Genomic DNA, 72,089 nt, shown 5'->3' on the forward strand with positions numbered 1-72,089 from the left:
CTCTCAAGGCCTGCTCAGATTTCTCAAAGGATGTTTGCTCCTGTGTTTGAACCCTTTCTCCCTGAATTTCAGGTCAGGGCAACTTTTTAACACCTGAATTGTAAAGTCCTGAAAACCATATTTCATAATAGAAACACAATCACTTTAGGGTTTTCTGCTCCGTTACCCTTGGGTAGATTCATCAAAGGCCTTAGGTGGCCACAAAAGTAAGAGATGAGCCGATACGCTGAACCCACTCAGCAGCATTGAAAAATGACCTTGGCCTGGCAAGCAACCCAATCCATCTATTTCTCTGTGTATACATACTAACAACATTATTTATCCTCTCCCTGTATTGCCTCTCAAGAGCTGGACAGGGTGAAGCAAGGGGGGTTTGATTCCTTCCACTCCCCCATCCCCAAAGTCTCTATGACATGATTAAAGAACAAAGCTGACTAAACATGTCTTTTGCTACAGGGTAGGGCACTTTATCAGAAATTGTCTGGACAGGAGACCACCAACAGAACTTTCAGTTTGAAAATGGTTGTATTCCCTGGAGAAGCAGACCTGACATCAGGTACATAGTGACTGTCCTGAGCAAAGTGTTTTGTAGATTTAAAACTGGTGTGCTGTTGGAGGTAGTCCTTATGCTTTAGAAGACACATGAGAAGATACGGGAAATCAGATTTGAGTTTTTTATGTGAATTTTGTATTTCTCCAAGTCTTATTCACAATAAGGTTGTAGACAGAAGTAGAAATGAATTAGAATGAATTAGAAATGATTCTATCTGTTCATTCTGTCTCCTATCTGATCTTGAGAGGTCAAATTATTTGTTTTTAAGATTTAGGGAAGGTTTGTATGAAGAGTATCTGCACTTCAACAAGATTCTAGGGGGGGAAAAGTCCTGGATACAGCTTTTGATTATCCTACTTCTTAATATTAATTTACATTACTTTATTATGTGGTATTTATTAATATTAAAGGCTTGGTGAAAAATCGAGGGCTTCTCTGAGAAATTTATTTCATTTGTATTTTCTTCAGTTACAATGCAGCAATAGGTAATATAACTATATAGAGAGAGTATAGCAAGGGTTTTGAAAGCTGGAAATGAAATTTCTTTAAAAATTCATTCCTTGAACCACCCTGATCTGGTCTGAGCCCCTCTGGCATATGTGGGGATGAGAAGTCTGTTATAGGGGACATAATTTTTCTGACTTGAGTTCTTTAAATGATTGAGGTTTTGAGATAATGTAGCTGAATTTGGACAAGTCCTTTTTCAATGGAATAAACAGTCAAGTGCCCTGTCTGTGCAAACTGGCTGTTGGATCATTTGTGGGTCATAAAAAGCAAGAGGAATGAAATAGTGGCAAACTTCAGGATAAGATGGAAAACTCTGAAACCCAAAGGTAGATATTTTATATGACCTTGAAATTGATGCTTCTCACTGAAATGATTTGAAAATACTACTTTCCCTAGAGTGAAAGCTAAAATGGGACAATGGATAATGCGGTTTTCCTGTGTGTATTTTTAAAGTGCCCATCTGGAGAGATATACACCATTACAAACAAGTTGCTAAAGTGACATGCTGGACAAATAATGGTGTGTTAGCCTGTACATGCCTCAGCTCACAGGTCTTAACTAGCTTGGTTTGGAACTCAGCCCCCATGTTGGTATCATAGTAAGGCTGGATTAAGCATTGTGTGTAACTGCCTAATTTCTCTAAAGATGACTTTTTGTCAAAAGAAAAAAAAAGCTACCTGCTCTGGAATTCTGTTTTACTAGGGTTAAAATCATTTGGAATACTGAATTATGACAGAACACTAGGTTCTCAACATATAATTCATTTTACTTTATTTTGAATCTTCATGTTTCAGTCTCTTGATTGAAGACTGAAGTTTTTGTGCTATCCATGTTCAGAAATTCTTTTGGTTTCTAGAATATTCAGGTTGCTATTATAGAACCCACAAAAATGAGGAAAAAATAACCCATAAAAAGGTTGAGAATGAAGTACTCTAGTTTTAATTAACAAATAGATTTAAGTTGTTATTGTTGATGTGTCATTTTTCAGTGATATCTGATTCTTCATGACCCAGATTGGTGTTTTCTTGGCAAGTGTACAGTGATTTGCCATTTCCTTTTCCAGATCATTTTACAATTGTGGAAACTGAGGAAAATAGGGCTAGGTGATTTACTCAGGGTTATATAGCTAGTAATATAGCTAAGGCCATATTTGAACTCAGGAAGAAGAGTGTTCCTGTCTCTAGGCCCAACACTCTATATACTGAGCCACCTTTCTATGCCCAAATAGGTTTAAGTATAATGCTAAATTGGGAATTGGGGAAATAAGGAAGAAAAAGGAGAAGAGAAGGAAGTAGAGGAGAAAAGAAGGAGGAGAGGAGGGAGGGAGAAAGAGAAGAAGTAAAGAGAAAAGCAGCTTGAATAATTGATGGAAATTTGTAATGAGTAATTAGGCCCATAGAATGTTAGAAACTTAGACCTAAAAGTGATTTGATTCAACCCCCTCATTTTCCAATGAATGAAATAAGGCACAGAGATGTGTTTAGTGACTTGTTCAAGGTCTCAGGCCCAGTCCTATGTATAGTCTCTGCACATGTATTTTTATTCATTTCTAGTCTTTAATCACCTTTTTTAGATCCTTAGAAAGGCAGCTGAGTCTGAATACCAAATTCTTTATGACATCAAAACCACTTTGGATAACACTTTATTGTGTTCCCAACACTTTACTCTGGTGGCATCAGTATTTTACTGCATTGTTAAAGTCTGACTTCTGAGTGTCTCACTAGAATTTTTTAAAGCCTATTTCACATATTACGTAATGTAGCAAGCTAAAAAGTGAAACACTGGGTTACGCATCTTCAGCACAGACATGTTTCATTTTCTTGTTACTAACTAGGCAGCCAGATGTTTGGAGGAATCCTGTGTCGCCATTCCATGCCACAGTGTTCTTTGTACTTTTAACATTGTCTCCAACTACAAGTAGTTCAGGGCTTAAGTTGTTATTTCTACTTCTCCCTTTCCAACTCTTCAGCAGCTTGAAACTGCCACTTATTTTCCAACTGATAAAAATTCAATGGCTCCTTTTGCTCAAATTTCTTATTCTTCATAGTCTTTTTCCACTCTTTCTAATGTTTGTCTGAAGGAAAACCATAGAAGGCCCTTTGACGCTTGTTGCTATTATACAATTTCTGTGTTCTTCCCTAGTTTCTAGGCAACTCAGGCAGAGGCTTATTATCCACTGGAGGGGCATTCAGATGACATACAGAGACTTGGGTCTGGAAGGACAGTTAGAGGTCAGTCAAACTTATCAACCATCTTCATTTTAAGGATGAGGAAACAGAGACCTAGAGAGATTGTATCCTGCTCATGATCACTCACGGAGGGAGTGGCTTACCTGGGAATTAAATCCAAGTCTTCTGACTCTAACCCCAGTACTCTTGGCCACTATAACACAGAAACTGTCATAAAGATAGAGCAGGGGGGCGGCTAGGTGGTGCAGTGGATAGGGCACCGGCCCTGGAGTCAGGAGTACCTGAGTTCAAATCCGGCCTCAGACACTTAACACTTACTAGTTGTGTGACCCTGAGCAAGTCACCTAACCCCAATTGCCTCACTAAAAAAATAAAAAAAAATTAAATAAAAAAAAGATAGAGCAGGGACCAGAATCATAAGGTCACATGTTATTTGGGTGATACTAGGGAGTGAATTACTAGGTACAAATAAATATTTGAAATGTTATTGTTATGTGACAGTAGTAATGAGCACTTGTATGGACAATAGGTCGAATCACGACATCTCTCCCTGATCCAGTGAAACTTGATTGATTTGGTTGCCCCATCTTTAATTTGTGACTTTTAAGAATGGCTATTATACTGAGAAAACATGAAAAAAAAATCTATAGCTCTGAAGAAGAAACTTCATTAATTGTTAGAGGCATTGCACCAGCTGTTGGTGTGGAAAAGTCAAACTTTTGAGGATAATTCATGCCCACAATGAACCAAGATCAGTTTGAATGAAGTATAAAGAAAAGTGTGTCCAAAAATGAAAAACAATAATACGAACCTACAAATTACTGTTGCAAAGCAGCCTAATTAATCCAAGTGAAGGCTTTAGAGAGATGGGGTGTCTGGAGGCACTGTTACTGACGTCTTTGAAGTGGAGTGTAGGCTTCCTAAAATTACAGATACAGAAAGAGGATTTTTTGTTTTAAATTGCTAACTTTGACTATGATGACAAAAATTACACTTTAAGGTGATACAAAGCTGGGAACACAGGTTTAGAAAAAAATGTAATGTTTAACTAACTAAACTCATTTTTTTCATTAAAGATAAAGATATACAGCTGAGTTTGTAAATTTTAGGTATCTTTATCAAGTCAGGTCAATAAGCATTCTCCCTCCTCCTCCTCATCATCATCATTAAAGGCAAGGGCTATAAAGAAAGGCAAAAAAGTGCCTTATTTTAAGGAATTAACTTTTTTGTTTGTTTTGTGGGGCAATTGAGGGTTAAGTGACTTGGCCAAGGTCACACAGCTAAGTGTCAAGTGTTTGAGGTTGGGTTTAAATTCAGGTCCTGAATCCAGGATTAGTGCTTTATTCACTGGACCACTTGGTAGCCCCCTTGGGAATTCACTTTTTAATGGGAAAGACAATGTGCAAACAATTATATTCAAAGAAGATATGTATTAAGAATGCGGAATGATCAACAGGGGAGGGAAGATCAGTATAAGGCTTCTTGTAGAAGGTTAGACTTTAGCTGAGACTCGAAGGGAAATAGGAGAGAGACAAAGAGACAGGTAGAGAGACAGAAACAGATGGAGAAAACCAGAGAGACACAAAGAGAGACAGAGAGGCAAACACACACAGGAGAGAGAGACAGAGACAGAGACAGAGAGAGATAGAGAGAGACAGAGAGACAGAGACAGACAGAGACAGAGAGAGACAGAGGGTTAATTTCAGGCATGTTTGACAGCCAGTGAAAATAGGTGGCAGTATCATAGGGGTGTATACAAGGGATGTCCCTAATGTAGAAACAACAGGACTTGGCAATTGTTTGGATGAAGAGAGAGAAATAACTGTGAGAGACTTAAGGATGACACCCAAGTTTCAAGCATGGGTGACTGGGATAATGGTGATACCCTCAACAGTTATAGGGAAGTTAGGAAGAGGGGAAACTTTGGAAGGAAAGATAATTAGTTCAGTTTTAGACATAATGGGTTTAAGATTTCTATGAAACATTAAATTTGTCTTTTCCAATAACAAGAATGAAGGAGGAGAGAGCTTAGGGCTGGACAAATAGATCTCAGAACCATCATCATAAACGTGATATTTGAATCCACAAGAGCATATGAGATTCCCAAATGAAATAGAATAAAGGGAGAAGAGAAGAGGTTCCAGATCAGAACTTTAAGGGACACTTGGCAGTTGCATCTTGGATGAAATCTTCAGCAAAGGAGATTCTCGGATTGTAAAACAACCACAAAATTTTCAGTAGGCCTGGAAATCATACCCAATTAATTAATATTGAATAAAGAATATTTGTATATTTAGAAGCAGAATTGTTCTAGAATTACAGAAATTCGCAACTGAAGCTAGAATATTGCTAGACCATTTTGTATCATACCACCCATAAAAAAAGAAAAAATAGTTTAGAAGTTTATCCAAAAAAGGAAGACAAATATGCTTCCATGGATTGGGAACTTGCCTGATTTAAACTCATCCTTGAAAAAATGGATCGGTCATTCAAGTATAGTTAATATCCAGTGTAATACAACTGTAGTTACATGATGAAAAATGAAAGGATTAAAATAATCTTGTTAATTCTATGCCAAATCATGTAAAATTAGTCATTTTCAAAAGGAAGCCATTGCACAATATATGCTTTTTTAAGGATAAAAAATTGTAATGTTTATTGTGTAAATAAATTGTAATTTAATTTTGTTGGAATTAATATGCACCTCACTCTAGAAGAAAACTTAGAGATTGTACAAACTCATAACGTCCAGGAAGTCACTTCATCTCTCTAGGTCTCAGTTTCCTCATCTGTAAGGTAAAAATAATGATACTTGTTGTTGGTTTTTTTGTTTGTTTGTTTTTTGTGGGTGTTTTTTGGCAGGGCAATGAGGGTTATGTGACTTGCCCAGGGTCACACAGCTAGTAAGTGTCAAGTGTCTGAGCCCAGATTTAAACTCAGGTCCTCCTGAATCCAGGGCTGGTGCTTTATCCACTGCCTCACCTAGCTGCCTCCAACAATGATACTTTTAATAATTACCTCAGAGGGTCCTGTTAAGAAATATGTTTTGTAGAGGCAGCTAGGTGGCACAGTGGATAAAACACCAGCCCTAGATTCAGGAGAACCTGAGTTCAAATTTGGGCTCAGACATTTGACACTTACTAGCCGTGTGACCCTGGGCAAGTCACTTAACACTCATTGCCCTGCCAAGAAAAAAAAAGAAAAGAAAAGAAACGTGTTTTGTAAATGAAATAGCACTATGTGAATGTGAGTGAATATAATTATTATACATGATCAATTTCATCTTGTTCACAAGTTTAGATTTCTCGTAAAAGCATTTGACATTTATGTACTAGGTTAAGTTCACTACCTTATTTGAAACTCAGTGATCAACTTATGACGTTGGTATCATGGATTTAATTACACACACTCATTTGCATGGAATTGAGAATATAGGAAATCCAGAAAACCAGAGTCCTTAGCACTTTGCTAGAAGACTAACCCCTATGGGCATAAAGAAGTTATGTTGTTGTTCGATCATTTCAGTCATGTCTTACTTGCGATTCCATTTTGGGATTTTCTTGGTATTGTAGATATTGTAGTGGTTTGTAATTTCCTTCTCCAACTCATTTTATAGATGAGGAAACTGAGGCACACTGGCTTAAATGGCTTTCCCAGAATTACACTGCTAGTAATTGTCTGAAGCTACATTTGAACTCATAAGGAGGAATCTCCTAGATTCCAAGCTCAGTGTTTTATCCACTATGCCACCTAACTGCCTTATGATGAACTCTAACCACTGAGATTTAAACGAGATACTGCATAGTTTCTGGTACCAAGCTAGAAAGAGGTGTGGTGGAGACTCAAGTGCCCATGACCAGGAAACAGGGTTAAAAAATAGAATTATGTGTGAGAATACTTGGTAATCGGCAGTGGCCCTGATTTTTGTTCATAGGAGCAGAGATTTCGGCCTGAAATACACTTTGAGGAAATCTAGTCTTAACCCCTCACTTTACAGATGAGGCCCAGGGAAATGACTGGCCAAAATTCACACAAGTACTAAGTATCAGAGATGGGATATGAACTCAAGTCTATTGATTATTGAATCAGAACTCTTTCAACTAAAAGAGCTAGCTCCCTCAGAGAATTTCGCATATGGGACAATGCTTTCCTCACCAGCTATCGCTCTTCTCACATTATCTTAACAAGGCCATGGCCCACTTTCACACTCTCCCACTTAGAGATAATTTCAGAGGGAAGGCATTAAGAGTAAGGAGGACTAGGAAAGACTCCTTTTAGAAGGTGAGACTTAAGCAGAAATTTGAAAGAAAGCAGGAGAGCTAGGAGGAGGCTAAGATGATGATGAGATGAGCCTTTATATTTGGGAATTTCAATTTGCATGTTATTGTCTTCTCAATGACATGAGATTAATTAACTTCTTTAATTATCAATCTCTGGACCTTTATTTTTCAATTACCTAGGGGAATAATGATAGCCTTAAATTCCTTGCTCTCACAAGAGTTCCGTTGCCACATACCCACAATTCTGAATTTTCTCAATAGGAACATAGTTTACTTCTTTCCATATCTTTCATCATAGTTCAGTCCATGCTTGGGATTTATTTTTTCAACTTGCACTCAGACCAGCAGGGCAGAACTTGCTTCCTTATTATATCTTCCTCCTAGCTTTCCTGGTTTCCATCAAGTCTCAGATAAAGCATCAATTCCCATAAGAATCCTTTCCTAATTTTCCTCTGAGATTATTGCCAATTTTTGTTGTTCAGTCACGTGCTACTCTTTGTGACCCCCATCAACTGTATTCCTTATGGGGTATTCATGGCAAAGACAATGGGATGGTTTGCAATTTACCTTTCCAGTGGATTACAGCAAATAGAGGTTAATTGACTTGCCCAGGGTTACACAGCAAGCTAAGTATCTGAGGCTGGATTTGAACCCAGTTATTTCTGACTCCAGGGCCAGCACTCTATCCCTTGAGCCACCTATGTACCCTATTTAGTATGTATATATCCTGTTTATGCGTGGGTGTTTTCCTCACTAGAGTGAACTCTTTGAGAGTAGGGATGATTTTTTTTAACCTTTCTTTGTATCCCCATCACTTAGCACACTGCTTGGCACATAGTAGTGCTTAATAAATGTTTGTTGACTGAAAACCAAGGGCTAGTCTTAACTATTCTATAGTCTGTGACATTGCTGACCATTCTCTCCTTCTGTATAGTTTCTCCTCCATAAATTTTTCATGACATTTTTCACTTCTAGGATTCTTTCCACTTTATAAACTAATTGTTCTCTGTCTCTTTTACTGAATTTTCATTTGTGTCGTAACCCCAAGTCTCTGTGCTAGTCCCTGTTCTCTTCTTTCGCTATGCTTGCTTGGTGATCCCCTCAAATACTATATATTCAACTTTTCATTCTATGCAGATGACTACCCAAATTTTCATATTCTTCATGAACTCCATACCAACTGAAATGGCTGACTTGCTATCATTCCCTGCATGTTATTGTCACCTCCTATCTCTCTGCCATGATTGTCCGCCATTCCCTAAATGCTCTCCCTCCTACTAAGCTGTTTGTAACCCCTTGAGCCCCTAAAAGTTTACTTCAAGTACCACCTCCTAAAAGCAGTCTTTTCTGATTATCAGATATGAGAGTGTCCATACCCACAGTTACTTTGTGTGTCTATGTATTGTATGTACTTGTTTGTATACATTATCCCCTTTGGTCCCCCAATAGAAGGGAAGGTTTGTGAGGACACAAGAACTGTTTCATTGTTATCTTTTTATCTCCATCACCAAGTATGGTGCCTGGGATATAGAAGGGACATAATAAATAAACAAACAAATAAATATATAAATAAATAAATGGATAAATAGATTAAAAGATAAATAGCTAAATAAATGTATGAATGAATAGATAGATAGCTAAATAAATAAATAAGTGGATGAATGAATAAATCAATCAATCAATAGATAAATGAATTAATATATATATACATATATATATATATATATATATATATATATATTTAATGTTGAAATAGGAAACTCTCAGGAACAAAATATTGAAGATACAAAGAGAAACAATTGTCCTGAGGAGGAAAAATGGAAGCTTTCTGAAAAGACTGATAAAAGATTATATCAAGAACTCACCAGCAGCTAGGTGATACAGTGGATAGGGTGCTGGACCTGGATGCAGGAAGACAGATCTTTTTGAATTCTAATTTGTCCTCAGACACATTTACTAGCTATGTGACCATGGGCAAGTCATTTAACCCTGTTTGCCCTGGTTCCTCTTCTGTAAAATGAGCTGGAAAAAAAAATATCAAACTAACCCAGTATCTTTGCCAAGAAAACAAACCAAAAACCCAAAAGGGGTCACAAAATACAGGTGAAGTAGAAACAAACAGTATCAATAGTTGTTTTTTTTTTATTTCTTCCAGAAGTATCTAAATAAAAGAGTATGGTGTTATTCCTTTCCTTCTAATTTTGACTCAAAATTAAATGATTTTTGGAGATATGGGGTATTGGGGGAGTCAGTTCATCCAGGCTCCCTTAAAGAAGTTTCATAAATTTTCAATGTGAGTGTGTATACCACTGAAACTGACAAACGCTAAATCAGAGCTTCCTTTATTGTTTTGCTGATTGATTATGTAGACTTAAGAAAGTGATGGAGAAAATGTTAATAATGCAGATTAAACTTTCAAATCTGTCATGCCTTTCTTGGAACTAGTTGTTAAACATTCCCCAGCTTGCTCCTGTTTAGAGGCCTCCAGATGTAGAGATTCAAACTCTCCCTAGAGACTCTTTGAGCTGCTGGTGCCCTAGGCATCAGTGATTCTCATAAACTTCACACTGGTATCTTTCTAATGTTCTGACTTTTCTGAATCTGTTCAATATTCCTGATGAGTTTTGATCACCATCTCAAAAGTGTTTCTGTTCTCTATATAGTATTTAAATCTTTGAATTACAATAGCAGGAATCCAGCTACATACATGTTTATGATTCAATATTTGGGCAAACTTATGGTAAAGGCAGAAAAAAGGCAAGTAATATGCACCTAAATAGTTTTCATTTACAAATAAATGAGGTGCATTTTGTTAGCTCTAACATCATTGTGCCCAATTTGTCAGTTTGCAGCTAGTGTGCAGTATATGTGAAACCTATGGAGTGAACAAAAACTGTCCCATAACCCAAGGATCTCCAATAGTTGGAATTTTTGCAGAGTTAGGGCCATCCATGTAACTTCAGTCCAGTTTTAATACTCAATCCTTAATACAAAGGTGTACTCTGAAATTCTTGCATTGTTTGGCATTTGGTGATTAAAAATGACATTTGCTGAGCCAGGTTGGAGTTTGAGAATTGATAGACCTCAACTAATCCCAGGAATAAAATGGCCACAAATGAATGCCATGACAGATTTTGAAACAAGAAAAATCATCACTGAACTCACTAGGAAAGATTAAGAGACTGTCAAGTTAAAAAAAAATATGTATATATATATATATACATATTGGCTCCATTTACACTTGCTTGGGGTGGCGTAGTCTGTTTTCTCCATTAGTATTTGCTCAAGTTGTCTCCTTCATGCCTTTTGGTATAATAATTTCCAAAGTCATAAACAAAGAGAATAAGACACCATCTCAGATAAAATGGCCCAGAATTTTTTGGGGGTGTTTAAGAAAACGAGAAAAGAAAGCATTCACAGACAGAGAACATGGCCCTGGAGAACAAAGAGGTTTAAAAATCAGTCTACTTTACAGCATTAGAATGCTTTGCGTTAAGTAAAGATTTTTCTCCTGATTATATTGTTACACATTCCACCGTTCCCATGCCATCAGCCTTGAGGACTTTATTACTTATGTAATTCCAAGATCTGACATAGAGCAAAATGCATCTGATCTCAATGAATGGCAGAGGATGAAAAAAAAATTATCAGTGTATTTCTGGGGGAGAGAAAAAGACCATTTTAATTCTCTTGCAAAGTTATTGATTAGTAACAGATGTTACTGTTCTGATTTAATTATACTTGATTCATTTTTCACTTGAAAATATAGATCTGTCAAAGTATTTTAAATCATCTAGAGATAAAGGTCATTTAAACAAAATTCTTTTATTTCTCTTTCCAGGTAGATCTTCCATGGTGGATAGCTCCAGGTTCCATGGGGGCATAATTTAAAGTGCCATATGCTTGAATTTAAAATGATTGCAGTTTTATTCAGAGGCTTAAATAGACCTCCCTGGCTAAAGAGGAAGCTGACTGGGCAACCCCTGAAGCAGAGACCTGCTAAGGAAACTGATCTTCAGAATCTGAAATGGGAAGAGAAGTTGTGTAACAAAGTCCAGGCCAGGCTAGAAATACAGCAGCTCAAGGCCACCCATTCCTTCACCTGAAATTTCCGGGACAGAACCAAAAGCCTCACTAGTTTGAGAAAGCCTTTAACCCAGTATATGTGCAAATCTCCTTGAGAAAAGGTCCTTAATAAGAGTCGTCAATTCATTCTTATGCTGTAGGAGCTCTATTTGTAATGGCAAGCTGAACCAAGAAGAGCAAAACACCATTGAATAATGAAAATAAAAGCTATATAGCACTTACTTTGTGACAGGCATTATGCTTTACACATATTATCTTATTTGACCTTCACAACAACCCTGAGATTTAGGTGCTATTATTACCCCCATTTTACAGATTAAGAAACTGAGGCAAGCAGAAGGTAAGTGTTTTTTCCCTGAGTCACACAGGTAGTAAGTATCTGAGGCTAGATCTGAACTCACATCTTCTTGATTCCAGGTTCAGTGCTCTCTCTACTGCATTGCATAGTTGTCCTAGATTTCCAACCTATATTAATGCTACTGAGATTCTTGCTTTCCCAAGTGGATTTACACCTAGCTACATTCTCTTGATTCTTGACTTTGAGATTTCAAAAGATCTGATTTCATTGCTAGGGACATTCACATTCAAGCTGGGGACAAGTTCCTCCATACCTTAGTAAATAGTAGATTAGTGGCTTTTACCAAAAGTATTATTTATCTGGAGGTCAACTTTCTGTTTTTGTTTTGTGGAGCAGTGGGGGTTAAGTGACTGGCTCAGGGTCACCCAGCTAGTAAGTGTCAAGTGTCTAAGGCCGGATTTGAACTCAGGTTCTCCTGAATCCAGGGTTGGTGCTTTATCCACTGAACCACCTAGCTGCCCCCTGGAGGTCAACTTTCTGATGAACTTCCCACCACTTAGTTATTTTGGTAATTGGATTATAAATTTAGGGTCCATCACAGTTCCATTCTCCAAGTATTTCCAGCTTAGTAGTCCCTGATATTACTCACAGCCTGATGGCATTGACACCTCTCATAGCCCATGGTTTTTACTTTACCAACTTGAGGCTTCAGAGCAATACTTTCACAGAGGTCTCTCCCCTGCAAAAAAAGTTAAAAATAAGAATATAGGATCCTCATTACACTTTCTTTGAATAGTATATAGTCTACAGTATTATGAACAGGAAACAAGATTGGTACAAGGGAAATCCAAGAATAGTTGTACAGAAGGAATCCAGGCAAAGGCTTTTTGTTTTACCTGTTGTCATTGTTCATCCTTTGTTTTCAAGGAAAACCAAGAACATGATGAATAAGTGATGTCTTGACTTGTGTAGGAAGTAGATTTAAGTGAGGCAGAGATGTTCAAATTGTCAGCCTTACTCTTTCTTAGAGACATTGAAGTCTAGTGCCAAGACAAAGTAAGGATGACTGGTGATGGCTTGGGATAAGGTGAAGGACTTTGTTTTCTTTGATGCCTGGCCAAGTTTTCAGTGGTCCACAGCACCTGCTTCAGTGACCTTCATGCCCTTGAAACAAAATTGTTCTCTTCTGACCATTCAGCCTAGAGGTCTTCACATGAGTGGAGCAGGCATCCCTCTAAATCACCAACAGGTTTAAAAGTTTTTGGTTATCTTCAACCTGCTTTCACCTATCTGCTGAGACAGTTTCCCATGGTTTGGCTGCCTTGTATGCTACAGGTTCTTGGATCTACAACTGAGAGTTGGGTGAATCAAGTGGTCCCTAAAGGTAGGTAAGCAGTCCTGAAAAGGTCTAAACAAGCTCTCTCACCAGAGGTACTTGTCCTCCCTACACACCCCATACACCACTGTGTTTTGCATAGGAAACCAGGAAAATGAGAAAAAAATAAAGGAGGAATAGGTTCTGTCCATGGTGGTCAGAAGTGAGAAGACCATTAGAAGAATGGTCAAACCAATACTTCTGCCTGAAAGTGTCAATCCCTGAACTTAGTATTTGAACTTTTGTTTGAAAACAAATGAACAAACAAAGAAATATACTCTCCTTGTCCCTTTAGTGAATGAAAAGCAAAAGGAAAAATTAATATTGCCAGTTTAATGTTGTGTGCACTGCTGATAAGTATTAATGCAAGGCAAGAATAGAAAAATTGTTGTCTGGGCAGTTAGGGTGATAAAGACATTCTGACTTCATGTCTATATTTTCTACTAATAAGAGAATAAAACACCTCCAAAGATTCAACACTGGAGTAAAACATTTAAATAATCTAAATATAAGTGAGTAAAAACCCAACATCAAAGTTGGGAAAAGGAAGGCAACTGAATCCCATTGCCGAAGTGATGCCCTAAGTCATCCACAACTTGACCCAAACAAAGGTACAGACCTTTGGAGATTGCTAGAATGATCCTTGAAGCCAATTAGTGGCACTATGTGCATGACACAGCAGGTCATTCCCTCCAGGATATGCTGGCCAGCTCTTTTCGCATTTAAAAGCAACAACTCAGTTAAGATGAGATAATGACTCATTGTTTAAAGGCCACATTAGGTGGGGAAACAGAAATAAAATCATTCCACATGTAAAATCTATCAATCTGCCTGAACATTCTAAATTAGTTGGTGACCAAGGAAAGCTAGTGGCAACTTGCAAAATGATTCTTTTGAAAGAAAACCACTGTCACTGGTATAACTTGCATAGCATAGCCCCCTGTACAAGGAAGAAAGAATATCAATATAGACCATAGGCAGGTTATTTTAGCAAAATATGATGCTGATAAGAAATAGCTTCTTATGTTCCCACTCCATGTATCTGATCTCCCACTTCAAAGAGAGAGAGAAAAAAGTTCATCATGTGAAGGAAAGTGTAAGGTAAATTGCCAACTTGGCCAGATTTCTGTTGATCCATGGAGACTTGGCATTTCTTCTCTGCTGACTATAATCAGACTCCTGGTGCATTTCAGGTATTTGTGGTTCTCCCCAGTCATACTGATCCAAGTCTGGCTGAAAATAATTGGACGTAGGTCTTCAATACAGTGTACATAGTGCGAACTGACAGCCTGAAAGTAAGCCTTCTGGCCATCCCTTTGCAGCACATAGTGCTGACGAATGGACCTCCCTTGCCAAACACGTTTATATAACATAGGCTCAGGGTATCTATTTCTTTATTTTGGTTCTTTCCTCAAGCAAGATTATTATTGGTTTGAGTGTCTGAGAGCTTAAGAAATTTAAATTCAACACTGCTATAAGTTGACTAGTAGGGATCCAAGCAGCTGGTCCATGAAACAGAAACCCTGTATAGATTTGAGCTTAAACTAACTCTCAATGGCCTCAAAGCCCAGGGAAAGGAAGAAAATTGTCCTTTAAAAATCATCTCAAGAGCAGTCCTATCTTAGGTGTAGGAAGTAATAGGAATCATCTCTTGGATGAAGGAAAATAGATTGATGAAAAATGAATAAAGTGATCACCAGAAAAGGCAAGAAGGGCAGGAAAAAAAATCCATGAATCCTAGATGGAAAATATAGCCATGCTCTGACTCAAATAAAGAAATCCCCTTGTAGTCAAACTAGAAAGAAACCAAAGTTTTTAAGGCCTTCAGGGGATACCTGAGATATCAGGGAAAATATACCTTTCATTTTTATAAAATGATTCCTTAATAATACTCATCAAGGAGATGTGTCACAGAAAATATGACAGGTTTTCGGGAATCCAGGCATATGATTTATGTAGGAAGAAGTAAATAATATTCAACATTCAAAATAACTAGTCATTCACAAATGTTCTGTGAATGGTATTGCTATTACTATATAAAGTGTTCTCTTGGTTCTCTTTATTTTACTTTTCATTATTTCATGCAATTTTTACCATATTTTTTTTTTCTAAAATAAACTCACTTATCATTTCTTATAGTGCAGTAGTATTCTATCATAATATAAACTACAATTTGTCATGAATATCATTGACTAAAGAAATCTGGACTGAATGCATGTATGAAGACCAATCTAAAGTAAATGAAAACATTCTGGAATAAGAGCTACATGGCGTAGTGAATAGAACACTGGGGTTGGAGACAGTTAAATCTTGAGTTCCAAGCCTGCATGGGCAAGTCATTTAAGCTCTTTTAGACTCAGTTTCTTTATCTGTAAAACTTGGGTGTTTTACTTGGCCTTTAAGATCTTTTCCAGCTCTAAATTTATGATGCAACAACATAGTAAGGAATTTATTGAAAGTTTTCAGCAATCAGCCTAGTATGTACTAAGCAGCTTCTATATACTTAGCTCTATGCAGTCTCTGTAAAATCTATGAGAAAAGTATAGCAGAGTACATAATAATGCTGGACATTTTCTTTGGCTTCCTCCAGTGTTTGGAATGCTCTCTCTCCTCATCTCCTCCTATTCGTTGCCCTGGTTTTCTTCAAGTCCCAACTAAAATCTCATCTTCTACAGGCAACCTTTCTCAACCCATCTTAATTCTAATGCCTTTCCTCTCTTAATTATTTTCTATTTATCTCTTGTTTGTCCATATATATTTGCTTGTTCTTTCCCTATTACATTGTAAGTACCTTGAATTAAGGCACTGTTTTTTTACTTTTTGTTTCCCCAGAATACCCTGGCACATAGTAGATTTTAGTAAATGTTTATTGACTGATTGATTAACAGTACAAAGTCTTGTCCCTTTTCCCAAAAGATATTATTTTCTAGCTAATTAAAAGAAATGAGTAATACATAAGAAACATGCTCTCCAACTAGGTTGATGCCACTGTTATAGGTTCCCCACTTTTCTAAAGCACAACTTTTAGTGCTGTCACTCTCTTCATGAAAAATCATCAAGACCTCTCAACGGGTCACTGAATAATGTTCAGATTATTCAATGTCATTGAAAGCCCTCAACAATAACATGGCTTGCACTTATATTTCTAGATTTACCTCCCATTATTCAACCATTCAGTTCAATTTAATAAGCTTTTGTTAAAAAAAAAATATATTTCTCCTTCTAGTCCCTCAGACTGACAAACTAGGTGTCATCCTTGACTCCTCACTATCTCTCATTCCCCATATTCAATCTGTTGCCAGGTCTTGAAGGTTTCGCCTTTGGAACATCTCTCAAATATACCCCTCTTTTTCCTTTGATACTACTGCCACTTTTCTAAGTCTCATCTCTGTTTCTTGTATTCCATGGGTTCCTTCAAGTCCTGGCTAAAATCTCACCTTCTACAGGAAATCCTTCTCAAACCTGTGGTGAATGAAATTCTGATAGGCAAAGTTCCAAGCAAAATTGATTGATTGATTTGTTAGGCTAACCATAACCAATAAATTGAAGTCATTGGTCTCTCTTGACTATGAAAACCTCAGAGTGAGGGTAACAAGGCCCTTTAACCCAGGTGTATTTTATTTCTCATTGGCCTGACAGGACATCCCCTGGCAAATGTAAGGCAACCCTGATTGGTAGGTAGGTTGGCCTTCAGGTGTGGATGATCATGTCCCTCTATGACACTTTTGTTGTTGTGATTGTTGTGGTTGTTGTAGTTACCCTTCATTCCAGAAGAGGACCATGACATCGTGACTTCCACTGAATTAGATTTAAGTGAGGGAGGGCTATGCAAGGTTACCAACTTCACTCTCTCCCTCCAGAGCCAACAGGATCCAGATCCAGTGGCAAGAAATGTAATATGGAATTCTGTTTTACTAGGGTTAAAATCATTTGGAATACTGAATTATGACAGAACACTAGGTTCTCAACATATAATTCATTTTACTTTATTTTGAATCTTCATGTTTCAGTCTCTTGATTGAAAACTGAAGTTTCTGTGCTATCCATGTTCAGAAATTCTTTTGGTTTCTAGAATATTCAGGTTGCTATTATAGAATCCACAAAAATGAGGAAAAAATAACCCATAAAAAGGTTGAAAATGAAGTACTCTAGTTTTAATTAACAAATAGATTTAAGTTGTTATTGTTGATGTGTCATTTTTCAGTGATGTCTGATTCTTCATGACCCAGATTGGTGTTTTCTTGGCAAGTGTACAGAGTGATATATCAAACCTTCTGGAGATGGCCCAGGGTATTTTCAGGCAATTGGGGTTAAGTCATTTGTCCAGGGTCACAAAACTAGTAAGTATCTGAGGTGACATTTGAACTCAGTTTCTCCTAACTTCAGGGTCAGTGGTCTATCTATTGTGCCACCTACCTGCCTGTTTCTTTAACATTTAAGGAATGCTAAATGCTTCATGAGAATCAGCTGCCCCTAGCAATCCTGCCTAAAAACAAACAAACAAACAAACAAACAAAAAACCAACAAAAAAAACCCCACATCTCAATCAGATTTTCCCAATTTGATTTCCTCATTGAAGACCAAGTCTCCCTTAACCTTGATTAGAAAGCAAGGACTGGAGACTTGTCCCCTGGGGAAAACTATCTCCAGCTGGTTCTCTGTCAAAAGGGTAAATAGAAGCAGGTTCCTCCTTGGAAGTGGCCCAACCCAAGTTGGTTTTGGAGCAGATGCCTTGGGGGTTGGGAGTAATCACATTACTAGAATAAACCCTTCACAAACTTCCTGACCTTCTTCAAAACAAGGAAAAGGTGGAGTCACAATGTAATAGTGGTTATTATGTAATATGACAGAATTGTAATTTTTGTAATTTTCCTACTCTTAATTCTGGTGCTTCCCTTTGCTTGAATATTCACTATTTGTCCTTTATCTTTCTTATTTGTATGTAGTTATTTGAATGTAGCCTTAAAGTATATAGGGAGGAGTTAATTGATCAGATTGATCATTGAGGTATCCCAAAGAATTATAAGACTCAGTGATTCAGTTTGCCAAGTTTTATTGAAAGACTGCTGACCACAGGGAGAGCACCATGGAGATAGGTGTCTCAAATATGGGAAGAAGAATGGTTATATTTATAGTGAGAAAAAGTAGGTTATCTTCTCATTATCTTAATCACCTCCTTGCAGGAGGTTCATGGGAGATCTTATCCTAATTTGGAGATCCTGGGGTCCTAAACCAACTTCCAAGGCTTTCCTTGGAGAGGTGTTTTTGGAGTTTCTACCTCATAAGGTGAAGCTAAGGACACATTTGGCCTTCTCTGCGCATGTTTCTAAAGACATGCTTAAACTTGTCAGACCCAAAGGGTCTCTTTGTTTTTGGTATCTCTTTACTTAAGATCTGGTTTCTAGGTGTCCTGTTATCTAGGAATATTAATGGCCATTAATTGTCCTTAGGTACAGTCTCTGTTGATGATGAAGGTTGATAGGGAAAAAATGATCTTGGTTACTGTAAGAACCCATACCTTAGTTTCTCTGTTAACCCTTTTAGGTACTATTGATAGGTTATCTGTTAACGCTGTTAGCCTCCTCCATCAATCTCATTATATTGTGAGTTCCTTGAGGAGGAGGATTGTCTTTTGCCTTTATATCCCTAATATTGAGCACAGCACCTAGCACTTTAAAAAATGACTACTGTGAACCAAGCACTGTGTTAGGTACTGGAGGTAAACAATGGAAAAAAAATGTTCTCAAGAAGCTTACATCCTATTATTCTATATTCTAACTAAAACTAGACAACTGTATTGTTTCTCAGGCATAGCTGGGTACTTTTTTGCTTCTGTGTCTTGACATTTTCCCTCCTTTCGAAATAACCTTTCTGCCAAATTCACTTGAGAACAATTTACCTATCCCACTAATATAGTCTTCTCTTATCACTTAATCAGAAATAATTTTTTCTTTAAGTGCCCCTGCAAACTTTTTTTTTTGAGAACTATATGCTTACTTCTGTTTCAAACATATATTGGGAGACAGATAGGCAGGCAAAAAACCCACCAAGTGCTTACAATATGTGAGAAACTATAATAAGTTTTTGTGATACACACATAAGCAAAACAATAACTATTTGTCATATGATTTCATTAATTTCTGTATACCATGTGTATTTGACCTTTATCAGAAATATCTGATGTAAATATCCCCCCATAATAGCTTTCCTCTTTATTTTACCTATTGATTTTATTATCATCATAACAATGACTAAAATTTATACCATGCTGATTATGTGCCAGGCAATGGGCTAAGCAGTGTGCAATTATTAAGTCCTTTGATCCTCACAAGAACCCTGGAGGTAGGTGCTATTATTAGTCTCCTTTTATAGATAAATAAAATGAGGCAAATGGAGGTTAAATGACTTTTCCTGACTCATACAGGTAGTAAGTGCCTGAGGCCACATTTGAACTAGAGTTTTTCTGACTCAGGTTTGCCATTCTATCCACTATACTACCTAATTGTCCTATTTCATCTTGTTAAATGAATATATGGATAACCTGGATTTGATGGAGGTACCTTATCATCCAAAAGTATTTTTTATGAAATCCTGGGTTAATAGGAGCAAAATGTTCTTCAGCTGAACTCCAAACCTGAACCCAGATAGCTAGCAGATAAAAGATCCTACCTAGTGACTTCTTTTCCCTCAGGATAGTAGGTAACATCTGAGCTTCCTCATCCTTGCCGAATCCTTTTTTTGAATCCTGTAGTCTTATCATGATGCTTCTGTATTCCCTCCATACTTGTTAGAACTGAAATTGTTAAACTGATTTTTGCTTCTGAGTTGATTTCTGTATCATACAATTGAAACCGACAATGCCCTGTAATCAGTGAACTAAAACCATACATATCCTTAGAAATGGGGAGTCCCCTGAGCTTCTCTCTTACAGGAGGGGGAGTCTCCACATGATCATTTTGTGTTATCTTTCTTCTTGGGACAAAATATTAAATTGATATTATGTTTTTGTTTTCTCTCTGTCTCTGATCAAGAGAAATAATCTTTAATCTCTCCTACAAAATTAATAAACAGATCAGAGAAATTATAATATCTTTTATCTCCTACCAAAAAATAAAAACAGATCAGAGACATGTCTCCTATAAACAAAACTAAATCAGGTAGATATTATGATTTTTTTCTCTCTGTCTCTGATCTAGTTTTGTGCTGTAGGAGACATGTCTCTGATCTGTTTTTATTTATTATTATTATTTTGTCTAAGCACTACATTTATAGATTAATTTAAATATAATTTTATAACATCTGTTTGTCTTCATCATGAAGAACAAAAACATTACCATTTTATGCTGATTGTTCTCGAATCTACCTATCCTACCCCAATCTTTCTCTTGACCTCCAATCTTGCATCTCCAACTGCCTTTCAGACATCTAGAGTAGCCGTCTTAAACTCAGTTTGTCCAAGATGGAACTCTTTATCATCCCTGGTAAATGTTCAGCTACTAAAGTGATTTTCCCAAAATTCAAGTCTTGACACTCCCTTGGTCAATAAACACTAGTGGCTCTCTATTGCCTTCTGGATCAAATGCAAAATGTTCAGTTTGGCATTAAAAACCTTTCATAACCTAACAATCTCCTATATTTTTAGTTTTACACTTTGCTCCCTAAAATACTCTGATTCATTGATACTGGCCTCCTGTCTATTCCATGAACAAGATACTTTACCTATCAGCTCTTTGGGCATCATCTCTGGATGTAGCTCATACCTGGAACTCCTGAGCTTTGACTACTGACCTCCCTAACATCTTTTAAATTCTAACTAAAATCCCACATTCTATATGTAGCCTCCCTCAACCTTATTTATTTCCAGTGCCTTCCCTCTGTGATGTGTAAAATTAAATGTGTGGTCACTTTATTTCTGTCCCATGTTTGGGGAAAATTAACTTCTCTACACATAATATTTCTACTACTCAGGTTTCTAAAAATATAGTTGCACTCCCTTTTGATTTTTACTGCTACAGATAAAGGTGTTCAGTTTGCTCATTTATTGGTCATATTTTATCAGTTACATCTTGAAACTTCAAGGCTAAAGTCACAGAGATAGAGGCAAGGGTACTTAATAAGACACATAAAGAGGCATATGTGAACATCTCAGTAAGAGACTTAACACTGCATACAGCAGCATTCTTAATGCATACAAGAACATAACATTTCTCAGAGAGATATTGAAGTTCAATTTGAAATGAGGTAGTCTTTATCCTAAAAATGTGCTGAAGTTATATTATTTTTTTATTAATGGATTTTTAAAATTTTCCATTTTCATTAGTTCTCTTACTTTTTACATGAATATATGAAAGAAAATAGATAAAACCTCTTAACAAGAATTTCTTCTCTATCTTTGATACCCTTCTTTTAAAAGAAATATCCTTTCATCCTTGCAAATAAAACCCAATTCATTTTTATTCCTTTTGTGTGTATGAGGGGAAGGGGGGCACATTTAGAATATTTACTCATAAACTGAAAAATATCTGTGTTTTAGTTCCAAGAGTAGTGAATTGCAATCATTGAACTTGCTCATTGCTACTTCTGTGACCCTGTACAAACCAATTCCCTTCCCAGTGTACCTCACTTTCCTAAACTCTTAAAAAAAAAAAAAGAAGAAGGCTCTATTCAAGTACAATTTAACTGCTCTGGACATAAAGGGTTTTTTAATTTGCAAATCACTTATATATATACAATATTTCATTTGAGCCTCAAAACTACCTTTCAGGGTATTATGGGCATTTCCTCCCATATATAATATGGGAGGAAACTGAGACTCACAGAGATTAAATTATTTGTCCTTGACCACACAGTAAGTATCAGATGTTAGCTCTAAATCTAGGTTTTCTTCATACCATGTTCAATGCTTTACCTACCATACCATATTCTGTCATTCTTTTAACTCTAAATCCTATGATTAAATGTGGGTAACATTGATATATATGATACCTGTATCATAACAATAAATCATCATAAAACTTTAGATTTTTTGAAAAGGGTAGAGATATTCTATTTATAATAAATCTTAGAAGAAAAATAAAATATCCTACTAAATATTACCAGAACTTGCTAATGAGATACAGTCGCAAATTAAACTGCCTTTCGCCAGAGGCGGACTTGCTCACTAGTGTTGATGACCTCAAAGGGCCATGGATCCTGGTTACAGTCCCATTGAGGAGAAGAGTACTTATAATTGCTTACAGAGAATAGTACAGGTCAGGAGAACAGTGACCATACCTCTCCTTAGATCATACCACTGTGGAAAACTGAAAACTTACAGCCCACCAGAACTAGCTCTGAAAACAGGAGCATGGAAAACATAAAGGTTGCTTTACCTTAGGAACAGGGCTCAATTCCCCCCGGATTACATGTAAAAACATTTTTTGATTTATTTTTAAAGTTTTTAGTACTAAATTCTATCCCTTCATTCCTCTTCTCCCTACTGCCTGAGAGAGTAAGCAATCAAGTATATGTTATGCATCTATAATCATATAAAGCATATTTCAAAAATCAGTCATTTTATGAAAGAAAACTCCAACAACAAAAAAGAAAGAAAGAAAGGAAAAAAGTAGTATGCTTTGGTCTCTATTGATACACCATCAGTTCTTTTTCTGGAGACAGATAGAATTTTTTATAGTGAATCCTTTGAGATTGTCTTGGATTTTATTGTATTGCTCAGAATAGCTAGGTCACTCATAATTATTCATTGTAAATATTGCTATAATGTACAATGTTCTCCTGGTTCTAGTTACTTCACCGTGCATCAGGTTTTTCTGAAATAATCTTTCAGAGACCCAATTTATTATTAAGTTAAAAGTCAAGTGATAGGCTGGAAAAGTGAGCAAACAAGGAAAAAACTGACCTTAGAAAGTTATGATGTTGATAAGGAAAATCAAGACACAATATCAGAAGATAAGAAATTCAAAACAACTAAATGCAAAGCCTCAAAGAATGTTAAGTGGACACAAGCCCCCTCCAAAAAAAAATCCTGGGAGAGCTCAAAATGTAACTTCAAGGGGGCAGCCAGGTGGCACAATGGATAAAGCACTGGAGTGGATTCAGGAAGATCTGAGTTCAAATTCAGCCTCAGACACATGACACTTACTAGCTGTGTGACCCTGGGCAAGTTACTGTACCCTCATTGCCCTGAAAAACAAACAAAGGTCTTCAAAATCAAATAATATAGGTAGAGGACAATGGGGAAAGAAATGTAATGAAGGAAAATCATGAAATAAAGTCAACAGCTTCATAAAATAGGCAAAAAACAGGGAGAAAAATAATATTGTAAATAACAGAATATACTGGTAAAAAAAGAAAAAATGCAAAAATCCACTAAAAGAGGTGGAAAAATTCACTGAAGTAAATAATTCCTTAAAAATTAAATTTGGGGTGGCAGCAGCTAGATGGTGCAGTGGATAGAGCACTGACCCTGGTTTCAGGAGGACCTGAGTTCAAATTCGGCCTCAGACGCTTAACACTTACTAGTTGTGTGACCCTGGGCAAGTCGCTTAACCCTTATTGCCCTGCCAAACAAACTGTTAAGGGCTAAAATTCTAGCTAAACTGTCTAAAATATCTAATGAGTGGTCGCCAATAAATTATAAGCTTTAGCAAGAGTTAGACTTTTAAGCATTTATTAAGGAAAAGAAGAATTTGGTAAAGAGAGAGAGAAAGGCCTAGATTCCTATCTATTAAAGGGAGAGCACATTTCTAGCTCCGCTCTCCACCAGTCCAAAGGCAAGAGCGCGAGACTGAGCGCCAGTCTCTTCCTTCCTCCTCCCACTAGCCCGCATCACTTCCTGACTCCTGGTCTTACCCTCAAAGACCTTCCCTTCATGGGCAGAACTCTTCTACAGTAAGTATCCAGCAGGTGGCATCATTCCAATCGTTACAGTCCCCCCTGTTGTTCCTCAAGAAACAAAATGTTTCCTTGACGGAACAGTAAAAACAATATAATAACTATTGCTAACTAATAATATGTGAACAACAATATAGAAAAGGAAGAGAGGAAAGTTTTGTCCAGAGGGGCGATTTTTTGTCCTCATGAACCGACGCTTTGACATTAGTCTTGCAAAGGGAGGGCCTCTGCAGAGAATACATGTTACAGATGGTGTATATTATAACAGAAAGAGAAAAAAACCCAACAAAAACAAATCAAAACTGTTCATTTAAAGTCTCTGAAAGTCTTTTCTTAGATGTCCTCTAGGTGTAGTCGTGGAATGGAAGTCTTTTCAGGGGTTGATGTGTGGATACTGGTAATCAGCCAGGAAATTTCCTACAAAATTGAGCTTAACACAACTTTAAAATAGCTTTGTCAATAATCAAATCAAACAATGAAAGTTCTCAAAAACATGTCTAAGGGAATTCAGAATCTTAGTTGTTACACATGAAACATATAATAAAACAAAAATTGAAACATTCTTTAAAATTATAATATTACTATAGTCCCCCCCTTATGGAGGGTAATTGAGAAGATAATTGCTGCGATATTAATTATTAAAAATAATTTTTTATCTTTGTTTCATCACTTTTTGCATCATCTGCCTAATTATCCTCATGCCATTATGAGAAATTAGAAAATCTAATAATTGGTAACAGGTGTCAAGGCCAAATTCAACACTGTTATTTATCATGACACCTGAGATAATTATGGGGGTTACCATAAAAGAACAGAGAAATGATGGGATATGAGCATTCCCACACTCGAGCAATATGTACTGCCCATACAGTATGCCAGGCTTAAAATAGGTGGATGGAATATATGTCCATGCCACCGAACATATTGGAAGAAACCGAGTCAGACTTAATCAGATGCATGGGATTGAGATGTCCATGGCATCAGGCATATAGGAGGGAGCATAGAAGCCAGGTGTAGAAGTGAGATGGGTGGGATGAATACTTCCAGCCATCTGTACAATATTGTGGGGAAAAAGAGAATAAAATATTAAACCAAGAGAATCCAACCTCAACATTTGTCAAAAGCCGTTCCCTCGGCCATACCTTGACTTCATGCATGTCTCCCCTCATGTGACAGTTCAGTGTCTGCTCTTGCATGTATTCCTCTTGTGATTGGATGGCATCTTGGCCAACTGGCATCTGATAACTCAGAATAAAGGCAATTAATGTCTTAAATGATAAGTTCCCATAATCCAAGTCTCATATGGATTTAAAATTGAGGATAATAAATGATTGCAAAAAATGTGAATACATCTTGACTCAAAATATAATATATAATTATGCAACAATTTCAAATAATACCCTTTTTTTTACTTAGTATACAATTACTTTTGTGAAAAATCAGAATATACTTAAATACAAGTTAAAGCACAACAGAATCTCAAAGAACTTTTTTTTTTTTGAAAATAGAAAACTTTTACAAATGTTCCCCTCTTTTTTTTTTTTTTTGGGGAATATGCTTATCAAAAATAATACTTCTAGAATCAATTTACACTTGCCATGGCAACCAATTTGCCAGGGAAATGCTTTAAAGAGTTTGATCAAATAATCAGTTGAGAAAAAATAACAAAAACAAACAACTCAGAATATGGGAGCACAATACTCCTAGAATTAACATTGTATAATAAAATCAAAACCATCTTGCAATGTTTCAAAATTAGATAGACAAATGAATAGAAGAAAATACACATGGAACAATAAAAGACAATGAAATTCAAACTAAGGAAGTCTAAATGAATGTGAACTTAATATTAATAAGAGTATTATAAAATATAAACTTGATCACATGACTATAAAAAGCTTTTACAAATATTCTCCTTGTTTTAAAAACTAAATATAAAACACAATCTCAAAAGCATGAAAATCTCTATGAAAATAAACCCATACCATTAATTTCAAAATGTATATGTAATAGCATAGAAATCCTATGTAACCTCTGAACTGATATTAATACTCTGAGTGAATTCAGAACACCTTTGATTCCGATATCTAAAATCCCCAATACTCATATCAATACCTTGCTGCTTACTTCTACATTTCTGTAAAATATATACCCTTCCATGGCAAAAGAGGCAGAGTCTTGAACTATGTTGATTGTCATTCTTATTCAGCTTAAGTTTTTCTTCTTTAACCCCTCTATATTGTCTGTCAGTCTTTCCACCATACAAATGCTTTATAAGATTACTAATTAAAGACAAAAGCAGGTTAGCAAAATTATGAACAAATCGAGCATATCTGGAATTTAAAGGGTTTTCTAAGGTTGTCTCAGAAGCACAGCCAGGCTGGGGAAGGGCTGAGCCTAAAGCTGCAAATGCAGGTAGAAAAAGTTGAGCATGCGCATCAGATCTCTGGACTTCCCAGGCAGGGGAAGCTATGGGCTTGGCCATAGGAGGAGTAGAGGGTGGGGTCTGGAGAGGAGGGGAGGGACCAGCACAATTTGAATCACACTTGATTTTGAACTCAGGCCTGGATTCCTCTTCCCCCACCTTGCCTCCAGGTGCTAGGGGATTAAAAGCTTCTAGAGGGTGGGTCATTGCCTCCAGGCATGCAAAATTAAAGCAACAATTACTGTTAGAACTGGGAAAAGCTGCGGGAATCTCTTCAGGTTTCTCTGAAAAAGCATGGTTGGGAGAGGGAGAGATATTTCCTCCTGTGAGTAAGTTACTGGCTCTTTTAACAAAAATAAAAAGAAAAATAGAAAATCCACAAAAACAAAGCATTAACATGATCTTATCTCCCATTTGTCTGGTTAAACAGACCAAAATCAAAAATAGGATAATTAGGGAGTCTAAAAGGTCCAATCGAAAAAATTCAAAGGAAAACACAGCCAGTACACCAGTACTTAGCAGTTAAAGGGAGAGGGAGGGGAAATTTCTTACCCAACCAGCAGATCAGAAGAAGACTGAGGGTTAGCTTTCCTCTTCGTGGTCAGCCATCTGTTAAGGGCTAAAATTCTAGCTAAACTGTCTAAAATATCTAATGAGTGGTCGCCAATAAATTATAAGCTTTAGCAAGAGTTAGACTTTTAAGCATTTATTAAGGAAAAGAAGAATTTGGTAAAGAGAGAGAGAAAGGCCTAGATTCCTATCTATTAAAGGGAGAGCACATTTCTAGCTCCGCTCTCCACCAGAGTCCAAAGGCAAGAGCGCGAGACTGAGCGCCAGTCTCTTCCTTCCTCCTCCCACTAGCCCGCATCACTTCCTGACTCCTGGTCTTACCCTCAAAGACCTTCCCTTCATGGGCAGAACTCTTCTACAGTAAGTATCCAGCAGGTGGCATCATTCCAATCGTTACAAAACAAACAAACAAACAAAACCCAAAGAAAATTAAATTTGGATGAGTGGAAGCTAATGACTCCATGAGACAACAAGAAACAATAAAACTAAACAAAATAATGAAAAAGCAAAAGAAAACATGAAATATTTCATTGGAAAAAACAACTGACCTAGAAAATAGATTAAAGTGAGATAATTTAAGAATTATTGGAATATCTGAAAACCATGACCACAAAAAGAGCCTAGACATAAAAATTTCAAGAAATTATCAAGGAAGACTTCTCTGATATCCTAGAACAAGAGGGTAAAATAGAAATTGAAAGAATCAACAAATCACTACCAGAAAGAGATGACAAAATGAAAGTCCTAAGAATAGTATAGCCAAATTTCAGGGCAGCCAGGTAAAGGACAAAATATTATGAGCAGTGAGAAACAATTCAAATATTGTGGAACCATAGTTAGTATAACAAGCATTCATGATGCAAAGACAAGAGCTGAATAGAAAATTTAACTCTCAAATACAAGACTGAAGGTAAAAATAAAAATGTAAATAGAAAAGGAAAATAATAAGGGACTTAATAACATTAATCTGTTTACATTCATATATGGGTAGAAGATACTCATAATTACTAAGAACTTTACTATTATTAGGGAAGTTAGAAGGAGTATACATTTACAGAGGGCATGGGTGTAGATGGCTATGATGGGATGACTTAAAAAAATGAAATTAAGGAGTCAGTTAAAGGGGTCCACTTGGAGAGGAGGGAAGGAACAGGTAGAATGAAGAAAATTATCAGATATAAAGGAAGGGTGAAAAGAGTTTTTGTAGTGAAGAGGAAGATGGAGAGTTGTGACATGCAATTCTTGAACCTCACTCTGATCAGAAATGGCTTAAAGAAGGAATAACATAAACACTCATTTGGGTATGTCAGATAACTATATTATCCTCCAGGGAAATAGTAGAAGAAAAGGAAAATAGAATTTTGAGGGTGGAGATCGCACAGAGGGCCAATTAAGGGAAGTAGTAGTGTGAAACAAAATAGCCTTTGAGGAGGGACAGGTTAAAAGGAGAGAGAGAGAAAAGGTTGAACAGAGGGGAAAATAGGATGGAGGTAAATACACAGTTAATAATTATAACTGGGAATAGGATGAACTCACTTGAAAAATGGAAGATAACAGAATGGATTAAAAACCAGAATCTAAGGATAACTTGTTGACAACAAAGTCACTTGCAACAGAGACACAAACAGAATAAAAATAAGGAGTTGGATCAGCTGAGATAAAAACAAAAAAGAAAAAACAATAACAAACAAACAAAAACCCCACAGGAGTAGCAATCATGACTTCAGCTGAAGCAAAAGCAAAAACTAACCTAATTAAACAATTTTTAAAAGGATAAACAGAAAGGCAACCTTTTGTTAAAAGGTACCATAGAAAATTAATTAATATCAGGGACTTCTGGGGTAGAGCCAAGATGGCAGAGGAAAGGCAGTGAGCTCTCGAACTCATGACACAATCGCTCTAAAAAACATCCAAATAATGCCATAGGGCAGTTCCTGGAGCAGCAAAATCCACAGAAGTATGTGCTGAAATCATCTTCCTACAAAGAACAGCTTGGGAGGTCAGAAGGAGGGAGCTGGTGTGCTGAGACAAGAGTGGAGTCCAAACCCAGATCCAGTCCCAGAAAGGCTTTTCAAGAGAAAGAGACCCCCAGAGCCTCTGAATCAGCTGTAACACCAGTGTCATCTGGAACTAAGCTCACAATCTGGTGAGAGGGTTGAGCCTTTGGCAGGGGGGAGATTACAGGGTCCTCTGCTGGTGCTGATGCAGAACTTGGGTTTTTCACTGCTGCTGGGAACCAGGAGGTAGGCTTGAGTAGCAGTGGCCTAGGTAGGGGAGGGGCCCAGGCTCCTCAGAGCTGACAGCCACAACACACAAAGATGGTTGATTAGGAAATTGGTCTGGGGTCCTCTACAGATGAGGGAACAGGTCAGGCAAGTGAAGAACCTGCTCCTCCTTAAATCATACCACCTGGGATATCCTGAAGCTTGGGATAATGCAGCCTGGAAATAGTGCCCCACTTTAAGGAGCTAAAATCAAGTAAAAGAAAGGCAATATGAGCAGACAGATAAAGGTGAGGACCATATAAGGTTTCTTTAGTGACAAGGAAGGTGGAGGTGCACCCTCAGAGGAAGATGTCAATGTCAGGGCCCCTATATATAAATCTTCCAAGAAAAATATGAATTGTTCTCAGACCATATTGGTGCTCAAAAAGGACTTTGAAGATAAAGTTAGAGAGGTAGAGGAAAAAATGCAAGGATAAATGAAGGTTGGGAGCAGCGAAGTGGTATAGTAGATAAAGCACAATTCCTGAATACAGGAGGACCTGGGTTCAAATAAGATCTCAGACACTTGACACTTACTAGCTGTGTGACTTTTGGCAAGTCACTTAACCCTCATTGCCATGCCAAAAAAAGAAAAAAAGAAAAAAAAATAACTGGAGGGCATGGAATATGAAATTCCAGAGAGCAAGGGAATTGGGATTACAACCAAGAATCATGTATCCAGCAAAACTTTGTATAATCTTTCAGAGGAAAAATGGGACTTCAATGAAAAAGAGGACTTTCAGGTATTCATGATGAAAAGAACTGAACTGAATGGCAAATTTGACTTTGAAATACAAGACCCTAGAAAGCATAAAAAAATTTCAGTTGGGAAACATATCTGGGGTCATGCAGTGGGTGACAGTCTTATGTCCAAGGCCGAGTTTTGGCTGTGATCCCCTTGGGTCCAGGGTGGATTCTTTGTCCACTGTGTCATCTAGCTACCCCCATGATATCTTTAGGGTTAAATTGGTGGTGAGGGGAATGCACTGGGGGAGGAGGAAGGGCAGAGGTATCATAGGGTGAAATCCCACAGGAAAGGAAAGGGCTTATGGAGTGGGGGAAGAGATTGGGGAGGAGCAGGGCAGTAAATGAATTTTACACTCATCAGAATAGACTCAAAGACCTTAATCTCATCTTAGTTGGCTTGATGAGGGAACAAAATACATGCTCAATTGGGTGGAGTAATCTATTTAATCTGGGCAGTAAATGAGCCTAAGACTCATCAGAATTGGCTCAAAGATCTCAATCTCATCAGAATTGGCTCAAGGAGGGAATAACATACACACTCAATTGGGTGGAGTAATCTCTCTAACTCTGCAAAAGATATTTATAGTAACTCTTTGTGGTGACTAAGAACTGGGAATCAGGGGCAGCTAGGTGGTGCAGTGGATAAAGCACTGGCCCTGGATTCAGGAGTACCTGAGTTCAAATCTGGCCTCAGACACTTGACACTTACTAGCTGTGTGACCCTGGGCAGATCACTTAACCCCCATTGCCCCATAAAAAATCCCCAAAAAACAAAAAAAAACCTGGGAATCAAAGGAATGTCCATCAATTGAGGAATGACTGAAGAAGCTGTGGTATATGATTGTAGTGGAATGGTGCAATAGAAAATGACAAACAGGATGATACCAGAAAAACCTGGAAAGACTCACATGAATTGATGTATGGTGAGGTGAGCAAAACTGGGAGGACATTGTGCATAGTGATAGCAGTATTGTTCTATGAGCAATTGGGAATGACAACTACTCTCAGCAATTCAATGATCCAAGACAATCCCAAGGGACTGATGATGAAGCATACTATCCAGCCCCATAGGAAGACCTGCTAAAAAGGGCACTTGTGGATTGTACATATATAACCTATATCAGATTGTTGATGTCTTGTAGAGGGGGGAGGAAAGGAAGGGAGGGAGAAAAATTTGTAACTTTAAATCTTATGAAAATGAATGTTGAAAACTACTCTTACATTTAACTTGAAAGAAATAAAATAAATGTTTAATGAAAAAAATTAAGTAATATCAATATTAAATATATATATGCCCCAAGTGGTATAGCATCCAAATTTTTATAGGAAAAATTAAATGAGGTATAAGAGTTAATAGGAGGGGCAGCTAGGTGGCACAGTGAATAGAGCAATGGCCCTGGAGTCAGGAGTACCTGAGTTCAAATCCGGCCTCAGACACTTAACACTTACTAGCTGGGTGACCCTAGGCAAGTACTTAACCCCAATTGCCTCACTAAAAAAAAAGAGAGAGAGAGAGAGTAAATAGGAAACGAAACTATACTAGTGGGACATCTCAACTCCCCTCATACCCACTACCACAGAAGTAGATAAATATAACCAAAATTTTAACTAGAGGGAAACTAATGGTATGAAAAGAATTTTAGATAATATAGATATGACTGACCTTTGGAGAAAACTGAATGGTAACAGTAGTATATCTTTATTTTTCAGCTGTATGTAACCCCTTCATAAAAATTTAATGTATATTAGAGGATAAAAACTGCACAACCAAATGCAGAAAAGCAGAATTATTTAATGCATACTTTTTAGATAATAATACAATAAAACTACAATAAATAAAAAATTATGAATTAGGAAATTAAAAATTAATGGAAACTTAAATAGTTTAACCCTAAGGAATGAGAGGGTCAAAGAAAAAAATTAAAGACAATCAATAATGTCATTAAAGAGAATGACAACAATGAAACAACATACCAAAATTTATAAGATGAAACCCAAGCAGTACACAGGAGAAAATGTAGATCATTAAATGTTTACATCAATAAAATGGAGAAAGAGCAGATCAATGAATTGACCATGAAACTAAAAAGTAAACTAGGGGCAGCCAAGTGGTTCATTGGATAAAGCACAGGCACTGGATTCAGGAGGACCTGAGTACAAATCCAGCCTCAGACACTTGACACTTACTAGCTGTGTGACCTTGGGCAAGTCACTTAACCCCCATTGCCCTGCTCCCCCATAAAAAAAAAAGTAAACTAGAAAAAGAACAAATTAAAAATCCCCAATTAAACACCAAATTGGAATTCCTCAAAATCAAATGAGAGATTAACAACATTGATATTAAGAAAATCATTGAACAAATAAATAATAATAGTAGCTGTTTTATGAAAAAGGAACAAAAAGATAAAACATTGATTAATTTGTTTTAAAAAAAAGAAGAAAACTAGTGCAGCTAGTTGGCACAGTGGATAGAGCACCATCTCTGGAGTCAGGAGGACCTAGTTCAAATCTGGCCTCAGACACTTGACACTTACTAGCTGTGTGACCCTGGGCAAGTCACTTAACCCCCATTGCCTCCAAAATAAAATAAAATTTTAATAAAGAAGAAAACCAAATTGTCACTATCAGAAAGTATATTTTATGATATATAATGAAGATGAAATTAAATCAATTATTAGAAGATAGTTTGCTTAGTTATATGCTAAAAATCTGACAACCTACATGGAATAGATAAATATTCACAAAAATATAAATTGCTTAGATTTAGAGAAAAGTATATAGAACATTCAAATAACCCTACCAGAGAAAAAGTATCGAAGAATCCATAAATGAGATCCCAAAGAAAAAATCCCCAGCACCAGATAGATTCACAAGTGAATTCTATCAAACATTTAAAGAACAATAAATTCAAATACTCTATAAATTACCTGGGAAAATAGGCAAAGAAGGAATTCTACCCAATTTCTGTTATGACTCAAATATCACAAAACCAGGTAGAGCAAAAATAGGAAGGAAAACTATAGACAAATTTCTCTAATGAATATTGATGCAAAAATCGAATTAAACACTAATGAAGGTTTTATAGTATTGTATCACAAAGGGTATACACTATGACTAGGTGGGACCATGAATGAAGGGCTGGTTCAATATTCAGAAAACTGGCAGCAAAATTCACCATGTCAATAACAAAACCCAACAAAAGTAATGATTATCTCAAAGGAAACAGAAAAAAAAAACTTGACAAAATACAACGCTCATTTTTTTATTAAAACACTAGAAATCATAGAAATAAATGTAGCTTTCCCTAAAGCGATGATTAATATCTCTCTAAAACCATCAGCAAGCATGGATATAAACTAGAAAGCTTCCCAGTAAGATCAGGAGTGAAATAAGAATGCCCATTATCACTATTATGATTCAAGATAGTACTAGAAACATTAGCTATAGCAATAAGAGATGAAAACAAAATTGACGGAAGTTAAATAGGCAATGAGGAAACAAAACTATCACTTTTTTGCACTTGTTTTTGTTTAATCATTTCAGTGACATCTTTCTCTTTGTGGGCCCACATAGGATTTCTTGGTAAAGATACTGGACTGGTTTGCCATTTTCTTCTCCAGTTCATTTTACAGATGAAGAACTAAAGAAATCATGGTAAAGTGACTTGCCCACATTCACAGATCTACTAAGTGTCAGAGTTTGAACTCATAAATATGAGGCTCCCTGGCTCTAGACCTGGCATTCTATCCACTGTGCCACTTAGTTACTCTAGCTTCTCCTAGAAAATCAATTAAAAAAATAAACTAGTTGAAGGAATTAACAGTTTCAGCAAAGTTTCAGAATATATAACAAACCCACATTAATCTTCAGCATTTATGTATATTAAAAAGAAAGTCCAGGAGCAGGAAATAGAGAAATTCCATTTTAAATTGTTGTAGACAATATAACATACTTGAGAGTTAATGTGTCAAGACAAACCCAGGAGCTATATGAACTCAATCACAAAACACTTTTCACACCGTCAAATCTAAACATTTGGATAAATATTAATTACTTATGAGTAGGCCAAGCCAATATAATAAAAATTATAATACTACCTAAATTAATGTCCATATTTAGTGCCATTTCAATTAAACTACCAAAACCTATTTAATAAAACTTGAAAAAAAGAAAATAACAAAATTTATCTGGAAAAAAAAAGTTTAAGGATATTAGGGGAATCTGGGGGTGGGGAGGGAATATGAAAAAAGGGGTCTTAGTATCACCCACCTAGCAAAACTCTATATAATCTTTCAGGGGGGAAAATGGAACTTCAATGAAAAAGAGGACTTTCAGGCATTCGTGATGAAAAGATGTGAACTGAATAGTAAATTTGACTTTCAAATACATGATCCTAGAGGAGCATAAAAAGGTAAATAGGAAAAAGAAATTAAGAGGGATGTTAAAAGGTTAAACTGTTTATATTCCTACATTGGAACATGATACATCTCTCATAAGAACTTTCTCAGTATTAGGGCAGATGATAGGAATATATTTAGACAGAGAGCACAGGTGGGAATTGATTATGAAGGGATGATATCTGTAAAGCATCTATTTTTGTTTACTGTATTTTTTTTTGGTGGGGTGGCTAGGGTTGGGTGGCATGCCTGGGTTCATTGAGTTTGTGTCTTGTGTCTGAGGACAAATTTGGGCTTGTGTCCTCCTGGGTCCATAGTGGATGATTTGTCTACTATGACACCTGTCTGCCCCATTATGACATCTTTAGGGTAAAATTGAGGGGGAAGAGGAAATCCCTGGGGAAGGGGAAAGGGGAGAGGAAGAATGGAGTGGAAATATCACATGAAAGAAGAAGGAAAGGGCTTATGGAGTGAGGGGAGAAATGGGGGAGGGGTGGGTCAGTGCATGAGCCTTACACTCCTCAAAATAAGCTCGGAGACCTTACTCTCATCAGAGTTGACTCAAGGAAGGAACAAAATACATGCTCAATTGGGTGGAGTAATCTATCTAACCCTGCAGCAAAGTAGGAGGGGAAGGGGATAAGGAGGGAGGGGTGAAAGAAGGGAGGGGAGATTGGGGGAGAGGGTGGTCAGAAGCAAAATACTTTTGAGGAGGGATAGGTTGAAATAAGATAAAAAATAGAGTAAATATCATGGGGAGAGAATAGGATGAAGGGAAACAGTTAACAATAGTAACTGTGAAAAAAATTTGAAGCAGAGGCAAGAGTAATATAAGATGATGATGGTGGTGGTGGTGAAATGATTGATTGCTGGATCAATGATGATTGGATGAAGATAAGGATTGAATAGGACTGATTGATGATGATGAGAATTAGTTGAGGACTGATGGATGATTGATTAAAGATTATGACAAAAGATATGGTACTTACTTTGCTGGGCTATTGTGAAGAAAATTCTCAGGTATGAGGTACTATATAAATGTTATCTATCACTGTTGTAATAATCAACCTCATGGGTTTATTGTAAGGAAATCTCTCTTTAAAGTACCATATAAATTTAGTTACTATAAAAATGATGAGCAGGACTCTATCAGAAAAACTTGGCAAGACCTACATGAGTTGTTGCAAAGTGAAATGTACTATATACAAAATAAATGCAATATTGTAAGATGATCTGCTGTGAATGACTTGGTTATTTTCAGCATTGCAATGATCCAAGACAACTCTGAAGGTCTTATGAAAAATGCAATCCATCTACAGAGAGAGAACTGATGGTATCTGAATACAGATAGAAGCATTTTTGTTAGTTCCTTTATCTGAAGTTTTGTTTTTGTCTATTTTCTTTCACAGCCTGTCTAATGTGGAAATGTTTTGCATGACTGCTCATGTATAGCTTATATCGAATTGCTTGAGTTCTTGTAGGTGAGGTGGGGAGAGAGGAAGGAAGAGAATTTGGAATGCAAAGTTTTAAAAAATTGATTTCAAAATTTGTATTTTACATGTAATTTGGGAAAATAAAAAAAAAGTGGCTTTGTAGTATCAGATATCAAATTGTATTACAAAGTGGTAATAATTCAAAACAAAATTGTTTTCATTCCTACATGGGAAGATGATACTTCTAACTTGTAAGATCTTTCTCAGTATTAGGGCAACTGAAAGGAATTTACTTAGACAGAGGGCACAGGTATGAATTGAATATGAAGGGATGATATCTGTAAAGCATTTATTTTTTGTTTATCCTTTTTTTGTGGGGCAAGTAGGGTGGGGTGGCTTATGTCTGTGGATGGATTTGGCCTTGGAGCCTCCTGGGTCCAGGGCTGGTGCTTTGTCCACTGTGTCACCTAGTTAACCCATGATGACATCTTTAAAATAAAGTTAAGGCATAAGAAGAATGTACTGGAGAAAAAGGAAAGGGAGAGGTGGACTGGGGAAAAGTAGCTCACTTAAAAGAAACAAGAAAACGTTTATGGAGTAGAGGGGAAGATGAATAAGGAACAGGGGAGTGAACAAACCTTACTCTCAAAGAGGGAATAACATATACACTCAAGTGGGTATAGTAATATATTTTGCCCTGAGGGAAAGTGAGATGGGAAGAGGATGGGGGCAGGGTTAGAAGCAAAGGAAAAGGAGGGCAGATTGGGAGAGAGGGCCCTAAAAAGGAAAACACTTTTGAGGAACAATAGGGTGAAGGAAGACAGAAAATAGAGTAAATATCAAGGGGAAGGAATAGGATGGAGGGTAATACAGTTAGCAATAGTAATTGTGAAAGAAATGATCACCACAATGATGTCAGAAGGACGTATGAAAAAATGCAAACCATCAACAGAGGAAGAACTGATGGTATCTGAATACAGATTGAAGTATATATATATTTTTTGTTAGCTCCTCTTTCTAAAAAGTGATTTTGTCTACTTTCTTTCACAACCTAATGTGAAGATGTTTTGTGTAATTGAACATATATGACTTACAATGAATTGCTTGATTTCATAAGGAGCTTTGAGGAGGGAGGAAGAAAATTTAGAACATGTTTTTAAAAAATCAATGTGAAAAAAATTGGGTTTTTTTACATGTAACTTGGGGAAAATTCTAAATAAAATTTTTAAAAGAGCAAAAAAAGAACGATATAAATATACTATCTCATAGACATACAATTAAACTAAATTGGACTTCAACAGTGGGAAAAATTGCAACAGAAAGTTTTCAAAATAGTGGGGTTTGGCTGATGAAGGCAATAGAAAATTATGTGTAATCTTTCTATTTGCTCTTTTTGGATATATTTCGTCTCACATATATACCTCATGCCAGCTATCTGTCCTCTCATCTGATCTATGTATACATTAGAAAGACACATGTGGTCAACATTCTCTAGTATTTGAGTCAAGACAGACAAGTGTCAAGTCAAAAACCAATCACCTCCTGAAAACAGCAAAGGATACTGAATCTTACTGATTTGTACAAAAATATTTCTAGCAGCTCTTTTTGTAGTGGCTAAGAATTGGAAATCAAAGGAATGCCCATCAATTGGGGTATGTCTAAACAAAGTGTGGTATACGATGGTGATGGAATATTATTGTGTTATATGAAGTGACAAGCAGGATGACTTCAGAAAGGCCTAGAAAGACATGTATGAAATGATGTATAGTGAAGTGAGCAGAACCAAGAGAATATTGTGCACAGAAACAGCAATACTGTTGGATGAAGAACTGTGGATGACTTCACTGTTCTCAACAATACAGTGATCCAAGACAGTCCCAAAGGACTATTGATGAAATATGCTACCCACCTCCAAAGAAAGAACTGATATTGATGGAATAGACTGAAGCATGCTATTCTTCACTTTCTTTCATTTTTTTCTTTTAATCAAATTTTCTTGTACAAAATGACAAATACGGTAGCATTTTACATAATCATACATGTATAACCCATATCTGATTGTTTGTAACCTAAGGAAGGGGTGGAGGGGTGGGAGGGAAAGAGTGACAAAAATTGGAACCCAAAACAATAAATATTAAAATTATCAATAAAAAATAAATTTTGTTTATATGGTTCTTGGTTTTGTTTGAATAGTTATAGTTTCAAGTATTTCATACTGTCTAGAATTATTTTAAATGGAATCTTTTATATAGAGAGCTCTTCTTGGAGGATTTTGCTTGTGATATATAGGAACATTGATGATTTATGTGGATTGCTTTATATCCTGCTACTTTGCTAAAATTATTGTTTCAACTAACTTTTTACTTGAATCTTTGGAATTTTCCAAATACATCATCATATTATCTGCAAAATTTCTTCATTCCTTTTTCAGATTCCTCATATTTATTTTGCTATTTCTATGATTTCCATTACATTAATTCATATTTGTGACATTGTACATCCTTGTTTCACACCTGATTATATTGGGAAGACTTCTAGCTCATTCCCATTACAAATAATGCTTGCTGATTCTTCCAAATAAATATCTCTTATCAATTTCAGGAAAAACCCATTTATTTTAATACTTTCAAGTCATTTAATACAAGAGGATATCTAGGGTTTTATTTGGATTTTTTTTCGGGTAATATGGCATTTATTTATTCCAATGATTCTTATATTATTACTCAATTTGTATTCCAGACCATTTTTTTTTCTATGAAGAATCTTAATTTTGGGGGATTTTTAAGCCTTTTGCTTTTGTTTTGATATTTCTTATTGTTGCATAGCATCATTAGCATCTTTTTGGTCCATTTTCTTTTCTGGGAGTTTGTTCCTTGAATGAAGTTTTGTACTACTTCTATCAATCTACTAATTACTTTTGAAAATTTTTATTCTGTAGCTCATTTCTTTTTCATCTTTCCCTGAAATACAAAAGGCGTGATAGGAAAGGAGTAGATGTATTTATTATAGATGATAATTTTATCAAAAGATTTAACCAGAAAAGGGAGAAGAAAGCTAGGATGTTAGCTAGCAGGAATGGATGGGGGCAAACGTGGGTATATTTCTTGCAATAGAGAAACAACCAGAAGATTCTAAGAGATTGAAAATGTCACAAAGTGGGAATGATAGAATGCAACTATTGTTACCTTCAGAGCTCAATTGTTGAACAGCTGGGGCAGGTATGAAAGGTAAAAGGTGAGAGGTGGCAGATGTTTAGTATACTAAAAAGGAGTAGAGCCTTTGGCGACTGAAGTGACTTCCTATTACCCTATTCCTCCCCAAATATAAATATATAATTACTGCCATTTTCCTTGATGTGCTAGAGCTTAAATGTAAATCTCAAGCTATGGACTACCCCATGTGTTTCAGCTCTATCCAGTCTTGCTCCCTTTCCTTCTGATGTTAAAGGGGATTGTAAATCATGATTTCCTCCACATCATCAATCAGTCCTCATCAATCAATCTTCATCCATCAATCCTCATCTTCCTTCAATCAACATTATTCCATCAATCAATAAATAATAATAATAACCATCATGATGTTACATTGCTTCAAATTTTACTTACTTATTTACTCTGCTTCAAATTTTTTTCTACACTTACTATTGTTAATTGTTTCCCTCCATCCTATTCCCTCCCCATGATATTTATTCTATTTTCTATCTTCTTTTGCTCTATCCCTCCTCAAAAGTGTTTTACTTCTGCCTGCCCCCTCCCCCACTCTGCCTTCCCTTCTGTCACCCCTCCCTCCATATCCCCTTACTCTGCTGGGATATTGTGAAGAAAATTCTTTGTCAGGTATAAGGTACTATATAAATGTTATCTATCACTGTTGTTGCAATAATCAACCTCATGGGTTTCTTGTAAGGTAATCTCTAAAGTATTTTGCTATAAAAAATGATGAGCAGGATGCTATCAGAAAGACCTGGAAGGACCAGCATGAGCTCATGCAAAGTGAAATGTACTCTTTACAAAATAACAGCATTATTGTGAGATGATCTGCTCTGAATGACTTGGTTATTTTCAGCAATGCAATGATCTAAGACAACTCTGAAGGTCTTATGAAAAATGCAGTCCATCAGCAGAGGGAGAACTGATATCTGAATACAGATTGAAGAATATTTTTTTGTTAGTTCCTTTATCTCAAGTTTTGTTTTTGTCTGTTTTCTTTCACAACCTGGCTACTGTGGAAATGTTTTGTACGACTGCTCATGTATAGCCTATATTGAATCCTTGAGTTCTTGGGGCGGGGGGGGAGGAGGAGGAAGAAAATTTGGAAAACAAAGCTTTAAAAAAAGATGTAAAAATTTGTATTTTACATGTAATTTGGGAAAATAAAATTCTAAATATTAAAAAAAGAAAATCATAATTTCCATCTACAACCTCCTTCTGATGATAGGAAAAATAAGACTGCCCATGTAGGTTTGTTTCTTACTTGCCCTAAGTCATGATACAAGCTCAAATAGGGGAACACTAAACTTTCATACTCTATTCATGTATCACATAAAGTGGCATGACCCCTTATTGTTTTACAATATAATCATTAATATATGATAAGTACTTCCTATCAGAAAGTCAAAGACCATCATATAACATTATTGTAACCTCTGTGGATCTAATTGGTTCAAAGACTATGGACTTTCTAGCCACTTCATTTGCATAATTCCAAATTTTCTTCCAAAATAGTTGTATCATTTAACAACTCCACTAATGATGTGTTAGTGTGATTATTTTCCCACTAACCCTTCCAATTAATTTTTGCCATTGTTGTCATTTTAATCAATTTTCATTGTGTGAGGTAAAACCTCAGAGTTGTTCTGAATCACCTTTTCCTATTGTTAGTGATTAAGAACATTTTTTTCATGTGGGTTGGAATACTGTGCAGTTTTGAGAACTGTTTATATCCTTCAGCTATTTATCTATTAGGAAATATCTATTAGTCTTATCTTCATTAATTCTATACATTTATTATGTGATATATATGTATAAAATAGTGTGCATATTTATTAATTGCTTATATATTTTGGATACCAAACCCTTTAAGAAAAAAATTATACAAGAATTTTTTCCCCTCATTTGACCACCTCTTTCCTTATTATAAATGCATTAACATTTTCTGGGCAGAAATTTTTCAGTTTCAAGTAATCAAATTTATCTGTTATTTTTTATAGTTGCCTCTATCACTTGTTTGGTTAAGAGTACATCCCTTATCCATATGTATGAGAGGTATATGATATGTTTCTCTTCCAATTTTTGTATAGTATGATTTTTGAGGTCACAAATTTATTTAATATATATTATAGCCTGTGGTGTAAGGAGTTATTGATCTAAGCCTTATTTCTGACAGACTGCTTTCTAGTTTTCCTAACAGTTTTTTTTTTTTTTAGGTAACTCATGTTTTCCACTTTATCAAACACTGGTTTATTAAGTCCTATTGTTTCTAAATCTCTCTTGTATAGTCTATAACATTGATCTAGCTTATTATTTAACAAGTATCAGATGGTTATAATGATTGCTTCTTTATAATATAGTTTGGGGTATAAAATTGTTATTCCCCTTCAATTCTTACTTTTTTAATAATTTCCCTTGATTTTAAAAATCTTTTGTCTTCCAAATTAATTTGGTTATTATTTTATCAAACTCTATAAAATATCCCCTTGTTAATTTGATTGGTATTATGTTAAAAGTATAAATTAATTTTGATAGTATTGCATTTTTATTGAATTGGCATAGCCTTGTCATGAGCACTAAAATTTCATCCAATTATATAGATCGTTCTTTATTTCTTTAAGAAGCACTTAATAATTGAACATCTTCAAGTCTTTGTATGCTTTGTGAGGTTGACTCCCAGACATTTTATGTGATTTATAGTTATTTGGAATGGGATTTCACTTTCTATTAGTATTTCTTGTGATCTGTTATTATTATATAAAATGCTATTGAATTTTAGGTATTTATTTTGTAGCCTTCAATTTTGCTAAAGCTTTTGTTTATCTAAATGAACATCTTTCCTGATTCCTTGGGGTTTTCTAATTAAACAATCACATCAGCAAACACCAATAATTTTATCACTTGATCTTTATTATTTTGTTTTCTTTTTTCTGCTATTTCTAGCAGTTCTAGAATCGTATCATATAATAGTGGGGAGAGTGAGCATCCTTGCTTCACTGCTCTATTCATTAGAAAGGGTTCTAATGTATACTCATTGCATAGAATGCTTGTTTTGGGTTTTAGGCAGATGCTTATTATGATATTGAAAACTAAACTTCTATGTCTATTCTTTGTAGTGATTTTTAGCATAAGGGGTATTGTAATTTATCAAAGTTTGTTTCTGAGTATATTTAGTTGATCATATGGTTTTGAATGTTTTGGTTTTTTATACAATTATGTTGATCATTTTCCTAATGTTGAAACATCCTTGAAGCCTTGGTATAAATCTCACTTGATCGTAATTGAATGCTTTACTTGTTAAATTGTTATTGTCTCTTTGGTAGGATTTTGTTCATGATTTTTAGTAAATAATCATTAATGATATTAGCCTATAGTTTTCTTTCCATTAATGAAGTATTAGGGATATAGTTGTCCCATAAAATGATAGTGGTAGTGGATTTTTTTTATTTTTAAGAATATCTTGTGAAGTAGAAATATTAACCTTTTAAAGTATGATTGAATTCTCCTGTGAATCCATCAGGTACAGGGATTCCCCTACCCCCCCCCCCCCAAATCCCCACCCCCACCCCTGCCTTGGTATTTGCTTTTGCAAAATCATTTTCAGAAATAGTGTTATTTAAGATATCCATCTGGTTTTCTGGTAGTAAGGTATTTTGAATTTTTAAAGTATTTTTCTTTTTTATATATTTAGTTTTGTTTTCATAAAACTATGTATGATGCATTCTTTTTATTTCTTCTGATTTATCTATGATTTCACTTTGATCACTTGCTATTATATCAATTTGAATTTGTGTTTTTTTTCTTTATGATCAGATTATCTAAATGTTTATCTTTTTTTTTTACTTTTTCCAAAAAACAATTTTTAGTTTTACTTATCATTTCTGCGGGATATTTTTGGTTCCAACCTATTTCCCCTCTAATTTTTAATATCTTTTCTTTTAGGATATTGTTAGGTTTATTTTTTCATCTCTAATTTTTAGAACTGCATAATCAGTTAATTACTTTTTTCTATTTTGTAAATGTATTGTTGTAAGGATATATCCCCCACCCCCAAACTTATGGTGCAGCTTTCACTGCATCCAAAATTTTTTGATATGTAGTTTCATTATATTATCTTTTACATATTCTATGATTTGTTCCTTCGCCCACTCATTATTTAACATTTCATTGTTAAGTCTTAATCTTGTTTTTTGTTTGTATTCCATCAACCAACTTCTATTTTTATTGTATTATGTATTGTATTATGGCCTGTAAAGTATATATCAACTATTTCTGCCTTTTTACATTTGTTTGCAGAATCTCTGTATCTTTAGACATGGTCAATTTTTATAAAAGCTCCATGTGGTGCAGAGAAAATAGATATATACTTTTGCTATTCCATTTAGAATATGCCATGAATCTATTTCTTAGTTCTCTGTACTCCTTTGTGGGTTCAGAATTTTGCAGCCCTGTTGCTTCTGAGTTGCAGTTCCCAGCAGGCTTCTTCTCCTGAAGAGTGGTGGCCAAACTGTCTATCAAGGCCTGGGCAAACTTCTGCAACTTGGAGTCAGAGTCTCTGGAACTGGAAAGGAGAATAGATTAGGTACAGAGATAGGTTTTGGTGTATGTAAGCCTATGCTATTTCCTTAGGTCTGGTAGTGTAGCCCCATTGTTTAGCAAAGGAGGTGGGGTAGTTCTCCACCCTACAAAGAGGGGAATGTGATGAAATAATGGGATTTCGAAGATACTCAATGACCCACCTGGAGATTAATCTAGACTGATTGAATCAAGTGAAAGTGATTGACTGCTGATTAGCCTACATCAAGTTAACTGGATTGTAATCACACCTGGCTAGTCCTTAAGAAGGTATTGTTCTCAGAAACTAGACTGTGAACTCAACTTGAGAACACCTTCAAAACCAATGGGTTTGGATTACGCCAACCAATCAGCTTGAAACAGTGTGTAAGGACCACCTCTTTTCCAGAACTATAAAAAGCTTCCACAATCAGCTTGCTAGAGAGTTCCTTTTGTTCTGATTCTTCTTTTACAACATGACTAATGTGGAAATATGTTTAACATGATTGTAATGTATAACTTAGATTGCTTACTGGCCTCAAGACAAAGGAAGGAAGGGAAGGTAGGAGAAAAAGTTATCTTTACATGTAATTGGAAAATATTTTTACAAATAAATTTTTTAAAAGAGGGAGATTTCTTGCTATCCACAGGGTATTCCCCATCTCTATCAAATAATTGACAGATAAAGAGAACCATGATGAGCACCTGGCCTAGGAAAGTGGAGGTGGGAATGGAAAGAAAAAGCAGATGCCAGATGGATTAGGGAAGAAGGATTGACATTGCTTCATGATAGATTATCATGCACATAACAGCTTGTGTTTCAAAGAACTTAGCCTTGCCACAAAGGACCTGGTTTGTTCCATAAAGCAAATAAATTTACTTAAAGACTTAGTACATCTAAGAGCAAGATCCAACTTAGAAAAAAGACAGTGATATACTTTTTTTCTTTGCCCTTCTCCTTCACTCACTATAGGGAAACAGAACTGAATGTATAATGGAATCTACTAACTTTACTCCTTGCTTGTCTTTAGGATTGACAAATTTTAGCCTTTGTTCTATGTGCATACTTTCTTTTCAAGCCCTTTAAAGGCAATACATATATAGAACACCATCAAAATTGAATGTTTTTTTATTTATTATTTGGATGTAAAGACAAAAAGGTGGTAGATAACCAGTTCTAACATGGGAAGCAATTGGTTACCAGGAATTGAACCTCGGGTTGAAGCTATTAGGGCAAAGTGGATTGGAGACAAAAATACAGAGTAGTAGGCATGCAATTTCAGGCAAGGCAAGCAACTATTCTGGACCTCTGTAAATGAGGGAGTTGAACTAGAAGATCTCTAAGGTCCCCTTCCCCATCTAAATCTAAGCTTCTATGATTATGTCATACCTGGATTTTTATGATAACCTGCTTCTTTCCCTTGTGAAGTCTTCCTGAATTCATCCTTTTATGGCTCCTGTTTGGCTTATATGCTATTTTATTTATTCCAATAATTCAATGATTTATTGTTTCATTACACCTAAATACATATTCTACTATCATTGTAGAGGACAACTACTCTATACCATCTAAATAGGCTTAATGAGGTTAGGAGGACAGAAAAAAAGCCATAGCATGGTGGCTAAGCTTCTGGCATGTATGGCTAGACATACAATAAAAAGGAAATACAGTTAAATATTAGAAAACTGTTCTCAGAGTCAAACAGATTTGATTTCAGTTTTACCTCTGACACATAATGGTTTAGAGATTCTGAGTATATCATTGGATTTCTCTCAGTGTTTTAGAGCTTTTGATGATCACCCTTGGGAAATAAAATTCCATTACCATGAGTTCCCTACAACAATGAAATGACGAGTAGGGATTTATGCATACATGTTTCCATGCATCCATCTATACATTCATCCAGATAGATAGATAGATAGACAGACAGACAGACTGTTTTTGGTTAGTCAGTTTGCATTTATTAAATCCCTACTATGTGTTAGGCACTGTATGAAGCATTGGGGATATAAAGAAAGGCAAAAAACAGCACCTGATTTCCATAAGCTCACAATCTAATGATGGTGATAACATGCAAACCACTAGGATCTCTTGATCCAGCACTGCTAACTATCATCTTATATACCTTCTGCCTCTTGTGGTTAAAATACTTTTAAAAGCCATCTACAATAGTTGCCTCCACATTTGCACATCTCCCTCTCGTCTCAACAACTTACAATCCTGCCTCTAACCAGATCATTCCACCAAAATTGCTCTCTCTGAAGTAACCACTCATCTCTTAGTTGCCAAATCCTATGGCCTTTTTATCAATCATCATTATCTTCTTTGTAGCTGTTGACATTGTTCATCAACCTTTCCTTGATGCTTTCATCTCTCTAGGTTTTTGCCTTCTACAAATCTCTCTCTATTCCAATCCATCCTCCATTCAGCCACCAAAATGATTTTCCTAAAGTGGAGGTACAATCATGTCACCCCCTCTACTCAATAAACTTGAGTGGCTCTCTATAACATCCAGAATAATATAAAAATATGTTGGGCATTCAAAGCCCTTTATAGCCTAGCCCCTTCCTAATTTTCCAGGTCTCTTACACCTTACTGTCTGCTATGTACTTGTTAATCCAATGTCTCCAGCCTCCTTGCTGTTTGTTACACAAGGAAAACATTCTGTCTCTCACCTGTAGACATTTTTCTCATAGTCTCCCTTGCCTAGAATGCTCTACTTCTCCATCTCTGATTACTGTCTTCAATGGCTTCAAATTCCAAGTAAAATCCTATGCAGGAATCCTTCGCAAAACCTCTTAAATTCTAGTGCATTGTCACTGTTGATTATGCCTAATTTATTTTGTATGTTGTGTATTTGAGTGTATTTGTTTACTTGTTGTCTCCCCTATTAAGTTGTGAGTTTCTTGAGAGTTGCCACTTTTTGTATCCCCAGTGCTTAGCATAGTTTCCTGACATTTGGTACACACTTTGATAAATGTGTAATGACTAATTATATAAAAACAAGATATATACATGATAAACTGAGGATTGTCTCTGAGGGAAGACACTAGGTTTTCTTGCATAAAGTGGGACTTTACTGACATTTGAAGGAATCTAGAGAAACTAAGAGGCAGAGAGGAGGAAGGAGACAATTTTAGTAACAGGGCCAGTAAAAATCTCCAGAGTTGGACCATGGAGTGTCTCGTGCATGAAACAACAAGAAAGCTCATGTTACTGGATCTCAAAATTAGGGAGGGGATGGAGTGTGAAGTGACAAAGGTGGAAACCATAAGATTTGACATAGAATACAGAGAGCGAGGATTCATCGATGACATTTAGATCGTTGGCCTGAGTGACTGGGAGGATAGTGTCACCCACACAATAATAGGAATGTTAGGAAGGGGGGAAAAAGATGAGAGGTTTGGGGGCACATTGAGTTTATTTTTTTAATAATAAACATTTTTATTTAAAGGTTTGAGTTCCAAATTCTATCCTTACCTCCCTCCCTTCCCTTTCCCCTCCCTGAGACAGTAAGCAATAAGATATAGGTTATTCATGTACAATTATATTCAACATTAATATATTAGTCATTTTGTATAAGAAAACTTAAATAAAAGAAAAAAATGAAAGTTAAAAATAGCATGATCCAGTTTATGTTCAATCAATATCAGTTCTTTCCCTGGGGATTGTCTTGGATTGTTTTATTGCTGAGAATGGTTAAGTCATTCAGAGTTCTCCTTGCAACAATATTGCTGTAACTGCACACAACACTGTCCTGATTCTACTCACTTCACTATATATCAGTTCATATAAGTCTTTCCAAGACTTTCTGAAATTGTCCTCTTGACACATTGAGTTTAAAAAGACTATGTGACATGCAGTTCCAAATTACTTTTGTTAGAGATGTCTATGGTTGGAGATATCATACTGTAGGTCAGGATAGAGGTTAGGGCTAGATAAGTACATTTGAGAGTCATTTGCAGAGAGGAGAGAATTAAAACCATGAGAACCGATTAGACAAACAATTGAAATAGCATAGAGAGAGAGAAAAGAGAATGGGATACAGAAAGGTACTTTGGAGAATCTTCATGCCAACAGGGTGTGACATAAATTAAAATTCATCAAAGTAGACAGAAAAGGAGAGGTCAGAGAGGTAGGATGACCAGGAGAGAATGGTATCACAAAAGCCTAGAGAAAAGAGAATATCAAGGAGAAGAGTGTGATCTGTGTGTGAGATTTTCCCCATCCCTTAGATTTATAGAATTCTTTAGAAGCTTAAGCAAATGATAGTGAAGTAGGTAAGATAGATATTGGTGGGAGCAAATGTAAGTACTTTATTGTCAACTTTTCTACACCATCCCTCACCTAGAATTCATCTATCTGACTTCCAATTGTGGTTAGGTATAGCTACCAATCAACTTCAAGGTCAGATACTTAAAATAGTAACTTCTGAGCTGAAAGGGATCAATCAGAGCTAGGGAGAAGTTGGAAAGTCATGCTTAAAGCAAGATGATAGAAATCTCTGATAGAAAACAACTCAGAGGACTAGAAATTAGAGAGGCATTGTATGAGATGGCAAAGATGTATTCCAATAGATGGCTTCCTATGTTATAAGCTTATTAATTAGTAACGGGGCTATTTTTAATAGAGTACATATTTTGGCAAGTGATTATGCTGTTATCTGACTGATGGTTTCTTTTTCTCTGTTCCATATGTATTGTATATGGACCACTTGAATTATGTTAATTTGTGGGAGGAGTCATGATACATAAATATACATGGATCCTTAGGCTCAGGGTCTTTGGGTTCTAGATCTGAAACCAGTTTTACTGTGAGACAGCATCCCTCTCTCAAAAAATATTCTCTTTTGGTTTAGAAACTTTAGTTTTTTCTTCATCTAACAATGTGACTTAGAACTTTTTGCAAAAGATCAGCAGTATGAAAAATTTAAGAGTAGGGGGCATAACCAAGATGGTGGAGGAAAGGCAGGAAGCTCTCCCCAATACCCCTTCAAATATCTTTAAATAATGCCACAAGTCAATTCCTGGAGCTGAAGAACCCACAAAAAAACAGGGTGAAATAATTTTCCAACCAAAGACAACTTAGAAGCTTGGCAGTAAAAAGTTGTTTACACCAGGGTGAGTGTATATTACAGGCTGCACCAGTACAGATCCAGGCCCAGTGTAGAATTAGTCAAATGGAAAAGGAGGTACAAAAGCTCTCTGAAGAAAATACCTCCTTAAAAATCAGGAATGAACAAATGGGAGCTAATTACTTTATGAGGAATCAAGAAACAATAAAGCAAAACAAAAAGAATGACAAACAAGAAGGCATTTCATTGGAAAAACAACTAACCTGGCAAATATATCCAGGAGAGATAATTTGAAAATTATTGGACTATATGAAGGCCATGATCAAAAAATATCCTAGATATCATCTTCCAAGAAATTGTAAGAGAAAATTGACCTGATATTCTAGAACTAGAAGCTAAAATAGAAATTGAAAGAATTCACTGATCACCTCTTGAAAGAGATCCTAAGATGAAAATTATCAGGAATATTATGGCCAAATTCCAGAGCTCCCAGGTCAAGGAGCAAATATTGCAAGTAGCCAGAAAGAAATGTCAAGTATTGTGGAGCCACTGTCAGGATAATGCAAGATTTAGCATCTCCTACTTTAAAAGAAAAGAGGGCTTGGAATATGATATTGTGGAGGGCAAAGAAACTGCAATTACAACCAAGAATCACCTACCCTGGGGTCAGCTAGTTGGCACAGTGGATGAAGCACTGGCCCTGGATTCAAGAGCACCTGAGTACAAATCCAGCCTCAGACAGGTAAAGCTTACTAGCTGTGTGACCCTGGACAAGTCACTTAACCTTCATTACCCCACAAAAAACACACAAATAAACAAACAAACAATGAATCACCTGCCCAGGAAAACTGAGCATAACCCTTCAGAGGGGAAAATGGGAATTCAATAAAAGATAGGAATTTCAGGCATTTTTTTTTTTGGTGAGGCAATTAGGGTTAAGTGACTTGCCCAGGGTCACACAGCTAGTAAGTGTTAAGTGTCTGAGTCCGGATTTGAACTCAGGTCCTCCTGAATCCAGGGCTGGTGCTCTATCCACTGTGCCACCTAGCTGCCCCTAATTTCAGGCATTCTTGATGAAAAAACCTGGGCTGAGTAAAAAAATATGACTTTCAAATACAAGACTCTAGAGAATCATAAAAATGTAAACAGGAAAAAGAAATCATAAAGGATATTAAAAGGTTAAACTGTTTACATTCCTCCATGGGAAGATGATACTTGTAACTCATAAGAAAGTTCTTATTATTAGGACAGTTGGATGGAGTATATTTAGACAGATGGCACAGGTGTGAGTTAAATATGAAGGGATGATATTTCAAAGAAAAATTTAAGGGGTGAGAGACAAATGCATTGGGAGAAAGGGAAAGGGAAAGGTGGAATGGGGGCAAAGTATCTTACTTAAAAGAAACAAGAACAAGGTTATACAGTGGAGGGGAAGATAGGGGAGGTGCTGGGGAGTGAGTGAACTTTATTCTCATTAGAATTGGCTTAAAGGGGGAATAACATACACATTCAATTGGGTATAGTAATTTATCTTACACTGAAAGAAAGTAGGAGGGGAATGGGATAAAGGGGATGGTGATAGAAGGAGTCACAGTTTGGGGTAGCGGCAGTCAGAAGCAAAACACTTTTAAGGAGGGACAGAGTGAAAGGAGATAGAGAATAGAATGAACAGCATGGAGAGGAAATAGGAGGATGGAAATACAATTAGCAATAGTAATTCTGAAAAAATTTTGAAGCAAGTTTCTCTGAAAAAGGCCTCATTTCTCAAACGCTTAGAGAACTGACTCAAATTTATTAAAATAAAAGCCATTCCCCAAATGATAATCAAAGTTATGAAGAGTTTTCAGATGAAATAATCAAAGCTATTTATAGCCATATTAAAAAAATGCTCTAACTATTGATTAGAAAGATGGAAGTCAAAACAATTCTTAGGGACTATATCATGCCTATTATATTGGATAATAGCACAGCAGAGGAAAATGACAAATGTTGTTAGGAGATATGGAGAAAATGTAACATTAATGTACTGTTGGTAGAGATGTAAATTGATTCAAACATTCTGTAGAGCAATTTGGAACTATGGGCCAAAGCGGTATAAAACCATGTATATTAATACCACTACTAGGTTGGTATCCAAAAAGAGATTTTTTAAAAAAAGTCAAAGAACCTATATGTACAAAAATATTTATGGCAATCCTTTTATGGTGCAAAGAATTTGAAATTGAGGCGATGACCAACAATTTAGAAATGACTGAATAGATTGTGGGATGTGATTATGATGGCAGCAATAAAATGATCTAAGACACAGTCCATCTCCAGGGAAAAAACTGATGGTATCTGAATTGAGATTGAAGCATAATTTTTTTTGTTTATTTCTTTTTCTTAAATTTTTTTATCTCTTTTCTTTCACAATCTGATGAATATGGAAATGTTTTGCACGACTATACATATATAATTTATACTGAATTGTTTATGTTCCTAAGCAGCAGGGGAGGAGGGGCTGAGGGGGAGGAGGCAGGAAAATAATTTGGAACACAAGGTTTTAAAGATGGATGTTAAAAATTGTTTTTACAATTAATTGGGGGAAAATTAAAAATTATAAATTAAACAAAAAATTTAAGAGAAATCATCAAATATAAGGATTTATTTGTTTTTTTCCCCCCTGGGGGCAATGAGGGTTAAGTGACTTGCCCAAGGTCTAACACCTAGTAAATGTCAAGTGTCTGAGGCTTGATTTGAACTGAGGTACTTTATCTACTTTGCCACCTAGCTGCCTCCATAAAGTATAAGGATTAAGGAAAAGCCATTAAATTTGAAAGTGTGCGCGCGTGCGCGCGCGCACACACACACACACACACACACACACACACACACACATTGTAGTCAACACATTACCCCAAATTTGTCTCCATTTAGTGTATTATTCAATTCATTAAACATTTATTACATGTTTAGGATATATCTGGCCCTGTGGGAGAAACTGGTTACTGTGTGCCCTGAGCATTATGCCTTCTAATTCTCATTGCCATTGTTGAATTCATATGGAAAATTGCAACCCTTTCAGGACCAGCACCACAAATGAGATGGTAAAGTAAAAGGAACTGAAAGGGGACAGAATGATCTGGCCTAAAATATGAGAACTGACTCAAGCCAACACTCTCCCAGGTATCATGAACAATTTGAAATTGACTACTAGCAGGATAACTAGAGTAAATACACATTGTGCCTTACACATAATTATATTTCACTAATTGAATTGATTATGCAATACCTAGTAGCTGTTTAGAATTGTACTTTATTTATAGACAGAAGCTATGTTCATAGTACAGACAAAGTTACAGATAGAGAAGGGCAAAAGTGACTTTCCTAAGGCATCCCATTAGAATGTGACCTTTCTATTTTACTTTCTTTTTTTTCTCTATCACTTAGAACAGGGCCTGAAACATAGTAAGCATTTAATAAATATGAATTGACTTGACTTTCTAAAACCAAAAGTGAACCCAAATTCCTTCTTTAGCACTGTTCAAGATTTTGTCCATCATACATTGTTTTTGCACGTCAATGGGAAATTCTTTTTGTTATCTCAGAAGTTATCACATAGCAGGCACTTAAATGTTTAATTAATCTCACTGAAAAAGAATGAGGTAAATTAATATAAAATTTTCTCTCTTTCCTCAAGGTTCAACTATATTTGATTATCAGTCTTTTCTTCCTATATTTATATTAGATGTGCTTTATATCTCTTCATCTCTACAACAGTTATAATCATCCCAGGAGAAAACAAGTTCCTTTAGGACAGGGACTAGGTCAGTTATTTTTTTCAATCTTTGTATACCCACAGCATGTGTTAGTGCTTACACTTTGTAAGTACTTAATACTTGGTTGGTAAATTCAACCAAAGTGATTTTGAATCAGAGGAAATTTAAATTCACTACTAACATAAATCAATCTAGTGTTGAAGTTATATGCAAAAGTTTCTTTGACTCCTTGTTTTGAGGTTAAATTATTGACTTCCTACTCCTGGTTTATACTAAATTTCAGCTTTAGTCTGTATCACCTGAAGTGCCTACAACTACCCTGATGAGGAATGGACCTAGCTCACTTTAGGCCTCAAATCTTTTGTCCATCCAGCAACGGGCGGTGGCCACAAATGGGAAAAAAAAACCCTATTAAACACAGAAAACATCTGTGCCTTTGGTTCTTCCAGGCTTATTTTTCCAATACTTCACATACCTCAAATACTTAAGCACAGCTCCTACTTTTGAGCAGAAGAGAGGAAAAATAACAACATGTAATATTTCATTAAATAGACTATTTACATTGACATGACAAAGTTGATAAAAAAAATGACTAGTTGGATTTTGGAAGCCACAGTTTCTGGCTCCTTGGACAGACTCCTTCATCTAGTAATATGCTTCTGCTAGGCTGCTTAGCTGGGCTTGGGGCCTCATCTGACTCGGGTTAGCTTAGGGGGACTCCTGTTGTACTATTAAATATCATGGGGCTAAGACTATGGGAGGGAAGACAGTTAAGGGAAGCAAAAATGTTATTGGATTCTTTAAAAGAAATTCTTTTACAGTGGATATAAATCACATGGCTGGCCAGAAGTTCTGGATTTATGACAGGTGTGGGTTTTTTTTCTCTCTTTTTTTTCTTCTTCACCCTTTCCCTCATAAAAATCTCCTTAGTAGGTAAAATTTTCCCAATTTTTCATTTTATTTTCTTTTTTCCCTTTCATTGTTTTGAGTCATTTTTCCTTTGATCTCAGGCATTAAAATTCAACATGAGAAAGTTAGCTGGGAAAGTTAGGCTGAACTTTCTACTCAGTACATTTGTAATTCTTGGGTAGACTGCTTTCCATTGTTGATGCTCGAATCAGAATGGGTTGATCTGAAGGTTATAAGTGACTTTTGCAAATCTTCTGAGTTTATTTATTGAGTTTTTGGGTTGGGACTCTGAAATGTTCATGAAATGCCCTTTTCCTCTCCCCCCTTTCCATTAATTAAAATTATTTTTTCAAAGAAGATTTCATTTGAAAACATGTTGTCCCAGCTAAGTAGGAGTTTGTACTGTGCAAACAATAATGACCTTCCTTCCAAAGTAATCCTTGACCTTCTTCTAGGATTACCCAAAGAATCAAATAAAATAAACATTGCAACAGCCACACAGAACTTGTGTTTATCTGGAAGCAAATAGAACACAGAGACCACAGGTTTCAGGTTTAATTCTATAATTTTAGAAGACCTAGTCTTTGAAATGGTAGTTTATTGTTTCTCTCATCTTCAACTTCCTTTTGTCCATCACACCACACAAATTTTCATGTTAGACGAGGTATCCCTCACATTGAATGTTGAAGAAAAAATGGGTGGGGATATATATATATATATATATATAATATATATATATATATATATAATATATATATGTGTGTGTGTGTGTGTGTGTATGTATGTATGTATGTATGTATATCTTTGGAATTGGATTTCCTCTTCCTTCTTGGAAATGAAATTTCTATCAGTATTGCACTGTCCTTTGCATTCAAAGAGGATACCAGTGCTTGAAAGTATAATCCATTTTGATGACAGGTACTAAAAACCACATGTGGTCATCAGTTATTATATTCACCACTTGAATACTCTCTTTTGCATTGGAGATAAGGCCAATGGCCCCTCATTAGCACTGGTGATATTGTCTCTTTCTCACTGTCAACTTAGTGCAAGATGAACTATTCTATTGCCCAATTCTGAAGGCTAGGTTAAGCTGATATATAGCTTAGAATTATCATCCACTTCTGCATGATTCTAAAATAATAGGTAGGAAGCCACCTTCAATTTGAGGTCCTGATTCTTCCATTTATTAGCTAAATCACCTTGAACCAGCCATTCAACTTCTTTCTGTGTTAGTTTACTTATCTGTAAGGGTCTAGACCTCATTGCTCCCTTCTAGATCTAAGATTATATACCACTCTTGGCTTCTATGGGTTTTAATGCTACTTTAAAAAAATGTTGGCGGGCAGCTAGATGGCACAGTGGATAGAGCACCGGCCCTGGAATCAGGAGTACCTGAGTTCAAATCCGGCCTCAGACACTTAACACTTAACTAGCTGTGTGACCCTGGGCAAGTCACTTAACCCCAATTGCCCCACTAAAAAAAAAAATGTTGCTTTACTCTATTTTTGAACAGTCTGCTCTTTAATTCACTCAACAGTAGTTGTTTTGGCATCATAGTATCTGTTCTGTGTTTATCATGGCATGTGACACTGAGTATTGATTCTAGATGCTAGCTCAGGTGTCATAGTAGCAGAGGACAGACAGTTGTAGTGTATCAGTATGAGGCTGGCTCTCAAGTGTATACTAAAATCCCAAACAACCTCTTAAGCAAGCCTGAACTATGTTACAGGGTTTTTTGTATTTCCCATCACATTAAGCACCTGAATTTGGTCAATGGAATATAAATTTTATGTATTAATATTATTCTGTAAGGACCAGCCTGTTCTAAGACTGAAGAGACTAATCATCTCTTGATAGGAAGAAAAGTGACTAAATTCCAATGGTGAAAACTCTCAAAAAGCAGCTACTACAATAAAGGATTGCAATCTATGTTGTGACTCACAATGCTGTAGATCCTTAAAGTATTGGAGCTCAAGTTTTCACACTATGAGAGGTAGTTTTTTGACAATGTAAAGAACACTGGATTTGGAGTTAGAAGACCTGGGTTTGAGTTTTGATGCTATAATTTACTTCCTGTTTAACCTTAGGCAAAGAACTTCCTCTCAGTTTCTCTGCTTCAGTTTCACTTAGTGTAAAAAAAGGGTCTGAACAAGATAATCATCAAAGTCTTTAAGTCTATGATACTTAATTATATCTACAAAAATGAGGTGGGGATGTTTGTTGTTTTTTTTTAAATGATAGAAAAACTGTCCATTTGTCCCCCCAGAAATTAATGGCTTGTGGCTACAGAAAACCCAAATTTCCTTGTTTCTTGCTCTCTTTTTCCAGGATTGCTCTCCCCAATCCAGTTTAACCACTAATACAGTCTTTATTTAGAAGGTATCAGCTGAAGGCTAAGCCTCTGAGTAGAGGATGGTGCTTTTTAGAGTGTCAATTAAACACACACACACACACACACACACACACACACACAATGGGAGTTTCCCAGAAAGAACTCAGATACTGCCTTTGGGACCATTCTGATTCATATTTATCTTTCAATGGCACTGCTATCCAATTAGCATGCAAAAGCTGTCTCCTCCTCCTGAAAAAGGAGGGGTGCAATCTGTCACCAAGCACTTGGTAGGAGGTGGTGGCAACTAAAGGTTTACAAGGATGATGGTCATTGCTTGTGATGGGAGGCTGCCTTTTCCAAGTTTAGAGCCCCTTTAAACATATTGAGGTTCAAGTACCATTAACTCTTGGCAGAATACTCTCTCCTAATTCAGAGAACAAAGAACTACTAAGGCTCATAAAAAAACGATCTTCTCAGGTTTCAAATAGCTTTTCAAAAAAAAAAAAGGTCAAAACATTTTAATGAGTTAAGAGTAAATGAATCAGAAACAGATGGATTAAATTTTCCTGAAATTCACAGAGATTTAGTATGAAGGAGATGGTCTTTCAACAGAATCCCAAGATATTGGGCTTACCTTCCCCACCCATTTTTTTTTTTGTGGGGCAGTGGGGGTTAAGTGACTTGCCCAAGGTCACACAGCTAGTAAGTGTCAAGTGTCTGAGGCCGGATTTGAACTCAGGAACTCCTGAATCCAGGGCCGGTGCTTTATCCACTGCGCCACCTAGCTGCCCCCTTCCCCACCCATTTTTATAGTTTATCATCACCTTCCAGGATCCCTCATCTTGACTCATTCAGGTGGTGGGTTATGGTTCACTTAGATGATGGTGTCTGTATCACTTGAAACAAATCAATATAACCACTGGGTGTATTTTGTAATTGTTTGCTGGAGAAACATCTCACTTGCCTTGAATTTGGCTATCTGATAAACTCAGCTATCCACAACATAGCAGAGAACTAGGAAATATATTAAGGAAAAAAAATTGTTAAAAGCTTCTGAGAAGCAAAAGTAAATACAAAGCATAGGAACAAAAATTAAACATCATGTGCTTTGCTCATCAGAGAGCCCCTCAGGTACAAATTTAAAATCAATTGACTTCTTACTGTGTAAATAATTCTAACAAGTATGGATATATGCTTTCCAAACCCAAAGCACATTAGGAGAAAATTAGAATGAGAAAGAAAGAGGGGGAATAGTTTAGACAGGCACATCAACAACAGTAAGAAGCAGTTGCTGGGGACAGCTAGGTGGTACAATGGATAGAGCACCGGCCCTGGATTCAGGAGAACCTGAGTTCAAAGCCGGCCTCAGACACTTAACACTTACTAGCTGTGTGATCCTGGGCAAGTCACTTAAACCCAATTGCCTCACCAAAAATAAAACGAAACAAAACAAACAAGCAAAAAAAAGAACCCATTGCTGCTAGCTAAAAATAAGGAAGATAGAAAAAAAAGACAGACCCAATAATTCAAAAATTGAGCTTACCAAACATATTTGGTTTTGGAGAAAACAAACCTAGCATTGAAGCTTTGTGTTGTGAGGATATCATTGTATTTTAACAAAAGGGAATAGCAGATAGGTGGCTAGGTATCAAAGTGAACAGAGTTTTGGTTCCAAAGTCAAAACAATTTGAGTTTAAATTTAATCTATGATCTTGGGAAACTCTTTTTTGTGCCTGAGACTGGATTTGAACTCAGGTCCTCCTGAATCCAGGGCCAGTGCTTTATCCACTATACCACCTAGCTGTCCCCTGGGAAACTCTTTAACCTATGTCTGTCTCAGTATCTTTGTTTGAAAAAAATGGGGATAATAATAGCACCTACTTATCAGTGTTACTAGGATAAAATGATATAATACTTTAACCTATTTTGTTAAACTTAAAGTACTATAAAATTCTGGCTATTATTTAAATTGCATATTAAATCTTAAAGCAAATATAAAATTATAAAAATTATTTTATCATCTGAGACACTTGTAGTACATTATGTAATATATATGTAATCTCCACTGCAAATGGTTAAAATTCAATAAATTTATTTTATGTTTTTTTAGTTTAAAGGAAGTAAACTTTTAACACTCTGGAAATGTTTTTATCCATTAGGAAAAGGAAGGATAGCTGAGGTCTTCTTGTATTATTATTGTCATTAGCCACATGGCATAGTGTACAGAGAGCTGGTATCAGAGGTAGGAAGACAAGGGTTCAAGTACTGCTTCCATCTCATACTGCCTCTGTCACCTTGGGCAAGGAATTTAACCTTTTGTGCAGGACATCAAGGAACTCACTAAAATCATAAGTTACAGGGTTTCTGACCTGTGTTAGTAGGAGTTTCAATTTTCCACATTAGAAGTTGTCCAAACTGCTGAGAAATCTCATGTCCAAAAAACAAAACAAGGCAAAAAAAAATAAACCAAAACAATAATAAGTGTTGTTTTTTTTTTAATGAGGGTCAGCCATGTTGCTATGACACTAGGTTTAACTAAATGATACAAGTTCCAGAAACATTGGAATTTTCTGAAAATTTACATTAACTGAAGGGCAAAATATCTTTAATTTATTAACACTTGTGATTTGTACATATTGAGATGTCTGATTAGTAATTAGGAAGAATTGATATTTCCTTCTGTTGTTCAGTCATTTTTCAGTCATGCCCAACCCTTTGCGTCTCCAGTTAGGGTTTCCTTTCCAAATATACTGGAGTATTGGAGTGCTTTACCATTTCATTCTCAATTTTATTGATGAGGAAACTGAGGTAAACATGGTTAAATGACTTACCCAGGGTTACACAGTTAAGTAAATGTTTGAGGCCAGATCTGAATTGAAGAAGATGAGTCTTCCTGACTGGGCGTAACACAATGCTGTGACATTTAGCTGCTTTCTAATCCCTCCCCCCCCCCCCTTTTCTGGCTCTACCCTGTTCCTTTCAAAATCTTAATCCCATATTGACCATTAAACTCCACTCTTCATTCCTCCATTCTTGAAACCCCTTACCCTTATCTTTTTGCTGTTCACTCCCTGAAAACATTCAATTTCAAGCCAACCATCTACCTTCTCTGTGACTATTGCTAAACTGCTAAATGATAAAGGAGAAAGTCAAGAAAATTTAAGATCTTCCTTTTCTTTCTTTTTAATTATTGTTATTGTTCACTTGTTTCTGTCATGTCTGAGTCTTTGTGACCCCTTTTGGTGTTTTCTTGGCAGATACTAGAGTGGTTTTCCATTTATTTCTCCATTTCTCTCATATAGGTGTTCAAAATCTTTCTACAGGCATTCATACCTTCTCCTTTGCTCTAGTCACAAACAAAGCAAAACAAACCAAAACAAAAAAATAAATCCCCTACACTTCTTCTTTGCTGCCTTCTTTAAATTTTTTTTTCATTTGACCCTGCCATGAGCTCAAGCTATCAGTGTTATATTTATTATCCTGATTGCATCCAAACTCCTAGAATTCTTTATATTCACTTTCTTTCTAATCTTTTATTCACCTGTTGACTAATTGAAATTTGACTTGAAACTTCACTATTCTACTAAAACTGCTCTCTTAATGTTCACCAGAATCATAGCATTTGAGAGTTGGAAGGGACCTCAGGCTCTATTTATTCCAATCCATACCTAAAAAGAATCTCCATTATAATGTTCATGATAGTCATACAGCCTTTTTTGAAGATCTCCAAGGAGAAAGAATTCATCATCTCAGAGCCAGACTATTGTAATCTGGTCCATCAAACGATTCCTTCTTTTCAGAGAAACCTGTGATGTGGAGTGAAAGGTCTCTTAACCAGTCATACTTGCCCACTGATGGGTTGGGTCCACAAAGAGACAAATACTTCTCTGTCCACGCCTAAAAGCTACAATCCATCCAAATTCCATAATTTCTGTTGTGGATCAACTTCAAATATTTAAGCACAAATCCTCCTTTTAAATAAGAGGAAGGAAAAAATAGAATATCCATTTATGTTGATATGACAAATTTAAACTCTTTAATTACGGCATTCTACTCGGTTGCTAGCAGCTTAATTCTCTTATTTCCCTTGAGATCTGTGAACATGCTCTCATTGTGTTCACTTCCTATTCATCTAATAACTACTTCTTAGTCTCTTTCACTGGTTCATCTTCCTCCTTCCATTATCCAAGACTCTCCCATTTTTTACTCACCATTCTTTACTGTGCTTGTCTTATCCAGTCCAGTAGGTTCAACTGACACACCTACGGATTCCATTATCCAGCCATAGATTTCTTTTTTCTTCCCTGAGCTTTAGTTCTATATTTCTATCTGTTGCACATTTAAATGATTGACATCTTAACTGCAACATAAATGAAACCAACTTAATGATCTTCTCCCCCCAAAAATATGGCTTCTACCAACTTTTCTATTTCTATTTTTCCTCCCAGAAACCAAGGCCATTATGAATTTTTCTTTTTCCTCAATCCCTCACAACCAATGAACAAATCATGTTGATTCTTTTTCCTACATTTTTTTTGCATCTGTTCTTTGCTCTCTTAGCAGTTTAATTTATGTTGTTATTACCTTTCTCCTAGGTAATATTGATATTTTCCTCAAAATTTTCCCTGTCTCTAGATTAGAAATTGTTTATATTCTGTCCTTTTGACAGATGCCAAAGCAATCATGTAATGAACAGGTATGACTATGGTAATCTGCAATTCAAAAAAATAAATCACTATTTCATACAGGATAAAATACAAATATAATATCTGAACATTTAAATTTCATACTAACACTTCTTGATTCTGGGTTGAATTTTTTAATTTGTAAATGCGGAAATTTGACTAGATAATCTCTAAGATATCCCTCACTTCTATAATTCAATTATGAGATGATAAAGATCAAAGGAAAAGGTACATACTTCATTATCTGTTCAAAGTTCCCCAAAATCCCAATATGGAAAATAAATGAAAATGACAAAAAGGACTAAGAATTTGTAAGGGAAATGAAAATGAACCATGTAAGACATCAAAGCAGAACCTTCTGGTTCTTTCAGTATAAAAATTACATAAAACTGTATGTCATTGAGTTATATTAATAAAAACCAGAATGATGAGGATGGGTATGAAGACAATAATAATGGTGATGATGATAACTTAGATACATGACACTTTATCATTATATATTTTTTTTTCCTTCAGAACAACCTTCTGAGATAGGAAATTAAAGTACTGTTATCCACATTTTGCAAATGAAAGAACTAAATTTCCTAGTCACATGACTAACAACTCAGAATGGAAAGATTAGTTGCAGTTCTAGAATAAGGTGATTCATGACCATCAGTGATTGTATTCCATTACTAATTCATTCATTAACAAGGAAGGGACAGGGGCAGCTAGGTGGTGCAGTGGATAGAGCACAGGCCCCGGATTCAGGAGGACCTGAGTTCAAATCCGACCTCAGACACTTGACACTTACTAGCTGGGTGACCCTGGGCAAGTCACTTAACCCCAATTGCCTCACCAAAAATACAAAAACAAACAAGCAAACAAAAAAAAATAGTGAAGGGACATTATACTTTGGGGTAACATATTCAGACCAACTTTTTGAGGGATCTTATAAAATGATACTATATTTTAGGGTTGTAGTTCCTGGTATTTGTCTTTCTGAATATTGCTTATAATATTTATTTAGTATGAAACAGATGGTAAAGAGTCAAGAGGGAAGTAAAACCACTAGATTTGCATGGTTCAGTGCTGCCTATATTAAGGGGACACTAGAGAATGATGTTTCCTCCAATCTTAATGTGACAATAGTTAGAAGCAGTATGATATAGTGAATGGCATACCATACTTGGGGTCAGGAACAACTTGGTATAAGTCCTGCTCCTGACACTTATTAGCTTTGTGATGGTGAGCAAATTACTTAGTCTCTCTAAGCCCTAGACAAACCTCTAAGAGTGTAATGCATATTTTATTCTTTGATATATTGACAAATAACAATGATAGTGCTTCCAATTTTCAAATGTAATGCATGGAAATAGACTGGATTCATATTTTCAAAAAACAGGAAATTAACTCTGGAAATGTGGTAGCAATGTGTTAGGCGTAGTACTGGCTAGAGGCCTGAGTAACAGTCAGGGTAACATAGAAAATGTGGATACAGAAAAGAATACCAAATTCTCTCAGAAATTGGGTGTATTTCCTTGGCGCAGGATCATATCTAGGTGGGGCCTTAAAAATTTATGGAAATTGCTAACAGTAATACTTTGGACTGGTAGAGATTAAACCTCTGAATCTAATAATGCATTACTATACTCATACTCTTTGCCTCCCTTTACTACCCCAAAAGATAGAGCTTCTGTCTGCAAGAACACATTAAAATTATATTTGGGGATTTTTTTAGCCCTTGGAAATTAGATTTACAGAACTTTCTAAGGCCCCAAGGCCTCTTTGAAGTGCAATTTCTCTTGTGGGTGGGTGGAGTAGTGTAGAAGATAGAAAGAAGCTCTTGCTTCTGGCCCTAAAATTATGGAAAGGTTACACTATTTTTAGCTATGACCTTGGGCAAGTTACTTCGAATATTGGGATTTATTTTCTTCATTTGTAATATACAGAAATTGGAATAGATGACCTTTGAGTTGTTTAATGGTTTTAACAAAGACTATGACTGGCCATTCTCTGTGTTGACTATGAGTGTTACTGGCAACAAGTGGTATCATAGGAGACCAAAACAATTGAAGGCCTCTGAAAACAATTTCTTTAAGTTGCCAATATGACCTTCTATAACCAATTAAAGTTAAAACAAAGCAAAACTAGGAAATGCCCTTGTTATACTTTAAGAGAGAGTACATGCACACACATGCACATGGACATACACACACACAAACACACACGCATACTTTTGGTTCATATACCTATTCTTTTTTAAAAGGCAAATATGCCAATAAGAAAACAGTGAGGACTCCTTTCTGATTCAAAAATAATCTCCCCAAAATGAAGATTGTATGAATTTGGCCTGTGGTTTAAAATATATTTTTTTTGCTTTTTTAAAACTATTGTCACTATCACATTCCCTGTTACCATAACACCTATCAAAGAGACTAGTCAGTTTCTACCCACACAGTCCAAAGGCCTCACTGTACACAAAGCTAAGCCAAAGTCTGATATCCTGGCATACTTCTGAATTAGTAATGGTGACAAATCTCTTAGAGAAGTTGGACCCTCCCATGAATCAATCCTGGTTCCTCCTGTACCATGATTTTGAGTCTTTTTTCCATGGGAGGAACTATATTCTTCCAGAGTTTGCAAGACCATGACCCTCCACCCCTATGAGAGCCCCAGTTTAGGAAATATGTTATTTTGCTATGCTGGACCCCTCAGCCTGACAACATTAAGGGAAAATATGTGATCTTGATTACTAAAAGAAAAAAGGTTGTTTTGTGACTCATATAAGAGAAGAGAAAAACATGCATTTTGAAAAAAAAAACAGTTTTGAAGACACAATGTAGTAACATATGTAATTTCAATGGGAGGGGAAGGGTGAGCATGAAGCTTATAGAACTGAGTGGAAAGGAATGGACATCACCCATTTCTAACCCAGAACAAAGTCTAAAGAGAAGTATTAGCTAAGAGATTGTCAAATTAGGCAACCTAGTTTTATACAAACACACACACACACACACACACACACACACACTATTAAGACATTTATTCCAGGCTTACTTTCTATTCTTGGGGGCAACAGATGAGAGAACATTTAGTAGGGCTTCTTAACCTCAAAGTCTGTGAACTTAAAAAATGATAACTATATTTCAAAATATACTTTAAAATACTATGTATTTTATTTTAAATATTATTATAAGAAAAGGTTTATATGCTTCACCAGATTAACAAACAACAAAGATGAACTCTTGACTTTAAGAAACTAAGAAAAAATTAATATTGGCATAGTTTTTACTACTACTACTAGCTTATGTCTTTTTTTTCCCGGGCAATGAGGGTTAATTGACTTGCCCAGGGTCACACAGCTAGTAAGTGTCAAATGTCTGTGGCTGGATTTGAACTCAGGTACTCCTGAATCCAGGGCCAGTACCTTATCAACTGTGCCACCTAGCTGTCCCTAGCTTATGTCTTAATTAGCAGAATTATCGTAGACTTCTGGTGCCAAGATGCTGGAGTGCGGAAGGAACCCTCTAAAGTCTTCTCAAATTCCCCTCCAAACAAGTAGAAAGCCAGATCAGAATTGATTGAGGAACAATGAAGAAGCATACAAGCATGGCAGGAAAGGTCTGTCTCACTGTCTCATTGGGGTGGAAGGGAAGTGAGGTCTAAGAGCAGCAGCAGCAGCCAGTCTCACATGGAATTATATGTACAAAAGTATTCATAACTTCCAGGGCCAAGAAGAAACCATTTTAAACCCTCCGAAACTTCCCTCCAAACAACTAGAAAACCACCTCACAATTAATGTAGGACCAGGGAAACAGCTTGCCATCCCAGCAGGAAAGGTCTGTCTCACTGGGGTAGGAGGGGAATGAATTTCAAGAGCAGCAGCAACCAGCCTCAAAACAGGGGGCCTGGATGAAGACTTCAAGCAGGGGGCAATCTACCAGTAAGGCAGATCAGTAGCCCCATGGGTAAGTATACAGTCTATCACTGCAAGTCTGTCACAGTAAGGCTCCATGACGGTGACCCCACCCACAATACAAGCCACCTGTAAGACCTTGACCCCATTGCTAACCAGTAATTAAGTCTTACCATCAGGCTGGCCAATGGGGAATCCAAGCCCCTGATCCCTACTAGGAGAGAGGTCTTTTTTCCATAGCAATCTAGAAGTAAAGCATCACCCCTCAGACAAATAAACAACAAAAGGGCCTGCTTGCAGAGAGGACCTGTTCCAATAGCACCCTAGTAGTAAAGCCCCACTCCTGGGGCAGACCGGCAGCAAGATTCTTCCACCAGGGCCAGCCACCAGAAAGATTGTTACCATAACAACCCAGCAGCAAGGCCCATACCTAAAGCAGGCCAGCAGCTGAACCCCAAACACAGGGGAGGACAACCTCCAGAGAAAGCAAGCATCTAAATCTTGAAACATACTGAAAGCCAGTAATAAGATCCAGAGTCTCAGAACAAAAATCTTGATACAATGAAGGACCAGAGACCAACTCTCACATAAAAACACCAAGTCAAAAAAAAAATGCAGAAAAGGAGCTTGACTGCAAAAAGTTACTCTGATGGTGGAAGAGATCAAGGCATAAACTTAAAAGAGAATAATAGTATCAAAAATAGCTACACGTGGAGTGGCAAAGAAAAATCTAATTTTGTATCAGATCAAAAAAGAATTTCTGGGAGAGTTTAAAAAAGTTTTTATAAAGAAAATTTGAGAGGTAGAAAAAATTGGGAAAAGAAGTAAGAATAATACAAGAAAATCAAGAAAAAATAATCAATATTATGGGGAAAGGTATACAAAATATTAACAAGGAAAATACTTCCTTAAAAATATAACTGGCCAAATGGAAAAATAAGTAAAAAAGTTCACTGAAGAAAAGAAAATGATTCTTTAAAGACAAGAATTGAACAGAAACTAATTACTCTATGAGACATTGATTTATAATAAAACACAATCAAAAAAGTAAACCAAAAAAAAAAAAACTGTGAAATTCTCATTGGAAAAACAACTACCATAAAACAGTTCCAGAAGAGATAAAGAGATAATATAAGAATTATTGGAATACCTAAAAGCCATGATTTAAAAAAAGAAAAAGCCTGGACAACATTCTTCAAGAAATTATTAAAGAAAACTTCCCTGATATATTAGAACAGGAGGGCAAAATAGAAATTGAAAGAATCAATCAATCACTGCCTAAAAGAGATCCCCAAATGAAAACTTACAAGAATATCATAACCAAATTCCAGAGGTCACAAATCAAGGAGAAAATATTGCAAACAGGCAAAAAGAAACAATTGAAATATCTTGAAGCTAAATCCAAGATTACATAGGATTAACAACTTCTACATTAAAGAACTGGAGGATGTAGAATATGATTAGCAAAAGACAAAAGAATTAGAATTGCAACCAAAAATCACCTTCTATGCAAAATTGAATATAATCTTTCTGAGGAAAATGAATATTTAATAAAACAGTGTATTTTCAAGCATTTCTAATTAAAAGACCAGAGAGAAATAAAAAATTTGAACTCCAAATACAAAAATCAAGGGAAACATAAGTAGGTAAAAAGACACAAGAAAGAGAAAACATATTCAATACAGATAAACTTTATATTTTTATATGGCAAGATAATGTTTGTAACTCAACAACTTTATTATGATAAGAACAATTAGAAGGAATATATGTAGAAAGAGGATGTGAAAATAAAGTGATTTTGATGGGATGATACAAAAAAAATAAAGGTTTGAGAAAGAAAATTACACTGTAAGAAGGGGGGATTGAATGGGATGAATTTTCTCACACAAAAGAGGAATGAAGAAACTATTATGATGGAGGGGAAGATGTGGGGGCAGGGAGGGATAGGAGGCAAAGCTTAAATTTTACTATCATCAAAATTGGCTCAATGAGATAATACCATACACATTCAATTGGATATAGAAATCAAACTCTATAAGGAAGTAAAAAGCGATGGGGATAGTAGAAGGGGGAGGGGGAGGACTAATAAAAGGGAGCATATACTGTGGAAGGAGGTGATCAGAAAGAAAACACTTGTGAGGAGGAAAAAGGTGTGAGTGGTAAGAGAGAGGGGGGATAAACAAGAAAAAAATAGCATGAAGAGAAATATAGTTTTCATTAACTATTAATATGAATGGGATGAAATCACCCATACAACAGAAGTGGATAACAGAATGGATTAAAAAAGCAGAATCCTTTAATATGTGGTTTACAGGAAATGCATTTGAAGCAGGGATATACACAAAGGATAAAGGTAAGGGGCTAGAGTAGACTTTATTATGCTTAAGCTGAAGAAAAGAAAGCAGAGGTAGCAATCATGATTTGAGATAAAGTAACAGCAAAATTGGATCTAATTAAAAGAAATAAAGAAGGGGCACCTAGGTGGCACAGTGGATAGAGCAGCAGCCCTGCATTCCGGAGGAACTGAGTTCAAATCCGGCCTCAGACACTTAACAATTAATAGCTGTGTGACCCTAGGCAAGTCACTTAACCCCAATTGCCTCACCAAAAAAAAAAAAAAGAAAGAAAGAAAGAAAGAAAGAAAGAAGGAAACTATATCTTAATGAAAAGTACCATAGACAATAAAGCCATATTAATACCAAACATATATCTACCAAGTGGTATCAAATCTAAATTTTTGAAGGAAAAGTTGAATGAGTTACAGAAAGAAATGGATAACAAAACTAAATTAACAGGAGACATCAACTTTATCCTTTCAGAACTAGAGAAATCTAACCAGTAAATAAAGAAGAAAGTTCAGGAGGTGAATACAATTCTGAAATTCTTAGATAGGATAGATCTCTGGAGAAAATGAATGGAAATAGGATGAAATATACCTTTTTTCTCAGAAGTACATGGCACCTACACAAAAAAATGACCATGTATATATATAAAAACCTCAACCAAATGAAGAAAAAACAAAAATAGTAAACACATCCTTTTCAGATCAAAATGCAATAAAAATTTCATTCAATAATGGACAATGGAAAGAGAAATCAAAAATTAATTGGAAATTAACTAATCTAATCTTTAAAAAAAGTGGGTCAAATGAAAAACCATATAAATAATTGATGATTTCATAAAAGAAAATGACAAGGGGCAGCTAGGTGGCACAGTAGATAGAGCACCAGCCCTGGATTCAGGAGGACCTGAGTTCAAATCTGGCCTCAGACACTTAACACTTACTAGTTTTGTGACCCTGGGCAAGTCACTTAACCCCAATTGCCTCACCAAAAAAAAAAAAAAAAGAAAGAAAATGACAACAATGAGACAACATGTAAAAATTTATGAGATGCAGCCAAAGTAGTACTTAGATGAAAATTTATATCTTTAATTGTTTACATCAGTAAAATATAGAAAACAGCAGATCATGAATTCTTCTTGCAACTAAGTAAAATACTAGAAAAAGAACAAATTAAAAATCCTCAATTAAATACCAAATTGAAAATCCTGATAATGAGAGGAGAGCTTAATAAAATTGAAAGTAAGAAATCCATTGAAATAATAAATAAAATTAGAAGCTGGGTTTATGGAAAAAAAAACCAATGAAATAGATAAATCACTGGTTAATTTGATTTCAAAAAGAAAGAAGAAAACCAAATTACTACTATCAAAAATGAAAGGGGTAACTTCACCACCAATTAAGATGCAAGTACGACAATTATTAGGAGCTATTTTGCCCAATTATATGCAAATACATTTGGCAATGTAAAGGAAACTGATGAAGAACTACAAAAATGTAAATTAACATGATTAACAGAAGGAAAATAAATAACCTCATCTTAGAAAGAGAAATTGAACAAGCCATCTGTGATGTTTAAAATCTAATGTGTGATTGCTTTATCTCTTCCCCAGTGTGGGGGGGAGAACTAGCTAAGTTTACTGATAAATTTGGTAACAGTCTAGGCTTTTTTCAGTATTTATTAAGGTTTATTAGAAGTTAGTGAAGAAAGAGAGAGAGAGAGTGAAAACAGGACTCTGAAAGAATGGGAAAACCTCGCTCAGATCTATGCTGGATAGACAGAGAGAAAACCTGCCTTCATTTAGCAGCTCATGCTTCCAAAGAGAGTGAGTCCTAGCTACTTCTCCTGGAAACCCCTTGTGGAATAGGAAGCAGGGCAGTCACCACACACAGCTCCAAGCTAATTGGCTGGTTCATTGATTGACATGACTTACAGGTGGTCTATGAATAGAGGTAACTTCCAGAGACCAGGCAGCTTCCAGACAGGAGTCACATGCTTTCTTGGGGGGGGGGAGGTTGGGTAGGGAGCATTGCCCTTGTTCTCACAATGTCTTTATCAGCAGGGAGTAGCTTCCTGATTCTCACACTTCTATGAACTTCCTAAGAAAAAAAATCCCTAGGACAAGCTGGATTCACAAGCAAATTCTATCAAACATTTACAGAACAATTAATCTAATACTATAGAAACCATTTGGAAAATTAGGCAAAGAAAAGCCCTGCAAAATTCCATTTATGACACAAATACAGTGTTGATAATTAAACCAGGAGGAATAAAAACAGAGGAAGAAAATTATAGAACAATTTCCCTAGTGCAAAAACTTTTAAATAAAAACCAGCAAAGAGATCACAGCAATACATCAGAAGGATCATACACTACAACCAGGTAGGGCTTATACCAGGAATGAAAGACTAGTTCAATATTAGGAAAACTATCAGCATAATTGACACTATTAGTAATAAAAGCAATAGAAATAATATAATTATCACAATAGAGGCAGAAAAAAAGTCTTTAACAAAATGCAGCACCCATTCCTATTAAAAATACTAGAGAGCACAGGTATAAATGGAACTTATCTTAAAATGATAAATGATATTTATCTAAAACCATCAGTAAACATTATGTGTAATGGGCATAATTCCTAATACAATTTGTGTGAAGCAAGGATGCTCATTATCACCTTTTTCATTTAATATTATACTATAAATGTTAGCAATAGCAAAAAAGAAATTAAAGGAATTAGAATAAACAATGACATTATACTTAGAAAATCCTAGAGAAACAACTAAAAAACTACTTGAAATTATTTATAATTTTCGCAAAGTTGCAGTATACAAAATAAAACCACATGTATCATCAGCATTTTTATATATTGTCAAATAAGTCCAGCAGCAAGGGAGAGAAAGAGAAATGACCTTAAAAAAAACTATAGGGGCAGCTAGGTGGCACAGTGGATAAAGCATTGGCCCTGGATTCAGGAGTACCTGAGTTTAAATCCAGCCTCAGACATTTGACACTTACTAGCTGTGTGACACTGGGTAAGTCACTTAACCCTCATTGCCCAGCAAAACAAAACAAAACAAAACTATAGATAATCTAAAATACTTGGGAATCTATCTGCCAAGCCAAACCTAGGAACTATATGACCAGACCTATAACACTTTTTGCACAAATAAAATCAGATCTAAACAATTGGAAAAATAGCAGTTGATCATGCATAGACCCAGCCAATATAATAAAAATGACAATTCTACCTAAATTAATCTATCATTGGCATACTGAATTGACATAGTAATCATTAACATACCAAATTATCAAAAATGATTGTATAGATCTACAAAAAAAAATATCAAAATTCATCTGGAAGAACAAAACCTCAAGGAATACCAAAAGAATCAATAGAAAAAAATGTGTAAGAAGGTTGTATAGCCATACTAGATCTCAAATTATATTATAAAGTAGTACTTATCAAAACAAGCTGGTACTGGCTAATCAATAGAGTGGTGAATCCATGGAAAAGAAGAGGTAAAATGATATTATAGCAAATGATCATAGTAACCTAGTATATGAAAAATCCAAAGATCTAAGCTTTTGGAACAAAAACTTATTATTTGACAAAACCTTCTGGGAAAACTGGAAAACAGTATGGCAGAAGCTAAGTATAGAACAACAGTTCTATACTTATACCATATACCAAGATGAAATATAAATAGGTACCTGATTTACATGTAAAGGAAAATGCCCTAAGCAAATTAAGAGAGCATGGAATTTTTTATCTATCAGCTTTATGGATAAGGGAAGAATTTAGAACCAAAGAAGATATAGAAAGCATTGCAAAATATAACAGATTATTTGATTATATAAAATTAAAACTCTTGTATAAACAAAGCCAATGGAATTAAAAGTATAAGGGAAGCAAAAAAACTAGGAAAAAAAACATTTTGAAACAAGTATCTCTGATAAAGTCCTCATTTCTCAAAAATATTGAGAACTAAATTAAATATATAAAAAATACAAGTCATTCCCCAATTGATAAATGGTCAAAGCATCTGATCAGGAAATTTTCAGGTAAAGAAATCAAAGCTATCTATAGTCATATGGAAAAAATGCTCTAAATCACTATTGATCAGAGAAATGAAAATTAAAATAAATCTGAGGTACCATCTCACACATATCAGAGTCACTAATATGATCAAAAAAAAAAAAGGAAAATATTGGATACTGAAGGGGATGTCAGGAAACAGGGACACTAATGCATTGTTGGTGGAATTGTGAACTGATCAAACCATTTTGGAGAGCAATTCAGAACTATGCCCAAAGGAGTATAAAACTGTGCATACCTTTTGGTTTGGCAATACCATTGCTAAGTCTATATCCCAAAGACATAAATAATTAAATAGAAAAGGACCTATTTATACAAAAATATTTATATCAGCTCTTTTTTTGGTAACTAAGAATTGGAAATTAAAGGGATGCCCATTAAATGGGGACTGGATAAACACGTTGTGGTATATGAATGCAATGCAATATTATTGGGCTATAAGAAATGACAAGTTGGATGAATTTAGAAAAACCTGGAACTTATGTATAGTGAACTGAACATAACAAGGGGAATGTGTATTACTATTACATAGTAATAACAATATTGTGAAGAATTGTGAATGACTTACGTATTCTCAGCAATACAATGACCCAAGAAAATTCCAAAGGACTAATGATGAAACATACTATCTGCCTCTAGAGAAAGAAGTGATATTGATTTAATACAGACTGAAGTATGCTATTTTTCACATTCTTTCATTTTCTTTTATTGTCTTCTCATATAAAATTACCAATATTTAATGTTTTACATAATTGCATATGTATTACCTATATCTGATTCCTTTGTATCTTGGGAAGGGATCAGAGTAAGGAAGGAGGGAAGGATAGAATTTGGAACTCAAAATTTTAAATAAAAATGTTTAAAAATGAAAAAAAAAAACAAAAATAATTATTGCATTCCATCCTTGCTAAGGCTCTTGAACAATCATTATGTGGAAAACTATTATACTTGAATAGTGACAATGTCACATAGGCTCCATATGACAATATTATTGGTGGGAGCATGACAGTGCTTATTTCCTTGCCAGGAAAACATGTGACAGAACAAAAGGAAATAGACCACTGGAGAAAGGAACCTAATCAATTTGGAAATATGCCCATTTGTAGATGTGTCCCCATTTGCAAATGACCATATTGCCATGTTCATATTCAGAAAACCAATTAGGATCATTGAAAACAATTTAGGACTATTAGATTTGATAGATA

This window comes from Dromiciops gliroides, chromosome 3 (assembly GCF_019393635.1).
Source record: "Dromiciops gliroides isolate mDroGli1 chromosome 3, mDroGli1.pri, whole genome shotgun sequence".
Classification (NCBI taxonomy): Eukaryota; Metazoa; Chordata; class Mammalia; order Microbiotheria; family Microbiotheriidae; genus Dromiciops; species Dromiciops gliroides.